Source organism: Lygodium microphyllum, chromosome 17 (genome assembly GCF_053477565.2).
Source record: "Lygodium microphyllum isolate KBCC chromosome 17, Lygodium_microphyllum_v1.1.10, whole genome shotgun sequence".
NCBI classification, from domain to species: Eukaryota; Viridiplantae; Streptophyta; class Polypodiopsida; order Schizaeales; family Lygodiaceae; genus Lygodium; species Lygodium microphyllum.
Window position 1 is genome coordinate 138,417,806 of NC_141151.1, and position 72,089 is coordinate 138,489,894.

The 72,089-nt window shown below is 42.8% G+C and overlaps 1 protein-coding gene across 2 annotated transcripts; it reads left to right on the forward strand.

Moving 5' to 3' along the window:
- The first annotated feature begins 39,366 nt into the window (after positions 1-39,366).
- LOC148022407 (putative pentatricopeptide repeat-containing protein At3g47840) lies at positions 39,367-43,433 on the forward strand. 2 transcript variants are annotated; one of them, XM_087698028.1, is made up of 3 exons: positions 39,367-39,621; positions 39,703-39,797; positions 40,018-43,433. In XM_087698028.1, exons 2-3 carry the CDS (start codon positions 39,713-39,715, stop codon positions 42,105-42,107), a joined length of 2,175 nt encoding a protein of 724 aa, XP_087554154.1. In that variant the 5' UTR covers positions 39,367-39,621; positions 39,703-39,712; the 3' UTR covers positions 42,108-43,433. The 2 variants fall into 2 exon arrangements, with proteins under 2 accessions (XP_087554154.1, XP_087554153.1); XM_087698027.1 differs by having other exon boundaries at positions 39,946-43,432.
- The last annotated feature ends 28,656 nt before the right edge of the window (positions 43,434-72,089 follow it).

A 72,089-nucleotide genomic window follows, 5' to 3' on the forward strand; every position in this document is an offset into this window, starting at 1 on the left:
TCCTTGATCCTGATTTGATAGTAACCTGACCTGAGATCAATTTTGGAGAAGATCTTTGCACCTTGAAGGCGATCAAGAAGCTCATCTATTCTAGGAATAGGATACTTGTTCTTGACTGTTGATTGATTCAACCCACGGTAATCAATACATAGCCGAAGTGTTCCATCTTCTTTTTTCTGGATCAGTATTGGTGCTTCCCATGGTGAACTGCTAGGACGGATGTAGCCCTAATCTAGTAGTTGCTTGAGTTGTTCCTTCAACTCAATTGCTTCCGATATAGACATTCTATAGGGTCTCTTCGCAATTGGCGCAGCTCCTATTACTAGCTTGATCTCATGATCTACTTCTCTTTAAAGCGGGAGTTCTGTTAACTCTTCAGAACTACGTCCACGTATTCCTTCAGCCAAGTGACCAATTCACTTTACTACTTTTATCAATATTCACAGTCAAGACAATCGGGAAAAAGTTTTATTCCATTCATATCAGCATAGCCCTTTCATGGTATAATTATTTCTTGGGCCGATGGAACAAGTTAATACATTAATTCGAGGAGAATAAGATGTTGTTGCATTCAGCTACAGGAACTGAGTAGTAGTACGGATTGGGGTCATCGATCTTCAGGAATCGGTAGTTCATTGGAAGATTAGGGTATCTTTTCCTTTGATATCCATTCTTCTCATGACGTCCCAAAACCTTGATTCGGTCGGCAGGGATTCTTTGAATTACTTCTCCGTACACATACTTATTCTGGTTAACCCTTCGACCTCCAACCTGTAGAGTCGCGTTTGCGTGAGCCTCAACAAAGATGAACAGCTTTACGATCTTCAAATCCTCCATCCACGTGATTCTCTTCAAGTTAATTTGAAGGTACGCAGGTCGATAGGCAGTTATGTAATAGATCCCTGAAACACCCATCCATCTCTGTTCCACGTACACAGGCGATGGATTGTAAATGCGGTCTAAGATGTTCATCATCTCAACCCTTTGTCGATAATTTGTGGAATGCATCGCGGTCATAAACATGACTCGGAACACTAAGAACCTGTTCCATGCTTCATAATTCTGGAAGACAGTAATCAAAGTAAGGAAATGTTTGGGACACAACATTTGCTTTACTTCTTCTCATTAAAATTTCCTAAAAACAAGTCCTTTGTTGGTTTGCTCTGATACCAACTGTAACGTGTCCACTAGAATCATCCCAGACACGTCTTAGCAGTCCATCGGGAAGGATGTCTAGAAGGCTCCGCCCGGCACTCCCATGGAATGTTACGGGACTTGCGATCTAGGTCTTCCCGCGTCTGCCACGTAGCGGAAGTATCCTGGCCGTTCCCACTTAGGATCGACCTGAATTTGGGTTTTCCTGTTTGGTCGTTAGCTAGCAACAACTAGTGTCAGACCCGAGCGAACTACTTTACGCAGAAACGCTAGGTCCGAAGCGGATTCATGCTGCACTTGGTTCAAGGGGAATGGGAAATGAGAGGGATGCAAGGCTTGACCTCTCTGCCATAAGGCATAGTCCCATTCCGTTCCCCTAAAACAGCGTGAATCGGGTAATAGTTAATTCTAAGTCATCGTTCTCGTTACTTGTTTCGGAGATGACGATCATCCTCTGTTCGTCGAAGACTTTGAGAAAAGTTCCCGGCTAACCGGGACCACCCATCCATAGGACGGACCTGTAATATTTCCGCATACTGCCTACCGTAAATATTAACTCCCCGCTCTCATCGTAAACTCGTGCAAAGATTATCACCAGTGCCAGCAGCCATACACGGGAAATGGAGACACTCCACCTTAGGAAAATAAGGCCGGGGATTCAAACCGCATAGCCGCGGGAAAACAGCCTCTTGGGAAGAGGTCAAGAGGATAAGATAATTACAAATTTTTTTATTATCTTCCCCAGCCGATGTGTGGCTGGGGGAAAGGGATGGGCTAGCATGAGGGAGGTGAGAGGGAGAGAGCCATGCAAAGGGCCACGTGGGGAGGTCCCCTCTCCCCCCTTGGACTATAAGAACCCCCTCTTGGGGGGGGGGAAAAGGAGGCGTGAGAGGGAGGACGTGCTGAACGGCCGTGTGAACCGTGTGGAGGACAAGGCGGTAGAGGGAGGTCGTGAAGGAGAAGGCGGCGTGAAGGAGGGCTGCCGTGTGGAAGGGAGGAAGACGTGCTGGACAAGCGTGAGAGGGAGGAGGCTGCCGTCATCAAGCGCAACGCTGCCGTCCAGCCGCCAGTCCGCCCAGTCCGCCGCCACGCTGCCGCTGTGGTCCGCCAGCCGCCAGGCCCTCAATCCGCCGCCGCTGGACTACGTTACCCCCCCTCGACGTCACTCAGAAGCCAAGAAGCTTCTTAGAAGCTTCTTAGAAGCTTCTAAGGAGGGGGCTTCCTTAAGCCCCTTCCCACCACATTTCCAAAAAGAACCCTTCATACCCCTCCCCGGGACTTTGAAGAGGAGGAGGTGAAGGCCGTAAAGAACCCCAAGACCCTTCGAAAAAGGCTTTCGCAATAAGTCTTTAAAGCCCTTTTGCCGCAAGCGACGTCCCGTAAAGAAATCTTCCGCCTACGAGGAAAGGCAAAGGTCGGAAGGTTGCATGCCAAGGCAAGACACTCCGTAGACCACAAAGGCAAATCGGAAGTCAAATTTACGCCTACGATGGCCCAAAAAGATCACAAGGTGTGACCGCGGGAGGCTCATCTCCGAATATACAAGTGGACATCTCCCCGAGTCCTCAAGTCCAGGTTCCTTCGAGTTATTCTCGCATGATTAGGCGCGCTTAGCTCATAAAAGGAATTGCATTTTTACGCTTAATTTTAATGCATACGAAAATTGGAAAGAAATACATGTGATAAAGCATCTCTTGAAACATTAGGCAAGGTTGAATTATGTCATGAATTTGAACGAGTAGAAGGCTAGTTGCATGTAGTTTTGGTACATTATCAAAGTAACGAGTCTAATCCTAGGCAAGGAAATGGGATTTATAAGTGCATTATCTTTCGTCCTAGACATGGCAGAAATAAGCGTGTGCCGCATGTTAGGCAACATCCTTCTCGTAATGATTTCATGAGAAAAGGTTAACACCATAAGATATTATCCGAAAAGAAATAATAGATTACGGAAATGATCTTATGGACTTGCAAATAGCATGTAAAATGGAATGAGTTAACACTAGCTTTAGTTTGGTATAAACTTCGTTAACTACATTGTAGCTAGGAAAATGTTGCGTATTGCATAGTCATCATGCGAAAACGTCATTCATCAGAAGCCGCATTTAGGAAAGGTTGCATGGTTCGTCAAAGCATAAGATTCGAAAATAGACCACAAGGTTGTAGGTATGATTATTGATGTAAGACCTAGTAGGTCCTAGGAAAAGTTAGTATCCAGATTATCGTGCACCAAGGAAAGATAAAGTTATCGTGGACCATGTGATGCGTAAAAGCAATAAATCGCATGTTTACGCGTGTTGGTGGAGTTATAACTATTGTTCTCCGTTAGATTTAGTTTATTACCTTTGGAAGGATCATCCTCATCGCAAGACAAGTATAATTGAATTGACTAGGTAACCTAAACCACAAGGGACTCATATGGGCATGGCTCAGACGATATGATAGGTATCCCAAGTGTTAACTAGGGGTTAGTGCAATAAGAATTCGACCTAGTTTTACACTGGTTGCCAAGTCTAAACCCGCAAACCTAAGAATCTTACACACGAAATGTCAAATCAATTGGATATTCATGCCTAAAATGATCTAAGGTTTTATCCTAAGGATCATTCGTTCTAATAATGAAACTCCGACAGAATTGCAAATTTCTAGGACCATGGGCCAACATAATTAGGAATGGGTTGGAGGATACCCTAAACCCTGCTACTCGGCTAGAGGTAATTCCGTGGCCGGAGGACGCCATTCAATGGGTGGAATGATCCCGTGGAATGATGCAACACATGTGCAAAAAGGTTGCAACATTGTATAGACTTGAGGTTTGTCCACAAGAGAGTTTTGTCATCTCTCGAAATGAGGTTGGCAAGTTATTGAAAGAATTTAACTTACAAGAGGATGAGTAATCATCCTGTTACTCACTTTTCTTGGGGGATAATTGCCAAGGAAAAGGAAAGTTAGGTATTTGCCTTGAAGCAAATGACCAGACAATAAACTAAAGCGACATGGTCGCTGGAATCTACCACAACAAAACCTAAAGTATTGGTAGGGTATGACCCTAACCCAAGAATGATAGGAATCTTGCCAAGTTGCAATTGATTCCGGATCGAATGCGGGTTGCATTAGGAGAAAAGGAGTCACTCCTTAACAGTTTGCCAGCTAAACGACCATTGAAATTGATTGTGCTTGTAACAGTTTAGAAAGGACTGTTTGCATTGTTTGCTCAATGAACTAAAGGATGAAAAGATATCTAAATACTTCAGGTTGAAGCCTGAAGGGAGAGGCAGCTTCAGTTACCCCCGACTGCCTGCCTGACCCTAACCAAGGGGGTTGTTAGCCGCGCCGAGAACGTGGACTGAACCCGCCGCGAGAGGTCTCTCCGTTGAGTTCTACTTGGAGCAGGAGGACGCTTGGGTGCCAGGGGGGCTCTGGCTGTAAATCCCTCGCCTTCCGGGCCCTGCACAAGAGGCTAACGTGACTCGGGATTGGATCTCGAGGCCCGCATACTAGTCTACGGGCGGAAACTTGGATTAGTGATCCCTGGTGGATTACTGGATAGCCTTCGGGCGGATTATGAATATGCCTACGGGCGGAACTCCTTGTATTTCAAAGATAAAAGGATAAAATGATAATAAAGAAGTTGTTTGGCATTGTTTTCTTTATGTCCTGTGATAAGATTACGTGAAGGAACCGGTGCATAACAGGGTTAATTCAAAGAAGCTGTTTGTATATGTCAAACTAATGTGGTAGGTAATTACATAACTAAAACAAACCGAGGAAAGTGCGGAGGATGGACCATGGGTCCGTCCTATGGATGGGTGGTCCCGGTTAGCCGGGAACTTTTCTCAAAGTCTTCGACGAACAGAAGGATGATCAACATCACCGAAACAAGTAACGAGAACGATGACTTAGAATTAACTAGTACCCGATTCACGTTGTTTTAGGGGAACGGAATGGGACTATGCCTTATGGCAGAGAGGTCGAGCCTTGCATCCCTCTCGTTTCCCATTCTCCTTGAACCAAGTGCAGCGTGAATCCGCTTCAGACCGGGCGCTTCTGCGTAAAGTAGTTCGCTCGGGTCTGACGCTAGTTGTTGCTAGATAATGACCAAACAGGAAAACCCAAATTCAGGTCGATCCTAAGTGGGAACGGCCAGTATACTTCCGCTACGTGGCAGACGCGGGAAGACCTAGAACGCAAGTCCCGTAACATTCCATGGGAGTGCCCGGCGGAGCTTTCTAGACATCCTTCCCGATGGACTGCTAAGACGTGTCCGGGATGATTCTAGCGGACACGTTACAGTTGGTATCAGAGCGAACCAACAAAGGATTTGTTTTTAGGAAATTTTAATAAGAAGAAGTAAAGCAAATGTTGTGTCCCAAACATTTCCTTACTTTGAATACTGTCTTGCAGAATTATGAAGCATGGAACAGGTTCTTAGTGTTCCGAGTCATGTTTATGACCGCGATGCATTCCACGGATTATCGACAAAGGGTTGAGATGATGAACATCCTAGATCGCATTTACAATCCATCACCTGTGTACGTGGAATGGAGATGGATGGGTGTTACAAGGATCTATTACATAACTGCCTATCAACCTGCATACCTTCAAATTAACTTGAAGAGAATCAAGTGGATGGAGGATTTGAAGATCGTAAAGCTGTTCGTCTTTATTGAGGCTCACGCAAACGCGACCCTACAGGTCGGAGGTCGAAGGGTTAACCAGAATAAGTATGTGTACGGGGAAGTGATTCAAAGAATCCCTACCGACCGAATCAAGGTTTTGGGGCATCGTGAGAAGAATGGATATCGAAGGAAGAGATACCCTAATCTTCCAATGAACTATCGATTCCTGAAAATCAATGACCCCAATCCGTACTACTACTCAGTTCCTGTAGCTGAATGCAATAATATCTTATTCTCCTCGAATTAATGTATTAACTTGTTCCATCGCCCCAAGAAATAATTGTGCCTCGGAAGGGCTATGTTGATATGAATGGAATAAAACTTTTTCTTCCGATTGTCTTGACTATGAATATTGATAAAGAAGTAAAGTGATTTGGTCACTTGGCTGAAGGAATACGTGGACGTAATTTCTGAAGAGTTAACAGAACTTCCGCTTTAAAGAGAAGTAGATCATGAGATCAAGCTAGTAATAGGAGCTGCGCCAATTGCGAAGAGACCCTATAGAATGTCTATATCGGAAGCTATTGAGTTGAAGGAACAACTCAAGCAACTGTTACATCCGGCCTAGCAATTCACCATGGGGAGCTCCAGCCCTATTCCAGAAAAAGAAAGGTGGAACACTTCGACTATGTATTGATTACCGTGGGTTGAATCAATCAACAGTCAAGAACAAGTATCCTATTCCTAGAATAGATGAGCTTCTTGACCGCCTTCAAGGTGCAAAGATCTTCTCCAAAATTGATCTCAGGTCAGGTTATTATCAAATCAGGATCAAGGATGAGGATATTCCAAAAACGGCCTTCAATACAAGATATGGGCACTTTGAATTCTTGGTTATGTCATTCGGGCTTACAAATGTACCTGCCACCTTCAATAGATTAATGCAGGATATTTTTTTAGACCATATCTTGATGACTTCGTGCTTGTCTTCTTCGATGACACTTTAGTCTATTCTAAATAGGAAGAAGATCATGAATCCCAACTTCGGATTTTCCTTGAGACAAGGAGGTCACGCAAGCGATATGCTAAGATGATGGAATTGCACGTTCCTCAAACATCAGAATGATCATCTAGAATTCATCATATCGGAAAAAGGAATCTCAGTGGAGCCAGCCTAAGTTAGAAATGTTCTAGGATGGCCAAATACCAACAACTGTCAAAGAAATACTCAGCTTTCTTGGATTGACAGGATGGTATGGGGTCTTCATCTAAAACTATGCCTTGATTGCAGCACCTTTGACAGAATTATTGAGGAAGCAAACGTCCATTGCATGGTCAACTGCCGAACAAACTAGCTTCGATAGGTTGAAGCAAAGTTTGGTATCAGCACCGATCCTAAAACTTCTAGACCACAGTAAGGAGTAGAGGTAGTAACTGATACTAGCATGCTTGCCTTAAGATATGTGCTCATCATCAGCATATTCTTCAAGGAAATTAAAGAGTCACGAAAAGAATTATGCCACGCATGATCTGGAGTTATTAGCTGTCATCTATGCTCTAAGCTTTGGAGACACTACCTGTTGGGTAACAAGTTCACTCTAGTAACCGATCATAAGAGCCTCAAATGGATTTTTGCCCAGAACGAGCTCAACATGAGGCAACGTCGATGGATTGAAGTATTGGAGGAATATGATTTTAAGATCAAGTACTGACCTGGAAAGAAGAATGTAGTTGTTGATGCACCCAATCGCAAGGCATTCCTAAACTCCCTAATCTTGCAGAATCCATCAACGGCCAGATCTCTGGCTACAAAGGTATCGATGCCAAGCAACCCTATACTCGAACTAGCTAGAGAGGAAGCATGCCATGACTTAGCTTACCAAGCAATGATAAAAGAAATATCTACCAAGGATCAGAATCTAAAGTTGCAAGCAAAGTATCATGAATTTTCTATTGACAACGGACTTATTTACTATAGAACAAGGCTATGTATACCAGCAAGCCAGTCACTTAAGCAGAAGATATTGTGGGAAGCTCATGATTCCCCTTTCGCAGGACATCCTGGCTATGCAAAAACTCTTAATGCAGTTAGGAAAAGCTACCATTGGGAGAGGCTCAAAGGTGACGTCCTCAAATATGTCACTGAATGTTTGTCTTGCCAACGTATCAAGGCTGAACATGTCATGATGCCAGGAAAATTACAACCACTTGACATTCCCCAAATGAAATGGGAATTCATCAGTATGGATTTTGTGGTGGGCTTACCCCAAGTCCAAGGAGGATACAACTCCATTATGGTTGTAGTTGACATGCTTACTAAGGTTGCACACCTGATTCCAGTAAAGACAAACTATAAAGCCTCCGACATTGCTAGAGTGTTTATCAAAGAAATATTCAAGCTACATGGGCTACCTAGAAGGATCGTTAGTGATCGAGATTCTCTTTTCACTTCTCACTTCTGGAGAGCTATCTTTGAAGCTATTGGGACTCAACTCTGTTTTAGCACTGCCTACCATCCCCAAACAGATGGACAAACAGAGCGAGTAAATCAAATCATTGAGGATATGCTTAGGGCTTACTGCTGTCGAGAGCCAAAGAGATGGATTCAATACTTGCCGTTAGTAGAATTTGCTTACAATGCTTCTTACCAGCAGAGCATTCAAATGACTCCTTTTCAGGCATTGTATGGTCATGATTATCGAAGTCCCCTAAATTTTTCAGATCCTACCCTGAGAGTGGAAGCTTCAAGACAAATGTTGGAGGACATGGATGACCAAATAAGGTCAATAAGACAAGACATACAAGCAGCCAAAGATAGACAAAAGGCATATGCAGATTTGAAGTGTCAAGATAGAATATTTGAGGAAGGAGACATGGTCTTCATTCACGTATGCCCAAAGAAGAGTTCTCTATCCTTAGGAGATTGCAGGAAGCTAAGTCCAAGGTATTGTGGACCATACAAGATCCTCAAAGTGCTTAAGACCTAATGTTTATAGACTGCAACTCCCTGAAAACCTAAGGTTCATAAAGTATTCCATAACAGTCTATTGAGGAATGAAGTATGCACCTAGCCCTAATCATGTACTTGATGACCAACAACTTGTAATGCCTAGTCAAGGAGTCCTTGAACTAAGGTGGGACAAGATTTTAGAGTTAGGGAGAGACAGTTGAGATCTAGAACCTTGAGAGAATGCCTCGTCCAGTGGAAAGATTATCCCGAAGAGGATGCTACCTGGATGGATGAAAGCTCTCTCAATCTCGATATCCCCAGTTTATCTCGAGATGAGGACATCTCGATTCTTCTAAGGGGGAGAGAATGTAATATTTCCGCGTACTGCCTACCGTAAATATTAACTCCCCGCTCTCATCGTAAACTCGTGCAAAGATTATCACCAGTGCCAGCAGCCATACACGGGAAATGGAGACACTCCACCTTAGGAAAATAAGGCCGGGGATTCAAACCGCATAGCCGCGGGAAAATAGCCTCTTGGGAAGAGGTCAAGAGGATAAGATAATTACAAATTTTTTTATTATCTTCCCCAGCCGATGTGTGGCTGGGGGAAAGGGATGGGCTAGCATGAGGGAGGTGAGAGGGAGAGAGCCATGCAAAGGGCCACGTGGGGAGGTCCCCTCTCCCCCCTTGGACTATAAGAACCCCCTCTTGGGGGGGGGGGGGGGGAAAGGAGGCGTGAGTGGGAGGACATGCTGAACGGCCGTGTGAACCGTGTGGAGGACAAGGCGGCAGAGGGAGGTCGTGAAGGAGAAGGCGGCGTGAAGGAGGGCTGCCGTGTGGAAGGGAGGAAGACGTGCTGGACAAGCGTGAGAGGGAGGAGGCCTCCGTCATCAAGCGCAACGCTGCCGTCCAGCCGCCAGTTCGCCCAGTCCGCCGCCACGCTGCCGCTGTGGTCCGCCAGCCGCCAGGCCCTCAGTCCGCCGCCGCTGGACTATGTTACCCCCCCTCGACGTCACTCAGAAGCCAAGAAGCTTCTTAGAAGCTTCTTAGAAGCTTCTAAGGAGGGGGCTTCCTTAAGCCCCTTCCCACCACATTTCCAAAAAGAACCCTTCATACCCCTCCCCGGGACTTTGAAGAGGAGGAGGTGAAGGCCGTAAAGAACCCCAAGACCCTTCGAAAAAGGATTTCGCAATAAGTCTTTAAAGCCCTTTTGCCGCAAGCGACGTCCCGTAAAGAAATCTTCCGCCTACGAGGAAAGGCAAAGGTCGGAAGGTTGCATGCCAAGGCAAGACACTCCGTAGACCACAAAGGCAAATCGGAAGTCGAATTTACGCCTACGATGGCCCAAAAAGATCACAAGGTGCGACCGCGGGAGGCTCATCTCCGAATATACAAGTGGACATCTCCCCGAGTCCTCAAGTCCAGGTTCCTTCGAGTTATTCTCGCATGATTAGGCGCGCTTAGCTCATAAAAGGAATTGCATTTTTACGCTTAATTTTAATGCATACGAAAATTGGAAAGAAATACATGTGATAAAGCATCTCTTGAAACATTAGGCAAGGTTGAATTATGTCATGAATTTGAACGAGTAGAAGGCTAGTTGCATGTTGTTTTGGTACATTATCAAAGTAACGAGTCTAATCCTAGGCAAGGAAATGGGATTTATAAGTGCATTATCTTTCGTCCTAGACATGGCAGAAATAAGCGTGTGCCGCATGTTAGGCAACATCCTTCTCGTAATGATTTCATGAGAAAAGGTTAACACCATAAGATATTATCCGAAAAGAAATAATAGATTACGGAAATGATCTTATGGACTTGCAAATAGCATGTAAAATGGAATGAGTTAACACTAGCTTTAGTTTGGTATAAACTTCGTTAACTACATTGTAGTTAGGAAAATGTTGCGTATTGCATAGTCATCATGCGAAAACGTCATTCATCAGAAGCCGCATTTAGGAAAGGTTGCATGGTTCGTCAAAGCATAAGATTCGAAAATAGACCACAAGGTTGTAGGTATGATTATTGATGTAAGACCTAGTAGGTCCTAGGAAAAGTTAGTATCCAGATTATCGTGCACCAAGGAAAGATAAAGTTATCGTGGACCATGTGATGCGTAAAAGCAATAAATCGCATGTTTACGCGTGTTGGTGGAGTTATAACTATTGTTCTCCGTTAGATTTAGTTTATTACCTTTGGAAGGATCATCCTCATCGCAAGACAAGTATAATTGAATTGACTAGGTAACCTAAACCACAAGGGACTCATATGGGCATGGCTCAGACGATATGATAGGTATCCCAAGTGTTAACTAGGGGTTAGTGCAATAAGAATTCGACCTAGTTTTACACTGGTTGCCAAGTCTAAACCCGCAAACCTAAGAATCTTACACACGAAATGTCAAATCAATTGGATATTCATGCCTAAATTGATCTAAGGTTTTATCCTAAGGATCATTCGTTCTAATAATGAAACTCCGACAGAGTTGCAAATTTCTAGGACCATGGGCCAACATAATTAGGAATGGGTTGGAGGATACCCTAAACCCTGCTACTCGGCTAGAGGTAATTCCGTGGCCGGAGGACGCCATTCAATGGGTGGAATGATCCCGTGGAATGATGCAACACATGTGCAAAAAGGTTGCAACATTGTATAGACTTGAGGTTTGTCCACAAGAGAGTTTTGTCATCTCTCGAAATGAGGTTGGCAAGTTATTGAAAGAATTTAACTTACAAGAGGATGAGTAATCATCCTGTTACTCACTTTTCTTGGGGGATAATTGCCAAGGAAAAGGAAAGTTAGGTATTTGCCTTGAAGCAAATGACCAGACAATAAACTAAAGCAACATGGTCGCTGGAATCTACCACAACAAAACCTAAAGTATTGGTAGGGTATGACCCTAACCCAAGAATGATAGGAATCTTGCCAAGTTGCAATTGATTCCGGATCGAATGCGGATTGCATTAGGAGAAAAGGAGTCACTCCTTAACAGTTTGCCAGCTAAACGACCATTGAAATTGATTGTGCTTGTAATAGTTTAGAAAGGACTGTTTGCATTGTTTGCTCAATGAACTAAAGGATGAAAAGATATCTAAATACTTCAGGTTGAAGCCTGAAGGGAGAGGCAGCTTCAGTTACCCCCGACTGCCTGCCTGACCCTAACCAAGGGGGTTGTTAGCCGCGCCGGGAACGTGGACTGAACCCGCCGCGAGAGGTCTCTCCGTTGAGTTCTACTTGGAGCAGGAGGACGCTTGGGTGCCAGGGGGGGCTCTGGCTGTAAATCCCTCGCCTTTCGGGCCCTGCACAAGAGGCTAACGTGACTCGAGATTGGATCTCGAGGCCCGCATACTAGTCTACGGGCGGAAACTTGGATTAGTGATCCCTGGTGGATTACTGGATAGCCTTCGGGCGGATTATGAATATGCCTACGGGCGGAACTCCTTGTATTTCAAAGATAAAAGGATAAAATGATAATAAAGAAGTTGTTTGGCATTGTTTTCTTTATGTCCTGTGATAAGATTACGTGAAGGAACCGGTGCATAACAGGGTTAATTCAAAGAAGCTGTTTGTATATGTCAAACTAATGTGGTAGGTAATTACATAACTAAAACAAACCGAGGAAAGTGCGGAGGATGGACCATGGGTCCGTCCTATGGATGGGTGGTCCCGGTTAGCCGGGAACTTTTCTCAAAGTCTTCGACGAACAGAAGGATGATCAACATCACCGAAACAAGTAACGAGAACGATGACTTAGAATTAACTAGTACCCGATTCACGTTGTTTTAGGGGAACGGAATGGGACTATGCCTTATGGTAGAGAGGTCGAGCCTTGCATCCCTCTCGTTTCCCATTCTCCTTGAACCAAGTGCAGCGTGAATCCGCTTCAGACCGGGCGCTTCTGCGTAAAGTAGTTCGCTCGGGTCTGACGCTAGTTGTTGCTAGATAATGACCAAATAGGAAAACCCAAATTCATGTCGATCCTAAGTGGGAACGGCCAGTATACTTCCGCTACGTGGCAGACGCGGGAAGACCTAGAACGCAAGTCCCGTAACATTCCATGGGAGTGCCCGGCGGAGCTTTCTAGACATCCTTCCCGATGGACTGCTAAGACGTGTCCGGGATGATTCTAGCGGACACGTTACAGGACCCATGGTCCATCCTCCGCACTTTCCTCGGTTTGTTTTAGTTATGTAATTACCTACCACATTAGTTTGACATATACAAACAGCTTCTTTGATTAACCCTGTTATGCACTGGTTCCTTCACGTAATCTTATCACAGGACATAAAGAAAACAATGCCAAACAACTTCTTTATTATCATTTTATCCTTTTATCTTTGAAATACAAGGAGTTCCCGCCCGTAGGCGTTTCATAATCCGTCCGAAGGCTATCCAGTAATCCACCAGGGATCACTAATCCAAGTTTCCGCCCGTAGACTAGTATGCAGGCCTCGAGATCCAATCCCGAGTCACGTTAGCCTCTTGTGCAGGGCCCGGAAGGCGAGGGATTTACGGCCAGAGCCCCCCCTGGCACCCAAGCGTCCTCCTGCTCCAAGTAGAACTCAACGGAGAGACCTCTCGCGGCGGGTTCGGTCCACGTTCCCGGCGCGGCTAACAACCCCCTTGGTTAGGGTCAGGCAGGCAGTCGGGGGTAACTGAAGCTGCCTCTCCCTTCAGGCCTTCAACCTGAAGTATTTAGATATATTCTCATCATTTAGTTCATTGAGCAAACAATGCAAACAGTGCTTTCTAAACTGTTACAAGCACAATCAATTTCCAGTGATCGTTTAGCTGGCAAACTGTTAAGGAGTGACTCCTTTTCTCCGAATGCAACCCGCATTCGATCCGGAATCAATTGCAACTTGGCAAGATTCCTATCATTCTTGGGTTAGGGTCATACCCTACCAATACTTTAGGTTTTGTTGTGGTAGATTCCAGCGACCATGTCGCTTTAGTTTATTGTCTGGTCATTTGCTTCAAGGAAAATACCTAACTTTCCTTTTCCTTGGCAATTATCCCCCAAGAAAAGTGAGTAACAGGATGATTACTCATCCTCTTGTAAGTTAAATTCTTTCAATAACTTGCCAACCTCATTTCGAGAGATGACAAAACTCTCTTGTGGACAAATCTCAAGTCTATACGACGTTGCAACCTTTTTGCACATGTGTTGCATCATTCCACGGGATCATTCCACCCATTGAATGGCGTCCCCCGGCCACGGAATTACCTCTAGCCGAGTAGCACGGTTTAGGGTATCCTCCAACCCATTCCTAATTATGTTGGCCCATGGTCCTAGAAATTTGCAATTCTGTCGGAGTTTCATCATTAGAACGAATGATCCTTAGGATAAAACCTTAGATCATTTTATGCATGAACATCCAATTGATTCGACATTTCGTGAACGTGTGTAAGATCTTTGGGTTTGCGGGTTTAGACTTGGCAACAAGTGTAAAACTAGGTCGAATTCTTATTGCACTTGGCACTTGGGATACCTATCATATCGACTGAGCCATGCCCATATGAATCCCTTGTGTTTTAGGTTACTTAGACAACTCAATATACTTGTATTGCGACAAGGATGAACCTTCTAAAGGTAATAAACTAAATCTAATGGAGAACAATAGTTACCAATACGCGTAAACATGCGATTTACTGCTTCTACGCATCACATGGTTCACAATAACCCTATCTTTCCTTGGTAAGGTAAAAATGCCTGATAATCTGGACACTAACTTTCCTAGGTCCTACTAGGACTTACATCAAATAATCATGCCACTTGCAAGTCCATAGATCATTTTCGTGCCCTTCTATTCCTTTTCGAATGACATCTTATGGGTGTTAACTTTTCCTCATGAATCATTACAAGGAAGATTTATCTAAAAATGGGACATGCCATTAATCTTTCCATACCTAGTAAAAAGGTGTACCTCAATAATTTCAACCTTGTAATGAGGCAACAGTTGTCCTAGGCTCGTCACTTTTGAATACATAAAAGGAATCTTGCTGATAAGGTCCTACAAATGCATAGACACCTTATGCTCTTTTCATTCATTCCTTTGAACGTACCAATGATCAATTTTTCATATCTTAAGCTATTTCTAATAAATGTTCAAATAGCCAATCCATTTTCCAATTACATTTAACTTGACTAGTTGAACTCGAACATGCATGAGTGCTTCCTAATTCATGAAGTTTATCGTGATTAACTCAATACTTCTGTGTGGAATCCAAATAGATCAAACCTGGACTTGTGGGCTCCGTGAAATATCCACGTAAATACTAGGAGAAGATCCTCCCGCAGGCGCGTCTTGTGACTTTTTAGGGCCCATTGTAGGCGTGATTTTGGCTTCCGGATTGCCTTCGCGGCCTATAGATATACTCGCCTTGGTATGCAGTCTCAAGATCTTGGCCTTTTCTCCCTGGTACGCAGGAGATCCCTTCCGAAATGTGGATCCTTGAGAATACCGGCTTGCGGAATTTGGCCTTATGGAAGGCCTTGCGGGGTTGGAGCTTGGTTTGTGGAAATGGGGCTCCTATAAAATTCTTGGAAACGGGGATTTTATAAACGGAGTTTCAACAATTGGGGCCTTACAAGGATGTTCGCGGAAAGGGCTCTTGCAAATTGGCCTTGCAAGAATGGAGGCTTTAGAGTTCTTCTTCTCCTTCCCTAAAATCCTAGGACCGGCCTTGTAGGTGATTAGTGGGAAGGGCCTTTATGGGCTTCCTCTCTTATTCTTCAAAGTCCCGGGGGGTGTGGATAGACCTATGGGGGGAAATGTAGTGGGAAGGGGGCTTAAGGAAGCCCCCTTAGAAGCTTCCTAGAGAAGCTTCTGTCAGCACGTGGCCACGTCGAGGGGGGGGGGAGGGGGGTCGTGATCCAGGCGGCGGCGGTCTGTGGCAGTCAGGCGGGCGGCGATGGCGGCTAGCGGACTGGGCGGACTGCACGGCGGCTCCCTCTGCACGGCGTCCTCTTCTCCACGGCGCCCTTCCTCAACACGGCGACCTTCCCCCTTCTCACAGCCCGTCCACCACGGCGACCTCCCCCAGCTCGTCCAGCACGTCCGGCACCCCTCTCCCTTCACGTCCGGCCGTCCTCCAGCACGTCCGTCTTCTGCCGCCATCTCCTCCTTCCCTTCCCCCCCCCCCAAGAGGGGGTTCTTATAGTCCAAGGGGGGGAGAGGGGACCTCCCCACGTGGCCCGTTGCATGGCTCTCTCCCTCCACCTCCTCATGCTGCCCTTACTAGCCCATCCCTTTCCCCCAGCCACACATCGGCTGGGGAAGATAATAAAAAAATTTGCAATTACCTTATCCTCTTGACCTCTTCCCAAGAGGCTGTTTTCCCGCGGCTATGCAGGTTTGAATCCCCGGCCTTATTTTCCTGAGGTGGAGTGTCTCCATTTCCCGCGTGTGGTTATAGATTAGCTGCTGGCACTAGTGATAATCTTTGCACGAGATTTACACGACGTGCGGGAAGTCAATATTTACGGTACGCAGTGTGCGGAAATATTACACATTGCGAAGAGGATATGGGTTAATAGTGCGATATGTAGTTTATACTTCTAGGCTTAAATGAAGTATACTATTTTAATGGGCAATAATCTAGTTTATAATTCATTTCAATGCATAAAGCTATTTGCTAGAAATGCATTTATGCTTCCTTTGTTTTCCGAATATTCTATTGAAAGTATTAACGACTAAGTTTCTTTGTCGTGAGAATTTAGGACAAAAATTATATCCTATTTCTAACAATTAACCTCGCATGATTGAATTATAACAATATCAAATAAAAATTAGGAAGGAAAACCTGGGCTTGGGGTGAGATATCCACGTGGATCCTGGGAGATGACCCTCCAGCAACTGCACCTTGGACTTTCTTAGGAGGCATCGCAATTGTAGTCTTTCGGACATGGAAGCAGCTTTACAACTTCTCTTTGGAATTCCACCGTCGCTCCCTTGCACCGTCCGTCGAAAGTAGTTTTAGAAGTCTCCCTCCTTGAAGTAGGGATTTCGGAAGGGGGTGCTTCAAAATTTCTCACGACTAAGACCCATTGAAGCCATGGGGAAGGCTTAATGGCCTTTGTAAACTCGCACAAACGGGGAATAGAAAGGTGTGGAAAAGAAACAAGGTGCGGGAGAGTTGCAAGGGGTATTCTTGCATGGGCCAAGGGAAGGACTAAGGTAAAATTCTCTTGGGGAAAATGGGCCCTATAGAATCTTAAGGGAGAACTTCAAGGAAAGAAAGAAGAAAAGAAAAAAAAAGTAGCCATTAAAGCTATACCTTTTGGAATGAGGGAAAGGCCTAAGGGCCTTTAAAGACAAACTCGGGAGGAGGAGGGGTAAACCTAAAACCCATAAGAAGGGGGCTAAGGGAAATTAAACACGGGGGGGGGGGGGGGGGGGGGGGGGGGGGGGGGGGGGGGTGATTCCAATATCCTCGAAAAAAGGGGCTTAAGGGTTTATAAAACACGGAGGGGGGTGGGTTCCAAGGCCCAAAAGAAAGGGGGCTTATAGGGGTTAAAACCGGGGGGGGGAGGGAGTTTCAAAAGGCACAAGAAGGGGCACTTGGAAGGTTTTTACGACACAGGGGGGGTGAAAGGGGTTTCAAGAGGCATAGGAAGGGGGCTTATGAGCTTCAAAAAGGGACATTCGGGGGGGGGGGGATAGTAGTCCCACAGAAAAGGGGGCTTAAGAGCCACTTAGAAGCTTTAGAGCTTCTGCAGACACGTGGGCAGGGGGGTATCTAGCCGTTCGACGGCGACTTCAGGCAGCATCGGCGGTTTGACAGCTCTTGTCCGTGCAGAGGCAGCAGCGACAGTTCACTCAAGCCCTCTCTCTCTCTCTCACGTCGACGACTTAGTGTGGCGGCAACACTCCCTTCATCTTCTGTCCCTCCTCCATCCCTTTGTCCCTTCACAGCCTGGTTTAAATAGGAGGGGAGGGGGGATCCTCCCTCTCTTACACGGCAGCATGCATGGCCCCAGCACCTATATGGGTGCCAGTGTGCTGCATTCCGTGGCTTCCCTCCTTCCCCTCCAGTGCGACGTCGGCTGGGGGAGAAGGAGGGGATTAAAATTTTTTTTGCTTTTATTTTATTAAAAGGGTTTGTCCATTCAGAATTGTTATATAACTTTACAGGCAAGGGGAGCTTTAGAGGAAGAGGTGGATGGCAAAACAGAGGTTCTAACAACACTAGTATTGTATGTCACTACTGTGGCAAAACAAGTTATATTCCAGCCCAATGTTATGCTAAGAAAGATGATATTCGCAATGGTAAGTTACAGCAAGGAAACTATGCATCGTCTTCACGATAGAATGAAGACAAAAATGAACGTCTGTTTGTTATGCAGCATATGCTGAATGCTGTTACCAGAAAGGGAACACATGACGATGTTTGGTATGTTGATTCAGGTGCATCCAATCATATGACCAGCCCTACAGAATGGTTTGGAGAGATGTAGGATTTGCAAAATACAGATTATATGCAGACGGATGATGATTCATGCCACCCAATTTCACACATTGAAAAAATTCCATTGTCCTTGCATGATGGTAAGATAAACAATCTTTCAGATGTATTACATTTGCCATCTATTACAAAGAACTTGGTGTTAGTCGGTCAAATGGTAGAGCAAGGGCTGCAAGTCAAATTTAATGCAAAGGGCTGCTTTATAGAAGACTTTAATGACAAGTGTAGGTTGGTTACAAAGGGAAGTAGAGTTGGACGTATGTTTACTTTGGATGCTGGAATTGCTACTATGAATGCTGCTATGTATGCTAAAGGAAAAGGTGTTGTTGCAGATATTGAAATTTGGCACAAATGCATTGGACATGCAAATGTACAAAGGCTGAAATTAATGCAGTCCAAAGGGTTGGTTACAGGTTTGCCTACATTTAGAATTGCAAAATTTCATAAGGTATGCGAAGCATGTCAGTTTGGTAAGCAGGCAAGACAACCCTTTTCACATGACAAAGATGTAAGCGGAAATATCCTTAATGTTGTGCATACAGATATTTGGGGGCCTACACATAATATATCTCTTGGAGGCAGTTCATACTTTGTCACATTCATTGATGCTTGTTCTAGAAATCTGTGGGTATATTTTATGAAGGAAAAGAGTGAAGGGTTTGAGAAATTTAGAACTTTCAAGGCTGCAGTTGAAAGAGAAACAGGCTTGAAAGTAAAGTGCTTGAGGTCAGATGGAGGGGGAGAGTACCTCTCAAATGAGTTCAGTGATTTTTTGAGGTCTCATGGGATAAAGAGACAGTTCACATGCAGGTATACCCCACATCAAAATGGGGTTGCAGAAAGGAAAAACAGGCATATTACAGAAGTTGCACGTGCCTTGATGGCTAAAAAGAATATGCCTAAGCATTTTTGGTTTGAGGCTGTTCATACTGCTATTTATATTATGAACAGAACTCCCATAGCTGTAGTTCATGGTATGACTCCTGAAGAATGCTTTACTGGCAAGAAGCCTGATGTATCGCACTTGAAGGTATTTGGCTGTGTTGCATATGTTCATGTGCCAGATGAGCTACGGAAGAAGCTTGATCCAAAGTCAGAAAAATGTGTTTTTATTGGATACTCTTTAGAGCAGAAAGGGTATCATTGTTATAACCCTGTCACATGTAAGTTCAGAGTGAGCAGGGATGTCATCTTTGATGAAATGAGCAGTTGGTATGCATCTAGTGGTGATGCATTGGATGATGATGATCATCATGACAATCATGTGCAGGTTGAAAAGCAAGAATCGTGGACTCTTAGTGAACCAAAGACATCATCTGGTAGTCCTTGGTGTGGGAGACTAAGGAGTAGCTCTACATCTTCAAGTGCATCTAGTAGCACTACAGGTAAAGACAAAGGAAAGAATAAAGTGTCAGATGACATTGATGCAGTTCTTGATGGAGACTCCAGTGGCTCAGAGAGCTTGGATGATGAGCTTGGCATTCCTTTAGTGAGGACTCTAGGTGTGCAGAGAGCACACGTCAATGCAAAGACTCCATTGAGTGATCCAGTGGTACGCAGGTCTAGCAAGGTGAGATACCCTGTTAATAGATTTGGTTTTGAAGGTTATGCAGCTCACCATTATGCTTATATGGTGAAAGTGATTGAGGATGTTGAGCCCACATGTTTTGAGGAGGCTGTTGGTCATGCTCATTGGGATGCAGCAATGGATGAGGAGATGGTTGCATTAGAGGCCAATAAGACTTGGGATCTAGTATCATTGCCGAAGGGCAAGAAAGCTATTGGATGTAAGTGGGTTTGTAAGATTAAGCACAATGCAAATGGTTCTATTAGTAGGCACAAAGCTAGGCTAGTTGCAAAAGGCTATGCCCAAACATATGGCATAGATTATGAAGAAACCTTCAGTCCAGTTGCTAGGATGACAGCTGTCAGATGTGTGATTGCTTTGGCAGCAGCCAAAGGTTGGAGGTTGCAGCAAATGGATGTGAAGAATGCATTCTTGCATGGTGATTTGTAGGAAGAAGTGTATATGGATCAGCCAGCAGGTTATGAAGATTTAGAGCATCCCACGTATGTGTGTAGGTTGAAGAAGGCACTCTATGGGCTCAAGCAAGCACCTAGAGCATGGTCTGATAAGATCAGAGACTAACTTGTCAATATTGGACTTTATGTTTCTGAAGCTGATCACTCACTTTATGTGAGAAAGGGAGATGCAGGTTTGGTCATCATAGTCATCTATGTGGATGACTTGATTATTATAGGTGATAGTGATAGTGGGATTTCTGAAGTCAATGACTTTTTGAAGAAGAAGTTTGAGATGAAGGATTTAGGTGAGCTAAGGTACTTCCTTGGCATTGAGGTGATCAGATGTGATGATGGTATATGGATGTCTCAAAGACAGTATGGCTTGGATATATTGTCCAAGTATGGTATGACAGCATGCAAACAAATTTCAGTCCTGTTGGAGCAGAATGTAAAGTTGAGAGACCTGATGTTGGGATGAGATAGAAGACCCTACTATGTTTAGGAGGATAGTGGGGAGTTTGATCTACATGACCATTACAAGGCCAGACTTGAGCTACGTTGTTGGTCTTGTGAGTCAGTTTATGCAAGTACCTAGAAAGCCACATTTGGATGCAGTCAGACGCATATTGAGATATGTGAAGTCCATATTACATTATGGACTTTTCTATGAGACAGGTACAGATGTACAGGTGTTTGGATACACAGATGTAGATTGGGTTGGTATTATGTCTGATAGAAGATCTACCAGCGGATATATATTCTCTCTTGGTAGTGCACGAGTTAGTTAGAGCAGCAAAAAGCAATCTACAATTGCTTTGTCGAGTACAGAGGCTGAGTATAGAGGTGCTGCTATTGCAACATGTGAGGTAGCATGGCTGCAAAAGTTATTAGCTGGTTTAGATGTGCAGGTGGAAGGTCCAGTTGTCATTTATTGTGACAACATGAGCTGTATACAATTGGCTAGAGACCCTATGTTCCATGCCAGGACAAAACATATTGAGGTACACTACCACTTTGTGAGAGAAAAGGTACTGGCAGGTGAGATTGACTTGGTGTATGTCAGCACACACGATCAGATAGCTGACATCTTTACGAAGGCATTGGATATAGAGAAGCTTCAAAAGTTTCGAAGCTTACTTGGAGTTGAAGAGATGTAGTTGAGATTGAGGGGGAGTGTTGAGATGACAAGCTCAACACATGCGGACATTAATGATAGACCGCCTGGTTAGATGGGTCCACACGTCTACACTTAGCACATCGGTGGTCATTATGACTCTCACATGGCCACTAACTCATTACTTATTATATTCAGGGTGTTACACCTATTTACATCTAGCATAGTTATAGCGCCAGTCGACTAGTGTAGTCCATTATGTATTGTTTGACTTATTAGGCCACTTTCCTTTATGTTGTAGCTTATCTATACTTTGTGTACATTGTAAAGTGTGTGGAAAAAGAAGAAAAAACCAGTAAGAAAACGTTTTGGCCTTCATCTCTCTTCTTCTCTCTTGAGTGAGCTTCTCCTTGTGTATTCTGTGTGTGTTCGGCGCAGCATCTTGAGCAAGTCCCCCCACCACGCGATTCTTAAAAATTCCCAACTAATGGTAACTTTGGTTCAAAAAAATTCAATTCTAATTTTTGAAGATTTAATCAAAACCGTTTCCTTCCATCTTCATTCCGTAAATCTTGGACACGACCCCTTGCTTTACCATCAAACACAAATCCAAATCCTAAATCTTTCCAGCCAAATCCCAACATTCCTAAATTTTCCGCTATTACCAATAATGTGTCTAAGGTCAAATCCATAGTCTATTACAAATGCCATCAACTTGGACATCTAGTAGTGAATTGTCAATCCAAAAAGCCAACTGTTCACATCAACTATTTGGGAGCGACAGAAGATAAAGATCATGAAGAAATGCCAGATTTCACGGAAGACGATGATGATAACGGTACTACTTCAGATACTTTACCAGGATGCCAAATCCCCATTCTTTATTAACAATGAAATGTCTTGTGCATGGTAGAGAAAAGACTGTTTTACATGATGATGGGAGCACACACGATTTTATTTCTATAAAATTGGTCAAAGAATAAAATCTACATACTGTTTTCACTCATTATCGCATCAAGGCTGCATTCTTAGGCACTAGATACAATGGAACACAAGAAGTGCATGCATTAAAAATTAAAATTGGCGATTATATTGAAGGTAGAAATTTCTTAGTTGTGCCTTTGCAATCTAGTGACATTATCTTAGGAATGCCTTGGCGTCATCAGTATAGTCACGATATACATTATTCCACGTATTCAATGAAGATTCATTCTAATGAGAAACAATCACATTGCATGGTATGCACACTTTTGATAATTTTCCATTGCTTAGTCATACACAGGCTGAACGTGCATAACAAAAAGGTAGCAAATCCTACTTAATATGGGTGCATGAAATTGAAGTTTAGAAAAATCAGATGCATCCTAGGCATGCACAATTTCTTTCACAATTTCAAGATTGTTTTGTTGCTGACTTACCACCTGGCTTACCACCTATACGTCCCAAAGATCACAATATAGACCTAATTTCTAAATCACAACCACCATGTAAAGCACCTTATAGACGTAACCAAATTGAACAGAAAGAAATTAAAGTCCAAGTTGAAGAATTGTTAACCCAAGGACTCATTAGGCTCAGTAGTTCTCCATTTGGTGCACCTGTCCTATTAGTGAAGAAGAAAAACAATACCTATAGAATGTGCATTGATTATCATGTCCTAAATAAGATCACTGTCAAGAATAGATATCCAATCCCTAGGGTAGACAATCTTATGGACAAACTACAAGGGTCTGCAATATTTAGCAAGATAGATCTTAAGTCTGGATACCATCAAGTACGATTGGACACATCTGATATTTTCAAAATTGCATTTAGAACACAATTTGGACACTATGAATTCCTTGTTATGCCATTTGGTTTAACTAATGCACCAGCCACATTCAGTCGTATGATGAATCACATATTTTTGAAGCATCAACATTGCGTCATTGTTTTCTTTGATGACATATTCGTTTTCAGTAAGACTGAAAACAAGCATTATGAACATTTATCTTTAGTTTTCAAATTATTGAAAGACAATCAATTATATGCTAATCTTGAAAAGAGTGAATTTTTCCAAACACAAATTGAATACTTAGGACATATTGTTTCATTTGAAGGTATTAAAGTTGACCCTAAAAAGATAGAAGCAATTTTGAATTGGCCAATACCTAAAAATGTGCACGAATTACGTTCTTTCTTAGGTCTTGCTAGCTTTTACAAAAAATTTGTGAAAAAATTTTCATTGCTTGCATTACCTTTGACAAAATTATTAAAGAAAGGTATTGTGTATCATTGGTCCGACAATCAACAAAAGTCCTTTGATTCACTAAAACATGCTTTAACTCATGCTCTTGTATTGCAATTACCCTGACTTTAATAGACCATTTTTCCTAGTAGTGACTGACACTAGTGGATCTGGAATAGGAGCAGTCCTTATGCAAGATTCCCATCCCATAGCTTACTCTAGCTGCAAACTTAAACCCTCTGAACTTAAGTATTCTACCTATGAGAAGGAATTGCTAGCTGTAGTACAAGCTTTATGTCAATGGAAACACTATTTAATGGGATCTGAATTCATGATCAAAATTGGCAAACAAAGTATTAAACATCTCCTTAGTCAACCACAAATATCTGATAGACACATTAAATGGACTATTGATGACCAGGAAATATGTGCAAATAAAGGCACCACAATGTGCTCAACATGGAAACATCCTTTGCAAATTGACACTTTGCTTTTGTACTCTTTTGTAAAATTTCAAATATGAAGCAATGTAAAATGTGTAGTCCAAAAGGCTCACATTAAAAAAATGTTGAAAGGAAAAGGAAAGGTCAAATCCTTTTGTCTCATTCCAAAAATTGATAGGTCCTTAGACCTTAGCCAATGTATGCAAATTTGAATTTTATAATTCAAGAATGGAAAAGGAGGTGGTTGCAGCCGTGGGATTTGGGGAGGTGGGAGGTTGAGGTGGTTACACCCTCTCTCTTCCTTTATCTTCTCTTGTCACGGTTCATTCCTTCCTCTCTCTCATTTTGGCACAACACTTGCCTTCTTGTTCTTGTTTCCCTCTCTTGTGCTTTCATTGCAAGATCTCATGGAGAGTGAGGAAGAGGAAGAGGGTGAGGATGGAAGACTTTCTCTCAATTTCTTGTGTGCCTATCTCTTGTGTGTTTGGAGAGCATGGTTCTTGGTGAGAAGAAGGAGAGTTTTCTTGCAGGTTTTCATGGCCAGCAAATGTATTTGCAGCCTCTCTTTTGGCCGGTTCGTGGTTCGATTTGTGCCGTGGCAGGGTGCTTTTGAGCCTCGATTTTGAGCTTGGTGACATTCATCTTGGCTGTGATTATATGGCCGAGTTTCTTCAATGGCTAACATAGTTACAAGCTTGAAGATTCTATTGGGTTTTATACTCTCAACTTATGCTTCATGTATCTTGGATGCTTGGATGTCATGCCTATGATCTATTGAGCTTGTCTTGCTCAATTGGCATTCAATTTTATTCTAATGGGAGCCATTTGAGCTACTTGGATATCTTGCATTTAAGAAGTGCTTTGGGTTTATGTGGTTGAGCTTACTTTAGTGAGACCATGGGATTTAGTTGAGAGGCTCTCCGAATACTATTTGGATGTAGTTGCTGCCTAGTGGGCTAATCTGATTCATGGTTTGAGCCACCATCTATCTCTATTGGATGGTTGTCCGTGACGTATTCATTATGCTAAGCCTCTTTACACTTGCTCACTCAATTGTGTATCTTGGCAGTTCTCTTCCACTATCTTTGAGACCTACTATATACATGATATTTATGCCTATTAGATATGTCTCTCTCTGACACATTGAGTTTGATAGGTCTTAGTATCGGTTGCATGCTTGGTGACTGCTAATGGTTTGTATACATCCCACTTCTTACAAGATATACATGGTAGCTTACAGATTGGATTTTATCAGTTGATTGCTTACACTTGGCTTTAGGTTTTACTACTCTCATTATTTTAGCTTATACTGTAATTACAAGTTCATGTATCATTTATAAGGGCAGATGCTTTGACTTGACCTAACAATTTTAGTGGACAATCCTACTCTTTGCAATTTTTCCTTTTGTTAGATACTCTCCTAGCTATGATTTTGGCCTATTTAGCTATCATTTACAGCAACTTGTTTGTCTTAGACTGTGCTTTCATTTATTACATTATGGTTGGTGAGCCGAATGATAGTGCTATCTTCAATGTTGACAATTTGGATGGCATGAACTATAGCTATTGAAAGGCACAAATTTGATAGGTTCTAGTGCAAAAATTATAGATTAAGCCATTGAGACATGAGGATTAGATTGAACTGGATGAGTTATGTGAATCAACAATCATTTTGTCACTCTCTAAGTATGTTTTCTATAATGTTGTCTCTAATGGGCAAACCACATGGGAGTTATGGAAAAAGATTTGTAATGTCTATGACAAGCAAAGCCTGCCTCTTAGATGTATTACCTAAAGCAACTCATGGAGCTTTGTATAAGGGAGGAGAACTTAAATGAGTTTCATTCTATTTTCAACCTCTTAGCTTTACAAGAGATTGAGTTTAAGGACAATCTTCCTCCCTTATTCTTGTTGGTTACATTGACTAAGTCATGGGACACATTTTGTATTGTTATATGTGCAAATATACCTACTAATGGGTTGAAATTCTAGGATATAGAGGGTGAACTCTTAAATGAAGAGGTTAACAAAAAGAATATAGATACTTATTGCATCTCTCATGCTTTAACAATCAAAGCAAATCATGATAGGAGTAGTAATGACCACCATCATGGAAGAGACTCTCAAAAAACTCGTTCCCAATCACATGGACAGTCTTGCAGTAAGCCACATGGCCATAAGTCTACATTGTCTTATCACTATTATGGGAAAAAGGGTCATATTCGGCCTCAATGCTATAAAATGGGTGATGGCAAATGCAAGGAAAATGGAAAGGGCAAAGTGCAAGAAAAGAATGATGGATTGCAGCATTATCCTTAGCAAGTCCAACGTGAAGATTGATGAGATCAATGTCATGTAGATTGATTCTGACGATGATTACACACTTGCAGCTTCTTCTCTTAATGTTTCACAATAAACTTATACCTCATCCACCTATACTCAGTATTGGTTGATTGATTTAGGGGCTTCATGTCATATTATCTCTCATCGAGAGTGGTTCCTCTTCTACTATAGCATGACAAGATCTGTCGGATTAGGTAATGACTTAGTATTGGATATTGTTAGTATTGGAGATGTCTAGTTGTAGTTTCCTTCAAGTTGCATGTTTACTTTGCATGATGTATCCCATGTCCTAGTTTTGACTAAAAGCCCACATGGATGATGAATACATTATTTTGGCTACATACCTTCATCTTTGCCTAATTGTAGCTAGAAACCTTATAGCCAATGCATTAATAGATGAGGACTCCAATTACAACACTTCCTTACTACTACTAGAGCAACCAAGGGCAACCACAATTGTACCCAATTGATGTAAAGTTGAATCCATATGGGGTATGCCCTTATTCATAATAGGTAACTACAAATTGACGATCACTGTTAAGACTAAGGCATCTTGCTCATCTTCTATGTTCTCTCGAACACTGAGGACATTAGCATTGAAATCCTCCTAGGCTGAACATCCAAGTTTATCACCAACTATAATGTCAACTATGTTGACAAATGTACCCACGTTTGAATTGTTGACACTCATGTGATAATGACTTTTTGCTCCAAGGAGATGCCATCTGACCAAGCACAACAGACCACCCATGGCCCACAACCCCAACCCACCCCTCATGACCACAATGCTTGTGACCCAAACAGATCAAGCCCACCCAAAACCCCTTGTCAACATACCATCACAATGGTAGTGGAGGTTGAAATCCCATCCACATGCTTCTCAACATTGCATCCCCCTAAAGACCCAAGCAAAATCACACCAACACTATTGACCATGTTGAGCATTAAGTCTCTAAAACCTTGCTATAGACATAAGGCTATTATGGGAGCCACCACATACTTTGGCTAACTAAATTGCCCATGTGCACTCCTAGAGTAACAAATCTTACCCCGTCCACACCCTCCACCAAATTGGTCCCATCTACTGTCAAGAATCATGTGGTGGGGGGACCTGCTTGAGTTATTGTACCAAACATGCACCATACACATGAGGAAGCTCACTCAAGAACACAAGAAGACAAATGGAGATCAAAACATTTGTTGTTGGTTTTTTCTTCTTCTTCATCACACAATACAATGTACACAAAGTATAGATAAGATACAACATAAAGAAAAGTCATCTACTAAGTCAAACAGTGCATAACTAACTATACTAATTGACTAGTGCAATAACTATGCTAGCAACACTAGATAGGTGTAGCAACCAAATATAACAAGTGATAAGTTAGTGGCCATGTGAGGATCATAATGACCACCAACATGCTAAGTGTAGACATGCGGACCAATCTAGCCAAGTGGGCATTGATGTCTAGCTAGGCAGTCCCATCATCAATGTTTGCACATGATGAGCTTTCCATCTCAACATCTACTGAATCATCCACTCCAATTCAAATCGAACCCTTGCACCATACTCCTACCAAGAAGGATAGTCCCCTCTATTGAGATGGCAAGCTCAACACGTGCAAACATTGATGATGGGTTGCTTGACTAGATGGATCCACACATCTACACTTAGCACGTTAGTGACCAATTATACCCACATGGCCACTAACTTATTACTTATTATATTTAGTTTTTTACGCCTACCTACTACAACTGGCATAGATATAGCACCAGGCGACTAGTGTAGTCAGTTATGCAATGTATGACTTAGTAGGCCACTTTCCTTTATGCTATATCTTATCTATACTTTGTGTACACTGTATTGTCTGTGGAAGAAGAAGAAGAAACCAGAAAGAAAACATTTTGTTCTCCATCTTTCTTCTTATATTCTTGAGTGAGCTTCTTCTTATGTATACAATGTGTGCTTGGCGCAACAACTCAAGCAAGTCCCCCCACCATGCGATTCTTGACATGGTATTAGAGTGGTGCCACTGAGAGAGGCTGGTTTTGAAGGCTAAAGTAAAGGAGAAGAAGCAAGGTTTGAGCAACCAAGCAATGGGTAAGAAGCTCTTTTATTCTTCCACTCTTTGTCTTGGATAATGCCTGTGGAGGCACTAGAAGTAGGGTAGAGTGACAATCTCTTATTGCTATGAGATTTGGTGTGCGAGCAAAGCACTATATATTTTGCAAATGGTCCCTTTAGAGCTTTCTTGATGGTTTTTTTGGGCATCTAAGGTCGTTTCAGGCCCCATTTTGGAGCCCCAAGGTTGCAAACATCAGTTTTAGGATATATTGCAATTTTGGCTATGTCAACTAAAAGTGAGTGCACATATTACAGATATTGAATCTATAATTTTTTAGGTGTTTTCCAAGATGCAAACATAAGATTTATTTGCAAACAAGTTGTAGATTACATGTATTCTTGAGCAATCAGTGAAAAAGGTTCCTTGGTACATTTCTATGCACTTGTTGAAAGGTTGTAGAAGACTTGCTTACTGTTTTATATTATTTTTGTGATAATAGCAGAGAACAATGGAAATCCCATCATTGAGAAGCTCGACAAGAACAACTACCCTTTATGGAAGTTCAGTGTGACTAACTTCCTCATTGGAAAGAGCCTTTGTGAGTTTGTTTCAGGTGAAGAAAATGAGCTAGAGCTGAGTATCCCTTCGACTATACATATGAATTAAAGGCATGGAAAGAATGGAATGCAAAAGACAAAAAGGTGATGTATTGGCTATCTATAGTCATTGATAATACTATGCTGGGATATATTAGGAATGCAAAAACTTCACATGCAGCTTGGACAATTTTTTAGAACATGTTTTCAATAAATACAAAGGCACGAGAGATTCAACTAAAGCAAGAATTGAATACCTTGAAGAAATGAAAAATGTCTATCAATGAGTATGTTTTGAAGGTGAGGAGCATTGCAAATGCTTTAGTAGAAATTGATGCAATGCTTGATGATGATGATTTAGTTTTATCTACTTAGGGTGGTCTTAATAATGAGAAGGCTTGAAAATCATTTGTCACTTCTGTATATATACGAAAGCCATTTCTAGATTTTGATAAGTTAGTCTCTCTCATGATTACCAAAGAGATTAATATGCAAGGTGACTCATCTGAAAGAAATGGTGAACAGGTCCAAGCATTTTACTCAAGTTCAAGAAGGGGATGTGGTAGATCTTCTTTGAGAGGTCATGGTATGGGACGTTGTAGTGATAACCAACAAAATAGGTTAAATCAACAATTTGGTAAAATGCAAATTTTAGGAGGCCAAGGAAACTTTAGAGGCAAGGGGAGCTCTAAAGGAAGAGGTGGATGGCAGAACAGAAGTATTGGAAATTTTGCTATTGTTTGCCATTGTTGTGGCAAAACATGTCATATTATAGCCCATTGCTATGTTAAGAAGGATGATATTCATAGTGATAAATTGCAGCAAGGAAACTATGCATCATCTTCACGACAGAATGAAGACAAAAATGAGTGTGTGTTTGTTATGTGGCATATGATGAATGCAATTACAGGAAAGGGGACACATGATGATACATGGCATGTGAATTTAGGTGCATTTAATCATATGACCAGTCATGTTGAACAGTTTGGAGAGATGCAAGACTTACAAAATCCAGGTTATGTGTAGATGGGTGATGATTTATGCCACCCAATTTTACATATTGGAAAGGTTCCTTTGTCCTTGCATGGCAGCCAAACAAAGAGTTTGACAGATGTATTATATGTGCCATCAATCACAAAGAATTTAGTGTTTGTTGGCCAAATGGTAGAGCAAGAGTTGCAGGTTCAATTTAATACAAAAGTTTGTTTTGTAGAAGACTTTAATGATAAGTGTAAGTTGGTCACAAAAGGAAGTAGAGTTGGTCGCATGCTCACTTTAGATGCTGGAATTTCTGCCATGAATGCTGCGATGTATGCTAAAGGAAAAGGAGTGGTTGCAAACATTGAAATATGACATAAATTTATTGGACATGCAAATGTACAAAGACTAAAATTAATGCAATCCAAAGGATTGGTTATAGGGCTGCCTTCTTTTAGAGTTGCAAAATTTCATAAAGTGTGTAAAGCATGTCAGTTTGGTAAGTAGACAAGACAATCCTTTTCGCATGACAAAGAAGTGAGCAGAAATATACTTGATGTTGTGCATATAGATGTTTGGGGGCCTACACAGAATGTATCTCTTGGTGGTAGCAAATACTTGTCACATTTATTGATGACTATTCAAGAAAACTATGGGTATATTTCATGAAGGAAAAGTGTGATGTATTTAAGCACTTCAAATCTTTCAAGGTAGCTGTTGAAACAAAAACATGCTTGAAAGTTAAGTGCTTGAGATTAGATGGAGGGGAATAGTACCTCTCTAATGAGTTTAGTGGCTTCTTGAGGTCTCACGGGATAAATAGGCAATTTACTTTCATGTATACCCCTAGCAAAATGGGGTTGCAAAAAGAAAAAACATGCATATTGCAAAAGTTGCACGAGCATTGATGGCTGAAAAGAATATGCCAAAATATTTTTGGCATGTGTTCATAGTTTTGTATATATTATGAACAAAACTCCCACATCTAAGTTCATGGGATGACCCTCAAAGAATGCTTTATAGGCAAGAAGCCAGATGTATTACACTTGAAAGTATTTGGCTATATTACATATGTTCATGTCCCAAATGAGCTTCGAAAGAAGCTTGATCCAAAGGCTAAAAAATGTATTTTTATTGGTTACTCTTTAGAACAAAAAGGGTATCATTGCTAGAACCTTATCACATGTGAGTTGAGAGTGAGCAAGGATGTTATTTTTATGAGATGAGCAGTTGGTATGCACCTACTGGTGATGTATTAGATGATGATAATGATCATGATAGCAATGTGCAAAAAGAAAAGCAAGAACCACGAAGTGTTAGAGGACCAGAAACATCATCTATTACTACACTTATAGTGGGCCCTTGGTTTGGAAGACTAAGGAGTAGCCCCACATCTTTTGGTGGATCTACAAGTGTTGCAGGCAAAGACAAAGAAAAGAAGAAAGTGTTGGATGGTAATGATGCATCTACTAGTCATTTGGGATTTGTTGGATATTCTAGTGGTTCAGAGAGTTTGGATGATGATCTTGATATTCCTTTAGTCAGGATGCCAAGTGTACAAAGAGCACATAGTAATGTAAAGGCTTCATTAAATGATCTAGTGGTACGTAGATCTAGCGGGGTCAGATACCCTGTTAAAAGATTTGGTTTTGAATATTATGCAGCTTACCATTATGCTTATATGGTGAAGGTAGTTGAGGATGTTGAGTCCACTTGTTTTGAGAATGCTATTGGTCATGGTCATTAGGATGCAACAATGGATGAGGAGATGGTTGCATTAGAAGCCAATAAGACTTGGGATTTGGTACCCCTACCTAAGGGCAATAAAGCTATATGGTTGTAAGTGGATTTACAAAGTCAAGCATAATGCAAATGGTCTGATTAGCAAGTATAAGGCTAGGCTAATTGCATAAGGTTATGCTCAAACATATGGCATAGATTATGAAGAGACATTCAGTCCAATTGCTAGGATGGCAACTGTTAGATGCATGATTGCCTTGGTAGCAGCCAAAGGTTGGACTTTGTAGCAAATGGATGTTAAGAATGCCTTTTTGCATAGTGAATTGCATAAAGAGGTGTATATGGAGTAGCTAGCAGGTTATGAGGATTTAGAGCATCCCACATATGTGTGTAGGTTAAAGAAGGCGCTCTATGGATTGAAGCAAGCACCTAGAGCATGGTTTGACAAGATTGGAGAGTATCTTGTCAATATTGCCTTTTATATTTTTAATGCTAATCACTCACTTTATGTGAGAAGGGGAGATACAGGTTTGGTCATCATAGTCATCGATGTGGATGACTTGATTATTACAGGTGGCAGTGACAATGGGATTGTTGAAGTTAAGGACTTCTTGAAGAAGAAGTTTGAGATAAAGGATTTGGGTGAGCTGAGATAATTTCTTGGTATTGAGGTGATTAGATTTGATGATGGTATATGGCTATCCCAAAGGCAATATAGCTTGGATATGTTATCTAAGTATGGTATGACAGCATGTAAGTCTCTTTCAATACCATTGAAGCAAAATGTGAAGTTGAGTGCTAACATTGGGGATGAGATAGAAGGCCCTACTATGTTCAAGAGGATAGTAGGGAGTGCTAACATTGGGGATGAGATAGAAGACCCTACTATGTTCAAGAGGATAGTAGGGAGTCTAATTTACATGACTATCACAAGCCCAAACTTGAGCTATGTTATTGGCTTGTTGGTCAGTTTATGCAAATGCCTAGAAAGCCTCATTTGGATGCAATTAGATGCATATTGAGTTATGTGAAGTCCACTTTACACTATGGACTTTTTTATGAGGCAAGTAAGGATGTACAGGTGTTTGGATATACAGATGCAGATTGGGCTGATAGCATGTCAAATAGAAGATCTACCAGTGGATTCATGTTTTCCCTTGGTAGTAGTGCACCAATTACATGGAGCAGTAAAAAGCAACCTACAATTGCTTTATCAAGTACAGATGCTAACTATAGAGGTGCTACTATGGTAGCATGTGAGGTGGTATGGCTGCAAAAGTTATTAGGTGATTTGGATGTGCAGGGAGATGATCCAGTTGTCATTCATTGTGACAACGTGAGCAGCATACGGCTAGCTAGGAACCCAGTGTTCCATGCTGGGACAACGCACGTTGAGGTGCACTACCACTTTGTGAGAGAGAAGGTACTTGCAGGAGAGATTGACTTGGTATATGTCAATGCACAGGATCAGATAATTGACATTTTCACAAAGGCATTGGGTGCAGACAAGCTTCAATAGGTTCCAAAGCTTACTTGGAGTTGCAAAGATAGAGTTGAGCTTGAGGGGGAGTGTTGAGATAGCAAGCTCAATAAGTACGGACATTGATGATGGATCACATGGCTAGATGGGTTCGCACATCTACACTTAGCATGTCGATGGTCATTATAATACTCACATGGCCACTGACTTATTACTTATCATATTTATTTTGTTACACCTACCTATAGCTAGCATAGATATAGCACCAGTCGACTTGTGTAGTCAGTTATGCACTATTTGACTTAGTAAGCCACTTTCCTTTATGTTATATCTTATCTATACTTTGTGTACATTGTATTGTGTGTGGAAGAAGAAGAAGAACCTAGAAAGAAAATGTTTTGGCCTCCATCTCTCTTCTTGTGTTCTTGAGTGAGCAACCTCTTGTGTATACAGTGTGTGCTTGGCATAGTAGCTCAAGCAAGTCCCCCCACCACATGATTCTTGACACCCTCCCAGTCTCTTATATTCCTCATCTTCCTCCATTCTCACAAACCCCCCCAGAAGGACTCAACCCATCAATCTCTAACATTCTCAAAAGCAACCCCTCATATGAGCTTGCAAAACAACTCACTATCTTTAATAGCGGACATTCCTTCCAAAATCTATACATCTGCCACATTTACGGTAAGCTAGTTTTGACATCCTCCACCAGCCAACATCAAGAGACCACAACAATATTGCTCACTCTACAAAATGGCTAAGGACTTATCAATGCTTACTAAAAAGATGATTGTGGATTGCTTTGTGCAATTGAACTCCACATTTCGCACCTTTGTCTAATTTTTGGTACTCATGGACTTAGGATTGGCCGAGACCTTGACATGCTTTTGCTTGTATCTTAATGGCATCCTACATGGGAAGAACATGAGCACCTCTTCTGGAAAAGTCTTATAGTCTTGGATCAATTAACACAAGATATCCAACAAAAGTAGTTAGAAATGTGCTGAATACTTCCTATATGTGAAAAATATGATTCTCAAGGACTATTGCACTATTGAAAAATTACACCAACTATGCAAAACTACCATTCACTTTTTGAATATATGGTACATGCTTCACCATGAAGCTAGAATCCTATGATACAAAATTGTTGCTACAATTGAGCACCAAAAAATTGTCATCATCTTTAAGCATGACCCAATATACTACGAGACAACATCTCTCTACACAATCATCAAGTCGTGTGTTGACTCTACCTAAAGAGCTACTTCGCCACTTGCTTATCAACAAACTGTTGATTGAGGAAGAGCTCCACGTCGCAAGTTTTTTTACTAGACCATTGCCCTTGGACGACCTCACATCATACCTTTGCGAGCTACTCATTCGGCCTTAATGACTTGGACTCTCTTGTCGAATTGGAGTATAGCTTGAACTTTTACAATTGATAGGTTTTGGACCCTTCTCCTATCATATACTACTAAAAATAACTCATTCTTTTGTATATAAAAATCATTGCAATGATCAATTTTTTAAAAGAAATCTTTTCACACACACACACACACACTTGACCTCATCTCCCAAGCTAGGAAGCTTGAGTCAATTTTGCTAGAGGGAGGGAGATTGATGATCGATGCCAATGACCATGTTGGTAAATGATCAACAAGCAACTTACCAAAACCAACCAATGGAGGTGCCAAACAAGTAACAACTATTGTCATAAGATGGTAAGAGATTGGTAAGTTGTGACCTTTAAATTATGCAATAATACGCAGGTATAGAGTAGTGGTACAATGTCATTTGCCAGATACATATGGAAGTATGACTTGAGATTTTATGAGAAAAAAAAAGTAACTCGTGAAAACTTTTTGTGGCTTTGCAGGGATTAGAGCAGCCAAGAATTGGGAACAAGCCTATCCTTGTCAAATATCCTCTCAACGAAGACAATAATCTATTTTTAGCCGTGCAATGGACCAACTTTCGCATTAAAGTGAGCATGTATGAAGTGGGATACATTCGATTCTAGAGTACAAGCAGTCTAGACAATCTAATATCACATCACTAGTCACTCTGAAAATTGATAGAAAAATGTGAATTGGGCACGTACATTAGAGCCTCATGAGAGCCCATCCATTTCACAACATGTGAAGCCACAATCTACTACTATTACCCCCAAAAAAATCCTTCAAGTTAAAATTTAACATAAAAAATGGAGATCATTGGGAGACCTGAGAGACCATCATTGAACTTACCCTAAAAGTAGTGGAAAAAACTCTGGGCATAAAAAGAAAATCAGGGAGATACATGCAGGCACAAAGGTTGATAGCAATATCCCAACAATGGAAGGACCAAGTTTAACCCAAAAGGGTGTGCTCGTGCATGGTGTAAAAGATGAGGAGTTGAAAGTCACAACACATGTGCTCCACCACCTCTTTCACATTTAACAAGCCCGCAACCAACCTGCTCAGGATTCCAAAGTGATTCATGGAAGACATTATGTGCTAGACAATATTGTAAATCAGGACCTAAAGGCATTATGACTAGAATGCATAACTGAGTCTCTTGCCAAGGCCCACAAGGTCTATGCATGAGATACAACCTCCAAACTTAATTGCATGGAGGCAATGAACACCATCAAAAATCATAGATGTGCCTTATCTCATCCCATAGTAATCCATCTTGGCATTGTCACAAGAGCCAACATAGTCCCTCACCCATCACCTAGCTTAGAACAATAAGAAAAGGAATCAAAAGACCAACCGGAGAGGTGAAAACACCAAAGAGGAGGGGATGAGGATGAAGAAGACAAGAGACTAGCGGAGAATTTCTCAAAGATGTCTAAGATAAAATTTGACAAACAAAGTGGGAAGTTAAAAAAGAATAGCATTCAAGATAAGAGAAAGAAGACTATGTGAGGGCTGTCAAGGAGTCTATTGAATCCTCAATGCATTAGCAAATAGGTGTTGTCTTAGATGAAAGAGGGGAAAGTAGCTATGGGAAAGGCAAGGAAAAAGCATGCTTCTTACTCCAATTCTCCTCCTTGACATATAGAAGTAGATGCAGCAAATGCAAGCTTAGATGAAGCAAATGGAGTAGTTACAGGCTTAGGTTTCTAAGCTTGTAAAGCTCCAATCTTCACAAGAGATGACCAAAGAAAAGCAGTAGCAAATTGAGTCCACCAAGAGCACTCACTGTCATCTAGAGCGGCACGACAAAGTGGGTGGACTAGAGGCCTTAAAAGGGGCAAAGCCAAGGCACTCAGAGAGAAGTAAGAGCTGTAGGAGAAGCTAGAAGAGTCTCATGAGGAATTCAAGAACTTCATTATTTAGGTAGAGAAGCAGGCTTTAGAGTTCCAAATGAAGTTGGAAGAGACAGAGAGAAAGTCTAAGGAACTTGACAAGAAGGAAGCACTGCTACGAGAAGAGTTTTAGAAGACATTACAAGAAAAGAACTCTCTACAAGTAGAATTCCAAAGGGCATTACAAGAGAATGAGAGTGACTTGAGGGAGGAACTTGAGAAAGAACTACAAGAAAATGAGAAATCTTTACAACAAGGATTTCAAGAGATTAGAAGAAAATATATAACACATATAAAAGAGCTATAGAAGGAACTAGAAGTAAAAGAGACTACCCTATAGACACCATCATTGAGCTTCAAGAAGCAAGGATAGATGTAAAGGAATATAGTGGACAATGATACAATGAGTGAACAAAAATCTGAATTGAACTACCTGTTGACATAGAGTAGCCTTGAGCTTTCTAAAGAGAAGGCTAAAGTGTAGCATATAAAGAGAGAACATGAGTAACACCTATAGATGAGAGAACGATCAACTATCACATTTGATACCCTGCAATAGACATTAACAAACCAATTGGCCCAAGCTACAAACTTTGTAGAAAAGCTAGGGAGAGGATCTTGAAGTTGTCCAACAATCTAGGCATTGCTTTGGATGGGAAATCCCATTACAAGATTCAGTTGGACACTTACAAGTACATCCTTGTAAGTAACATTAAATCTACAAATAAGCAGTCCTCAAAGTTTGCATGCCTTAGAGAAAAGACCCTAATGAGCTCAAGGCACAACTTGGAACTACATGTAGCATCCTAGATAGCATGAAATAGATCAAGGAAGTTTATTTAATGACAACTGAGCCAACTAAGTAGGACCTCATATGGCACTTGCAACATAAAGGGTATGAGGATCGAAAGTTAGAAGCAATGGAGCTCCAATGAGTCTTCTCCTCTCAAGTCCCCATTGCTTTAGAACCACCAACTATCATGACACTACCAACAAATCTTCATGATCTACTACCCTTTGATGATTTCATATCCCACTATAGAGCAGATTGCTAAACAAAAAGAGGCATGCAATGCTATGGTAGAGGAGCTTAAGGCGCAACCCCAAAAAGTATCAAATCACCCCATTTCTCTTAAGCTCATAAAGAATGAAGAGGAGAGGAGCACATAAGAAAACCCAAAGGAGAGACTTTAGAGGTACATGGCACATGAATAATCCAATGAGGCAGTAGTCTTTTATTTCAAGATCGATGACATTGATAAGTTTGACGAACCCCTACCCCCACAAATAGTCAGAATGCTTTTTCAAGAGGCTGGAAGCATAGCAAAGAAGTGGGATTGCTAGGTGGGCCACGATGCCTTTAGAGCATCCTATCAAATCAGGGGGGATGCAAGCAAATATCTCATTATCAATCCTTGGGAAGCTTGGTTAGGATAGCTAGAATGGAAGTTACCCACTTTTGGAGTAGGACAAAGTAGCATGGAATGCATTTATCTACTCCAATGAGATTGAATGAGCAAATCTACTTCTATGTCCCTATCCTTGTTAGATGGCAGGGAACATGATAAAAAATAGCATGGAAGGTACAAATTTCCAAGGTTCTAAAAATAAGGGCCCTTGAGAAGAAGAAGATCTACCTATTTGAGCCCCTTGACCTCATTCCTCGTTCATATACTTTGTGAAGAAATTCACCAACTGCTCAAAGCCTTCCTTCATCATGACAAGAAATTATCTCTGCCTCATCATCATCTTATTTCGATAGCCCATCACACCCTATAAGGAAAGACTATTGCCATTCTTCTTTGACATAAATGCTAACCATGGAGCTCTCAATAAAATTCATCATCCCCATCCAAGCATGCAAATATATTTCTCTCAAAGAACAGATTCTAAGCTAGCTTCTTGAGAGATAGCTTGGTTTTGCTACACTTCTGCATTTTTGTTTTGTTAGGGGGGACAAGCTTGGTATCTTCTTTGCCCTTTGGGCCTGGGTCTTTTACAGTCTTGCTTGGGCTTCAATGCTTCCTTGCATGAGCCCTTTTTGTGCAGCTTACACCAACATACGAATTGTAGTGACTACCAAACCCATAGGGTTGATATTTCCCCCACAAATTGTTTTGCGTCATGGGGCTATTGCCTTGGGACAACTACACCAAAGGCTCCTTTTTAGTGGCACTTTTTGCATTTCCTTTCTTCACCTCAAAAGAGTTTTTAGCATTCATGTTTCCGTTAGGACATGGCTTAGCAAAATGGCCATAAAGTGAGAAAACATAACATGCATCATGAAATGAAGCAGACTTGACCTCTGTGACAATCTCAAGTCCATTAGCATTGAACAACTTCAATACATCATGGACTTCTTTGCATCTATTGCAAAGGATGAATGCACAATTTTTTACATGCATGGCTCCCAATCTATGGAAGGGACATGTAGTACTCTCCTTAGCACCTTACGCAATGCTCCAACTTCCCCCTCTAGCCATTCAAGATAGGAGGGGGAGTCTTGCCTCATCGTCACCACTCCCACCACCTGCAACTAGAGGTGCAACCTCTGCTTTGGCTTTGTAGAAGCTAAGGGTTATTGCATGCAAGCATGAGGAGAGTGGTAGTCACTTGACAGCTTTCCACCATCTTCTTCTATTAATGGCAATCAATGCCTATATGGCCATTGATGGCCTTGCTAGCCGCATCACCCAATTCTTGAGCTACACCTCCTCCATTCCTTGTAGCTCAAGTTAAAAGTTATGATCCAATCCCTACTTAATGAAAACCTATGCTTTGTAGCTTCATGCTAATAATAGTCCTCCCCTTGGGTGGCCAACAAATACAACGTTCGTCTTAAAACCCCTCCAAAAAAGCAAATGCACTTGGCAACCATAGCTTTCTATTGTCTTTGGACGAGCGCAGTTGATCAACGGCTGCCGATAAACGAAAGAAAGCAAATCATGATCACAGCAGGCATGGCGTCTTACCTGATCTATCCCGTCATCACTACTTTGTTGTTGCTTAGCCTTACCTAAGCTACGGAGGGAGTTCTGATATCAAAGCAAAGAAGCCTAGAGGAAAGATAAGGCGACTGGTCGGTTGCATTGTCTAAATGTTTGAGCTGGAGTAGATCAGTACGTTTCCTTCTGTTTTATGATTTGATGTTTGATGCTTACCTTGCTTGTAGTCTCAACTGTAACCGACTCGTCTTTCAGGGGAAAGCGCATGAACACTAGAGCTTTTCCAAAAGGAAAGACCTTCACAGCTTGGCCTTTTGAAGTGGATTCTTGTCCTGAATCTGCGAGATTTGGTAAGCTACAATTGTCTCTCAGTAAACAGAATAAACAATCTTCGAGAAACAAATTATTAGCAATTTGGAGCCTCTTTTCTTTCTTTTCTCTTGTATGTTTTTCTGCTTTTCACCTTCCGCTGAAATTTCCACATTTTGAGACATGTAGCATCTAGCAAATTACTGCAAGCAAGGCTCCATAAGTATTCACTGCAGGATGTTGACCATATGCATGCAAAAGGTATCCTTTGTTGTGAGCAGTTTGTTCATGACGTTTTGGAAGAATGCACCAAGACAAGGGATTTAGCAGCTGCTAGACATGCACATTCTTTACTGATTAGCCAGGGGACACATTGCCTGACTGTTTCAAACGATCAATTTATTAGATTTTATGCTTCGTGTGGGAGCTTGCTGGAAGCAACCTTAACCTTTTGCAATTCTGAAAGATGTACTGTCTACACATGGCATGCAATCATTACAGCACATTTGACACATGGAGAAAATGAAAGAGCTATCGCCCTATATCATGATATGATTCAGGGTGACATACAACCAAATAAATTCATATTTTCAGCCATTTTAAAAGCTTGTAGCACTTCGAGAGTTTTGGAACAGGGTATGTTAGTACATGATCTTGTAAGTCAATGTGGAGTTGACTCTGATCTTGTTGTTGGTAGCACCCTTGTCGACATGTATGTAAAGTGTGAGCAACTTGATGAGGCACAGAAAATTTTTGATATGTTGCAAAGTCGAAATGCAGTCCCATGGGCAGCATTGATAGCTGGTTATGTGCATTATGGTTATGACCATGTTGCACTTGAGCTGTACATCAAAATGCAGCGGGTGGGAATAAAGCCTGACAGGGTCATATTTCTATGCATATTGAAAGCTTGTGCTGGGTTAGAGGATTCATGGCATGGGCAATTGGTACATATCCAAATTATAAAATATGGCCTTGAATCAGATAATGCCTTGGGCAACGCCCTTGTTGACATGTATGCTAAATGTGGGAACCTTGAAAATGCCCGCAAGCTCTTTGACAAATGGTCTAGCAGAGATGTTGTGTCATGGGGTGCATTGATAACTGGATATGCACAGAATGGTTTTGGTGCTCTTTCTGTGCAGCTTTATGAACAAATGCAACTAGAGGGTATAAAGCCAAATGCAATCATCGTGCCATGCATTCTGAGATCTTGTGGTGACATTGGAGCCTTGGAGAAAGGAAAACTTGTTCATGATCAGATTATCCGATGTGAAGTGAATATTGACATCGTGGTTGGTAGTACTCTTGTTGATATGTATGCTAGATGTGGGAGTTTGAAGGAGGCCCTTCAAGTGTTTAAAAGGCTACCAACTCACAATGTGGTGTCCTGGGGTTCATTGATTGGGGGTTATGCAGTATATGGATGTGGTCTTACTGCTCTCAAGTTGTTTAAGCAAATGATTCATGAAGGTATTGAGCCAAACACAGTGATATTGATGTATATATTAAAGGTATGTGGAAGCACAGGAGCTTTGGGCCAGGGAAGGCTGGTTCATGGCCAGATCATCAAATATAATTTGGAAGGAGATCTGATTGTGGTCAGTGCTCTCATTGTTATGTACTCGAAATGTGGCAGCATGAAAGATGCATGGGACACATTGCAAAGATCTTCAAGTCAGAATTCAATTCTATGGGGCTCAATGATGGATGGATGTGCACAACATGGAAACTGGAGTTTAGCCAGGAAATGCATGGAGGACATGCAACGCCATGGTCTGCAGCCAAATCCTATAATTTACAGTAGCATTCTTTCTGCATTCGCTCATTCTGGCCAGACACAGACAGGCCAATGCTACCAGAATGGTATCTGTGATGACTTTGTACCAACTGTCCAACACCTAATGCACTTTATTGACATCCTTTGTGCATCAGGATGTTTAACAGAGGCGAAAGAATTGCTGCATAGCATGCCCTTTGCACCAGATCTAACCAATTGGACATCACTGCTAACAGCTTGTAAAACATATGGTGATGTTGATCTGGGTAGGCACTGCTTTGATGGAGTTGTAAGGCAAAACCCTGATGCTGTTGGTTATGTACTTATGTCAAGCATATATGCACATGCTGAGAGGGAGGCTGACGCCTGCAGACTGCTTGATCAACAAGTCTATTCTGATGCATGGAAGAAACCTGGAATTGCCCGGATTGAGCTGGATAATATTGTGGAAGAGTTTATTGTAGGAGATAGAAGCCACCAGCAAAATTTCAAGATTTATGCTAATTCCAGAAAGTTTTCCAAGTCATTAAAAGCTAATGGGTATGTGCCCAACATTGGCTGGTCTCTTTGAGCACCTGTGCAGAAGCTTATCTGTTGACAGAAAGATTGGATTCAAAGCATTCTGAGAGCCCAGAAGATTCTCAGGGTAGCTTCTCTTTCTGTTAAGGTTACTTAAATTCTTGTTTGTGCTCAACTTCCTAGGTTGCACAAGCAAGTGAAATGCTAGACTTCATGGATTCACATGTGGAGAAACATACATGCTTATGTCTCTTGTGGATGTTCTGCAACAAGGTGAGAAAAGGATTACATTGTGTTAGAAGCCTAGAGAGTAAAAAAGAAAGAGAGCTATATTACCTTATTCTTGCTAAAAGCAGGAAGAAAACAGCAAAGAATGACTTATAGAAGCAGAAAAGAGAAGACTGTGTGAAATTTAGTTGCAAAGTACATACAACTGCTGTCCCAGAAAGTTAGGCAGCAGGCCACCTTACCCATCCAAAGGGTGAGAGATTGAGAATGATGTAAATGAAATTGCCTAAAAACTGGTTGACTTGGCTAACTGCAACTGGCCTATCTTGTCGAGAAACCACTTTTTCAGTTCACACACTTCATTTAGGGTTTCGCACTCACAGCCTCAAAAAGGGCTGGTGTCCACATTTTGGCCCACTTTTTCAGTGAGCGCCCACACAATGGTGCGTCACCCTAGACATTTTATGCCTATAAATAGGCAGTCACTTCGTTCATTCTTTACTACCACTCCTAACATAGTGGTGCGCTACCCTAGACAGCTTATGCCTATAAATAGGTAGTCACTTCGTTCTTTCTTTAGTACCACTTCTACCACCACTCTCTTTAGTCATTCTTCAACCCTCTTCCTCCGTCATCAGACACCCTTCCCTTCTCCCACCAGCCCCTTTCACTACCCTCACACCCCTTCAGAAGGACATTGTGGTTTGTGGCTGGTGGCTGCCTTCACCCTTCCTCTTCTACTTCAAGCGTCCTGTTCCAGCATCAGGCCTTGTGTTTGGAGTATCTGTTGCCTGCCTTCACCATCATTTGCTTCGCGTCAGCACCCTTTTCTATCAGGCTCTACCTTCACCTGCGTTTTTCAGTGTGGAGATCTTCTTGCTTGCGGTCATCATCTCTAGCTTAGTGTCGACATCCTAGCCTCTGGTGACAGTCTATATTATTGAGTGTTAATGATTTCATTACTTGTTTATCACAAGGGCAGCTGGGATTTGCGTTTTTGCAGCTTGGCTTCTCCATCACTTGGTTACATTTTTGCAGCCCAACTCATCCTCCATCATTTGGTGTCATCATTATTCACCTGGCGTTAGTATCTGGGCTACTCTCCCTGTGTTTGACAGTGACGACAGTCTGGGATTTGTGTTTTGCTGCCCAGGTCACCCCTTGGCATCAGAGGACTGTGGTTCGCTCCCTCGACAGCTGATGATCATCTTCCACCTCTTCGACGGCATCAAAGAACTACGGTTCGCTCCTTCAATAGTTGTCCTTCACCTTTGAGTGATTAATTCGATAGCCCATTGCTCGAAGGACTGCGTTTCGCTCCCTTCACTGTGCAGATTTTCCACAGGTGCTACCACCTAATTCAGACAAGACAGTGTAGTTATCTTTTGAGCTTCGGCTTTGTTGTATCAGCTTTTCTTCTCATAGCATGATTCAGTGCATCATCACCATGTTCTTCTTGTGTCTTTGAGTGTCTCTTCTCTCTCAATGTTTGCCGTACACACTCTAGGTTACTCTCCACAAACCCTATTGTTTCTTTACACCGTTGCTTATTTTTGACATGCTATTAGAGCACACCTGTTATTTTTGACATATTTGGCTGTCGTGAAGCAAAACTGGCCCAACTAGCATGCTGGTCACATGTAGTAATAGGTGGAAAAATGCATTGTTTGTAGAAAGAAAGAAAACACCAAAGTGAAGAGCTAGAAAGCCAAAGCCAAGGTGAAGAACTAAAGAGCTGAAAGCAAGTTGTAAGTACAATGGGAGTTACTAAAGAATGCCCTATGTGGGGTGTTGCAACATGGTAAGAAGCTGCGTGTGAAGGTTCTCTAGTGGCATACTATGATGGTGTGTATCCTCTCATAGTAATGTGGTAATGGGTGAGGTCATTGTGGCCAAGAGTGGAGAAGGTCAACTGTTTCTATGGTATCACCACTTTCAGCTGTCTCCGTTAAGTGCTGAAATAGAGGGCTCCTAGTTCTTTCAAATTCTGTGGTATCACTAGTTTTGGCTGTCTCCATCGAGTGCCGCATAAGTAGGGATCCTGGTTTGGAAGAACTAGGAGCCCTTTATTTCAATACTTGGACTATGCAGTTGTATTGGCCATCGATACTAATTTTCTCATATCAATAAGGCTTTAGGGCCACATGGTGTCGTATGTTTTTGTTGGAACTATTAGCCAGTCATTTCCTGGACAGTCAGTGCCACATCAACACAGTACGGCAGAGGAGGTGCCACGTCAACAGTGTAGTCGAACTGCACAGTCGGCTGCATTTAATGCAGCCGACCCGATGCTGTTATTTATTATTCCTTGGCTATTTATAGCCGGTTCTTGTGGCACACTTGATTAATCATTCTTTAGTGATTTCAGATTCTGATCTTGAAGATCTGTTGGTTGGGCTCGGGCTGACGGAGATCGAGGTCATTAAGTCGGAGACATACGCAGATATTTCCTTTGTCCCCTTGTGTATTTTTGCACTCTTATACAACATACTATACCGCAGATTTTCTGCGTTTACAATATCTCTTCTCTCTCTCTCTCTCTTCTCTTTGTGTTCACTCTCTCTCAGTCTTTGTCCTACGCTTCCGCATCGCTGCACTCTGACATGGTATCAGAGCGGTGAAGATGGAGTGACTGAGGGCTGAACCTATTTGAAGAGGAGATTTCAGCGCAACACAAGGCTGCATTTCCAGGTTTCGAGGGCGAGTGGGAGAGCTGTGCATCGGACCAAGGCTGAAGCGAGTATGGGCATGCAGGAAAGGAGTCTAATCGGTGAATTTGCTGCAGGTTATTGCTGTTCAAGGGGAGGAAGGTTGCGTTTGAGGCCTTCCATTGTAGATTTTACCTTTTCATCGCCTCTGGTGGGTAAAGAAGGTTTGGGCAGCGGAGGAATCAGTCCTAGAAGGCCGCATTTTCACAGTCAGAAGGGGCTGCTTTTGCGTTTATGCAAGTATTGCAGGTTAACATGTCTACAGAGACTGATTTGGAGTTCCAGGCGATCATGGACAGGAAGGTGCCTGTCCTATCAGCTCTTCCAACAGATCAAAAGCTTGATGGTGACAATTACCGCATCTGGCGGGTGATGATGCTGGCCATTTTAGAGTCTTATGATTTGGCGAAACTGGTGATGGAGGAGATTAACAGGTCCTCGGTGAGGGATGAGTCCAAACTCTCTTCCAATGCTTGTGCGGAGTTGACCAAGGCCCAGTCTCATTGGGACAAACTGAATGTCAGGACTCGATCTTTTCTGTTTTTGTCTTGCACCACAGTCGTGATAGCTCACATCAAGCACTTGACGGTGGCTCGTGAGATATGGCTGGAGCTCGACCAGATGTACAACCGGATGACCCTGATGAAGAGGGTTTCTTTGGAGGTGCAGATGCGGACTGTGTCCGTGAATAAGTCTTCTTCGCTTCGGGAACACATCAACAAGCTTCGGTAGCTTCAGATGCAGATTCAAAATGCGGGGAAGCCTATTTCCTCCGAAGACATGGCGATCACTTTACTATCCTAGTTGCCGCCACGATTCGGTACTTTTTATTCCGCTCTTATTGCTTTAGGGCGGGAGTCGACTCTTCGGTGGGAAGAGTTGGTTCCTATGGTCTTGGACCAGGAGGAACAATTGATGGGATAGAATGCTTCCAAATGAGAGGCATTGGTTGGTCAAGCCTCTTAGAAGAAGGGGAAGGACCAAAAGAAGAAGAAGGAGGACAACAAATCCAAGATGGACAAGGAGAAGGAATCAACTTGCCATATTTGTGGAAAGACCGGTCACTGGAAGAAGGATTGCCCCGATAAAGACAAGAAGGATACTAAGAAGAAGGACATGGACTTGTCTTTTTCAGCTCTTACTTCTCTTCTTCCTACTTCTCAGACACAGTCCGAGCTATGGCATGCTCGGTTTGGCCACTTGAACTATGAGTACCTTTGGAAGGCGTCGCGAGGGTCCTTTGTCCGAGGCTTGCCGGACCATCAACCATGTGTCTCCTGCATTCGTGGAAAACTACATCGGGATGCAATCCCCAACAAAGCTTCTAGGCGGTCTACTTCACCCTTGAACCTTGTATCTACGGATATTGTGGCCCGATGAGGACCGAGTCTCTGAAGGGGAGCTTGTACTTCATGTTGATCGTAGATGACTACAGCAGGATGACTTGGGGGCCTATTTCTTGACTTTGAAGTTGGAAGCTTTCTCTCATTGCAAGGATTGGCTTCTTTTTTGGAGAAATGTTCTGGCCGGTGATTGAAGACCTTGCGTTCAGACAAGGGAGGTGAATTTACGTCTAATGAGTTTGCTCGTTTTTGTGTAGATAGGGGCATTCACCAGGAGTTTGCTAACACCAACACTCCCCAAGAGAATGGCATTTTGGAGCGGAAGAACCGAAGTGTGATTGAGATGGCACGCACCATGATGGAGCACCGACAGACATCTCAGTTTCTGTGGGCCGAGGTAGTGGCTACCCCAGTTCACATCCTTAATCGATCTCCCACTTCGGCCATTGATAGGATGACACCTTTTGAGGCTTACTTCGGGACTAAGCTTGATGTCTCTTATTTCAGGATCTTTGGGTGTGACGCTTATGTGCACATTCCGAAGACACAGCGTGATAAGTTCGAGGCGGCTTCCCGACGACAGGTTTTTGTTGGCTATAGCTCCCAACCCCAAGGATATTGTTTGTTTGATCCCGTTAAGCTGGATGTCTACACGAGCCGAGATGTGCGGTTCGTGGAAGTACTGGCCATAGAGGGGGGTAAGGAGCACCCCGTCCTTGGAGATCCAGGGGAGAGTTGGGCTCTTGAGACAGTTTCTTTGGAGCCAGAGCCTCTTAATGGAGATTCTTCTTCGGATTCAGAGTCTTCTCTTCCATCGGCCACCCCCGAGGAGCTTCCGCCGGTGGATGTTATTGAGTCTTCAGCAGATGGAGAGCGACAGGGACAGGTTCGTCGTCCTCCTCGTTGGGCCCGTGACACCCTCCGAGATTCAGGGATCGAGGGGGTCCCCGAGGAGTGGGAACCGTAGGATGGACCGCGGAGGTCACGGAGGAATCATGCACATTCTTTGGAGCTTGTCTGCTCCAACTATTGTTTAGTGACCCGTGTTATGTAGGATCGAGAGCCCACTTCAGTGAAGGAGGCTTTGCAGTTTGATCATTGGCGGAAGGCCATGGAAGCCGAGTTGAAGGCTATTGAGAGGAATGGCACGTAGTCTCTTGTGCCTCGTCCCTCTCACAAGAAGGTGATTGGTGTCAAGTGGGTCTTCAAGGCCAAGTACCTTAGCGATGGTTCTTTGGACAAGCACAAGGCTCGCCTTGTTACTAAAGATTTTACTCAGAGCCCCGGCATTGATTTCCATGATACTTTTGCCTCCACCGCTGGAGACTATTCGAGCTGTTCTTGCCTTGGCTAGCTATAGGAGATGGCCTGTGTATCAATTGGATGTGAAGTCAGCCTTTCTGAATGGTGACTTGCAGGAGGAGATCTATGTTGAGCAATCTCTTGGCTTTGGATCCTCGGATGGGAAAGTTTACAGGTTGAAGAAGGCCTTGTATGGCCTCAAGCAGACTCTGCGTGCATGGAATGAGAATATTGACTTGTTTCTTCAGTCGAAGTTGAGATATTGGCGCTCCAAGGCCGATCGGTAGCTTTATGTGCACACTTCAGAGGTTGGTCGTGTATTGTTTGTGTTGTATGTTGTTGATTTGATTTTGATAGGGGATCATGCACAAAAGGTTCGAGAGACCAAGACAGCTTTACATCAGGCATTCGAGATGACGGATTTGGGGCTTTTTCATTTCTTCTTGGGTCACGAGATTTATCAGTCTGAGAGGGGTATTTTCATCTCTCAGCAGAGGTACATTCAGGAGCTCTTGGTGACTTTTGAGATGGAGACTTGTCGGCCCATTACTACTCCTATGGATCCGAATTGGAAGGCCACTTCACACTCAGATTCTCCCATGATGGATGCTTCACGCTATCGTCTGTTGATTGGATCCTTGATTTAGCTTCTCAACATTCGTGTTGATCTTTGTTTTGTTGTGGGTCTTTTGGCAGGGTTCATGACGGAACCCAAACAGGTGCATTGACAGGCTGTCTTGAGGATTCTTCGGTATTTGAGGGGGACCTTTGACTTAGGGATTTCTTATCCCGCAGGTACAGATGCTTCAAAGTCATGGCAAAGACACAGAGGAAATTGCCATATGCCAGGGACGTAAGTCCTCCCGAGGGAGCATGTCAGAGTGCCGAAGAAGATCTATCTACCAATACAAGAGACCTTTAAGCCGCGCAATATGCCGCTGAACATTAAAGGCGGAATAAAAAAGAAAAGCATTCCGAATGGTCGAGTTATGCCAATAGCCCCAATATCGAAGAAAGTGAAACAAGATCTTCATATGAGGCTGTGTCGGTGTGGGATATTTAGGCCGCGCAAAAACCCAATCAAACGGGACGTAGCGAGAAACCAACCACCGCTCGCCAGACGGCCGACAAGAATGACCAGATTTTCTGAGAGATGGGGCAAGAAATAAAACGATGACGGGCAGATTCCACAGTGGTGGTGCAAAAGAAACAGTTGCCGTTGGAGATTCATGGGTAACAGCTGGTGTAGAGGTAGAAGAAGGCTCCGATGTAGATCCACCCTTCGCTCCCGGACGAAGGTGAGGGTACTTCTTCCAACATTTCTCCTCTGGATGTGTCCCTTTCCCACAGTGTGGGCACTTCGGGCTCTCTGAATCTGAGTCAGAGCCTGAAGAACTGTCCTTCGTCTTAGCCTTTGACTTCGTCTTCTTCTTCTTCTGTCCTCCCGAACCTGCAACAAAGGCTCTAGTGGAGTCGGATCCACTAGCACTGACCTCTCTGAGTCGCTCGTCATGCTCCAAGACAAGCGGGGATAGCTCCTCCCATAGAAGCGTCTCACGGGTCCTCGATGTAAGAAGGCTGGTGTAGAAGACATCAAACCGAGGTGATGGCAGCTGAGTCAAAAGAATCATAGCCATGTCTTCAGAAGATATCGTCCGACCGAGGGATGCAAGCTCATCCCTCATATCCTGTAATCTGTTGATGTGGTCCTTCATGGAAGGACTATCATCAATAGCGAGCATCCGCAACTTCTTTTCGAGAGATATCCGGTGGGCAAACGTCTTTTGCTGATAGAGAGACGCTAGCTTCTGCCACACGTCCGCTGCAGTCTTCAACCTGTGAACATGAACAAGGACAGAATCCTGCAAACTCAGAAAGAGGAAAGATCGGGCTCTAGAATTGAGCCGATCCCATAAGGCTGCACGATCCATAGATGTCCCATCTGCGGGATCCACCTTAGGCCGGGGAATAGGAACAGAAACAAGCTCCCAAAGATCGAAGGAGTCCAAGATACACTCCACCTTGCAGGACCATAGAGAAAAGTTGGAGCCATCCAACCGGTCCTCTTTGGGCAGCTGAGGAAGTACGGGTACCTGTACAGGGGGTACCAAAGGCTGCATCGTCGGCCCACTGGAAGGGGATCGCCGAGATACATGAATAGAAGGGGGACGGGAAAGAGGAATAGACTCCGTATGACGATCCTCGCGATAGAAATCACGCCTCCGTTCAGATGAATGTCGAGACAAAAGCTCATCATCTGAGTCATCAAAACCTGTAAACTGATGATAAGACATCTTCCAATTTGCAAAATACCAAACACCAAAGAAAACTGTGCCGATGCCGAAGAATGACCACCAGAAGGGTCACCAACCACCAGAAGAACCACCAAACTCCAGGAAATCAGGTCGCCTATCACCAGGAGGTGAAAACGCAGCTGTGTAGGGCACAAAATCCGGAGGGAAAGTTGCCAGGCACCAAAACGCAGCCAAGAAGAGAAGCGCCAGCTGGAGATGAGCCGCCAGGAGGGTAGACGACCAGCGGGGATGCAAAACGCAGCCTGTAGTGGAGTCGCCCAACTGAAAAGAAGGCCGCCCAGCTGAAAACGCAAGGAGACAGGGCTGGTTGATGACGTGGCAGCCTCTGGAAGGGGCTGATGCAGTAAACGCAAATATTCAGACCACCTATGCAGCAAACGCAAATATTCAGACCACCTGGAGGGGCCACCTGGCTGTTGGAGAGAAGGGGGGCAGCAACAGATGATAGGTGTGGTGTCTCTCCAGTCGATGAAGACCTCCGTGCTCTCAGTTTGGCGATGATACCATGTGAGAGTGCGCAACGGAAGAGGAAATACGAACACGGAGGAGAGGAGAGAAAGCAGAGAATGAAGGAAGGAAATCTGCACTGACTGAAATGAATGCTGAATACACTGAAATGGACTGATCAGTCCCTGCACGCAGCCCGAAGCGTCAGTAAGGGAATCAGATCAGGCTGATGACGATGGCAGCTCCAAAGACGGAGGAAGATGACGGAGTCGGAGTGTGCACATGCCAAGGAAGGAGGGAAGTTGATAATACAATTGACTGGCAAGTGGGAAATGGCTATAAATAGCCAAAAAACCCACAAACTGGCCGACCTGAAATTTGAGGCCATAAATATGTCCGACCAGCATTTAATGCTGATCTGACCAGCATTTAATGCTGGTAAAAATGCCAGGAATGCTCAGAAAAATCCCGGAAAGGGTGGACAATGTCCGGTAGGTGAGGCAGGCTAAAGAATGCAGAAACTGCCCCGGGAAATGCACATAAAATCCCTACTGGAGGAGAAAATGCACTGACATGCAATAAACTGAGTGCTCTAGAATGAGCTACCTCCTCCGTCAAAACAAGTGATAGACAAGTCAGAGCTCCTAATGTCCTCGTTTGACTCAGACTGAGGCTCACACGCAGGAGATGACAAGGCATGACAAACATGACTGCTAACATCTATCAATGCATGAAGAAGGTACCGAATTCTGTTTAGTAGACTGACCCACATTTCTACAGACAAGCAGTGAAATATGTTTTTGTTCCACAGGAAACATGTCACACTGGAAAGAGAGCACTTAGTTGGGTAACATCATCTTAGGTTTTTACTTTTTATGTGTGCAGCTCATGTTACTAAAATTCTGAAAGAGATGCATCTTTGCTTGTCCCATTTGTGTACATATTTGCTCCAAGTGGCCAAAAATATAAGGCACCAAATCAGGAGAAGCCATGACAGGCACCGAATATTGAGAGTTCCAATTTAAACAATAGAACAAATCTAGCTAGTGTCAGTACAGTACATCTCTTGGGCTGGCCTTTCATGCATTTCTGTTTTATGCCAAAGCCATATTAGGCTGGCCAACTGGTATTTTGGTGTCTGTAATTTACTGGACAACTGGTCATTTTGGTGGCATTATCTCTTCCTATTTATTGTCAGTCCCCTCCTCCCTAGTTATCAAGTTATCATCATATGATTTCATCAGCACAATTGCTTCCAGGTGGAGAGAGGGAGACTAGTGCACACTGCTGGTGACTCACTGCTTGTGCCATTGTACTATTCTTGAGCCTTGATATATGGATTTGATTTCCCTTATGTATTCTCTTTGAGTTCTTGTTTTCTTGCTGTTCTCTTTTTTTATCTGCTCCAACAACTTGAGTTTGCTGTTGATCTCACCTGAGCAGGTCCAAGCAACAGTGTAGAGTGCTGGTAGGTGGCAGTTTTAGCCATAGGTGATCTGATTTCTGCTTGCATTTTTGCTGCTGATCTTTGTGTTTTGCTGTTTCAGCCTATGTTTTTACACAACTGCTGGTGTTTTTACTCTTCAGCTGACGATTTGCTGTCTTCCGGTTGATTTTCACTTTTCTTTTCACAGGCCTACTCTTCCTCTATTATCTTCAGCCTGCATTTTCAGTGGAGTTTGTGTTTTCAGTCTGATCCAAAAATGACCACATGTGCTGGTGCTTGTGTTTTTGCCATTACACTCTCTTCACATCTGTTCCTCCCTTTGTTTTTTGAATTGTTATGCTTGAACTATTGAACTTGTGGTATTGGGTTGTGATATCTGCAAGTGCCTGCCTCTCTCTCTCTCTCTCTCTCTCTCTCTCTCTCTCTCTCTCTCTCTCTCTCTCTCTCTCTCTCTCGCAACCCCCCTCCCCTCCCCTCCCCCCCCTTCAAATTTACTGATTTGTAGTCATGACGAGCCTTCCTTTCCAAAAGGAAGGCTCTTAAAGGGGAAAAAGTCTATCTTGAGGATGATCTCACATCAGCCCAGATAGTCCACCATTGGGAACGCATTGTGGAGAGCTTGGTTTTGTGGGAGTCACACAATACGACCCATAACCGAATCACAATGTCACAGACATCTTCTTCTCCAGTTCAAACTTATAGCCCCAAAAAGGTTGGCCGTCTATATTCTGGGATGCTACACGAGATTATCTAGTGCCTATGAATAGGGCATACACTTCATTCATCCCATCTATCCATCAGATCACATTCTCTTCTTCCATCATGCTCGTCTTCATTCTTCAGCTCTCCAATGCTGTCTATACTCCGACACAGGAGGACATCTCAACTTTGGAGGATCCTCTTGTGTTGTCTACTGCTTGTGCCTTGTTCACTGCTGCTATCTACACCCTAACAAAGAGTACATCTCAGTTCATGGAGGGCTCTCTTGTGCTATCTGCTGCGGGTGCCCTAATGATGAAGGAACATGGCACTAGTAGTAGATAGCACAAGAGAGTCCTCCGTGAACTGAGATGTCCTCTCTGTCAGGGTGTAGACAGCAATGGAGAGGTTGAAGAATGAAGAGGAGAATGATGGAAGAAGAGAATTTGATTTGATGGATAGATAGAATGGATGAAGTGTGTGCCCTATTCATAGGCACTAAACAGTCTTGGTAGTACCCTAGAATATGCGTGCCCAACCTTTTTGGGGCTATAAATGTGAAATTAAATGGGAATCAAGAAAAAGAAATGCACTTAATGATTGGGGTTTCTCAACAACTCGTCCAACGAATCATCATTGTCTTCATATTCAAATTTCGACTCGGGCCCTTTGGCAAGACATGAGTTGAGGCTATAAAGGCCTGCTCTTTTGTAGTGAAGATGAAGGCCATCAAGACCTCCTCTTTCATCTTCTAGCCCTGTTGGTGTTGATAGCCAGAGAGGGAGTGTGAGAAGGTGGTGATGGTGTTGGGGCATTCCATGTTAGGAGTCATGTTTGCCATGCCTTGTCATCTCTTGCTTGTGAGCCTTAGTCTGAGTTAGGCGAGGACTTTAGAAGATCTGACTTGTTGGTCACTTGTTTTGATGGAGGAGGTAGCTCATTCTAGAGCACTCAGTTTATTGCATTTTGGTGCATTTTCTTCTCCAGTCCAGACGTTTTGTGCATTTCTTGGGGCAGTTTTTGCATTCTTCAGCCTACCTTATCTCCCGGACATTGTCCACCCTTTCCGAGATTTTTCTAAGCATTTTTGGCATTTTTATTCAACATTAAATGCTGGTTGGCCATTTTTTAAGCCCTAGATTTCAAGTCGGCTAGTTTTTGGATTTTTTGGCTATTTATAGTTATTTCCCTCTTGGTACTCAGATAGATTATCATCTTCCCTCCTTCCTTGGTAGGTGCACACTTCTACTCCGTCATCTTTCTTCGTCTTTGGTGTTGCCATCACATGATCAGCTTGATCTGGTGCCCTCACTAATGCTGTGGGGTGCGTGCAGGGATTGATTAGTCTTTCTTCTGTATTCAAACATTTGTTCCTTGTTCAATGCAAGTTTCTTTTCTTTTTCTCTTGTGGATTGTCTCTCTCTCTTCGTGTGTGTTTGAGTTCCTTTTTCCGTTGTGCACTCTCACATGGTATCGGAGCATGGTATCATTGTCTAAGAGAGACACAAAGTTGACTCATTGCGGAGAAGACCATCCCAAATTGCTAGGCCGCCCTGCCACATTAGCGTTTTGCTGAAAATACAGTTTTTGCTTGGAGGCATTTTCTTTTCTTGTGCTAGGTACTCGTTTTGCTACCCAATTTCTCTCCCGCTAGAGATGACAGTCTTGTGCTACAAACCTAGTGTTCCTGGGTCAGGTGACAGCTCTCCTCAGCAAACACATATAGTCCTTGTGCAGGCGATAGTCTATCTCCCCTGGGCGGATCCTCTACATCGACTTCCTTGTGATCATGTAATCGTTTCCTCTTGTTTCGGGACTATTGCTAAAATGCAGAATTCTTGTGGGTGTCTTGTAGGATATCGAAGATGTCTTATCATCAGTTCTTTGCTAACTTTGAGGATGAGGTCTTTGTTCCTTCCTCTAAGAGACGAAGAGACTTTCGTGCTAGTTCACATGGTGGTCGGAGGTCACCTAGCCCGTTTGTACGGGATCCCTCTTCTCCCCGTTCTCTTCATGTTTCACAGAAGGCCCGTTTTGCTAGCCTTTATATGCCATTCATAGCATTCTCTATATAGGTGCTCGTACTCCCTTCTTTACCCAAAGAAGACTGGCTTAATGGTTCCAACTACTCGCTTTGGTGGTGTAAGATGGAGTGTCTCCTTGATACCTTCGATCTTTGGGTGTTTGTTACCCAACCTATTTCCCATCCAGTGGAGGATTCCATCGTTGGATCATCGATTGATCGTGTGGCCTTATGAGATCGGGTCAACTCTAGAGCTTGATCTTTTCTCTTTATGAGCTTACAGGATTCTGTCCTAGTGCATGTGCGTAGGTTGTGGAAAGCTGCGGAAGTGTGGACAAAGCTTGCTTCTTTGTACAATCAGAAAATATTTGCTCATCAGATAACTCTTGAGAAGGAATTGCGGATGCTCGCTGTTGATGATTTTCCTTCCATGAAGGATCATATCAACAAGTTGGAGGACATGAGGGATGAGTTTGCGTCCCTTGGCAGGATGATCTCTTTAGAGGATATGGCCATGATTCTTTTGACTTAGTTGCCATTTCCCTAGTTTGATGTCTGTCTTCTATACTAGCCTTCTTACATCGAGAACCTGTGAGAAGCTTCTATGGGAGGAGCTTGCCCCGTTGGAGCATGATGAGCGTGCCCAAGAAGTAGCCAGTGGATCCACCTCCACCAAAGCTTTTGTTGTAGGTTCGGGAGGGGGGAAGAGGAAGAAAGGAAAGTCAAAGGCTAAAAGATAGGAGAGTTCTTTAGGCTCTGACTTTGACTCGGAGAAGCCTAAATGCCCATATTATGGGAAGGAGACACATCTAGAGGAGAAATGCTGGAAGAAGTATCCTCACCTTCGTCCGGGAGCAAAGGATGGAGCTAAAATGTTTGAGTCTTCTACCTCTAATCCAGTGGTTATCCATGAGTTAGTGTTCCTTCATATTATTGAGGAGTTCTCTTCAGTGGTTGCCTCATCTTCTGAGAGGTCTTGGCTGGTTGATAGTGGAGCTTCTCGTCATATGACTCCATGAAGTGATTTGTTGTAGGATCTATGCTCTTCTAAGGGCTTAGTCAATGTTGGTGATATTGTTTCGGTGCCTATTTGTGGTGTTGGCACTTTCCCTTTATTTCCTGACTACGTGTTGCACTTCCTTTCACAAGCCCTTTAGGTTTTAGACTTGGGCTTTTCCCTCCTCTCAAGTTATGGTCCTACTAGGCTTGGTACCCCGGTTGTCTTCACTAAGCAGGCTGTTTGTATTGAGGATTCTTCTATAGGGATTGTTATCGCGACAAGCTGGCAAGAGAGCGGCTTTACAGACTCCATTCCCCTTCTCTTACACAGGGTTCTCCAAGGCACTTGCCTATTGCTACATCCGTTCTTGTTGGTGTACCATCTTTTCCATAGGTTCCTTCACATCCCCTTGTAATGAGTAGTAGAATACATAAGAATTAGGGTTTAGACATCGAGTCACACTGATTGTCATGAGTACATGTATTTTTGAAACCTCACTTAACAGGATTAATTTTTAATCACATGATTAAGTAAATGTTGCACATGTGAGGTGCAACTGGGGTTAAAGTAAATTTACGAGCTCAGGACTCCAAGAAATCACGAGATGTCAAAGGCAAAAGTTGCTATAAGTTATGCCGCACAGGTATTTGGTGGTATCTGGTGCTAGTTGTTGGCCTAGGTTGTCCATTTGGCCATAAGTGTCAGTTGGTGACACTAGAGAAGTGGCATTTAATGGTCCCTAACATGAAACTGATGGTCAAAGATGGTGCAGAGATACTCGAGAATGGAAGTTGCCTAGCCATTTTAATTATGAAAAATGCTGGAAAAACCATTTGGGAAGGCTGCCACTTGTCAAAAATGCCCATGCAAGACTGAAAAACGTTTTTAGAGGTTGGAGAGAGGCATTTTTATAAATTCAGCCTGCAAGAGAGAGGGAGGGGAGATTGTTGGTCTAATATGCAGCCATTGGAGGACCTTTTGAGGCTACCAAGGGCAGGGGAAGATCAATCAATAGCAGGAGATAGCATCTACAAGCTGTTGTGACAGAGCAACAGCTGCATTTGATTGATATTCAATCATTCTTTGTGACAAAACTCTGAATTTTCTCTCTCTACAGTCTTCCCTCTTATCATCCAGCCATTTCATAGCTTTGCTCCAAATATCTCAACATTTGGACCCTTGGAGGTTGAGAAATTTCAGATTTCTCTAGTGTAAACCCTAATCTGTAGTAGAAATTAGGGTTTAGCAGTAGCCTCCAGAAGCGTGCCAGAAATTGGAAGCTCCAAGATTTGGATTCAATAGGGCTGAAGTTGTTTTTAGCCTATTCAAGTGGAGGGACCGGCAAATGATTGAATTTGGGGCATTTTCCATCTCCATTAAAGCGTGTGAAGGCCAATTGATTGCTTGAATCAAGGGGCAAATGAGGTTAAAGACTTACTGGTGATTTTGAATAGCAAGGAGAGTTGGAATACCGAAAGGGATTGGGAGAATCCCATTGTAAATCAACTTCTTCTTCAATAAAGCTAAATAAATAACGAAAGGGGTGCCAATTTTGGGGCCAATCGAGTGTGCATTGTCCAAGATCAGTAGGTAAATTTGTATTTTCAGATTTGCACTATTGTTTGCTGCTGTAATTAAGTTGTAATCATGGATTTACCACCCATCCTGGCAATGGAACCATTAGAACCATGTAACCAGCCTTGGAACCATTAGAACCATGTAACTAGCCTTCCTTCCGTGGATGGGTGGTATATCCCTGATTACAACTTAATTACAGCAGCAAACAATTATAGCAAATCTGAAAATACAAATTTACCTACTGATCTTGGACAATGCACACCCGATTGGCCCCAGAATTGGCAACCCTTTCAGCATTTCTTTAGCTTTATTGAAAACAAAGTTGATTTACAGTGGGATTCTCTCGATCCCCTTCGCAATCCAAACTTCCCTTGCTGTCCAAAGTGACCAGCAAGTCTTCAATCTATTTTGCCCCTTGATTCGAACACTTAATTGGCCTCTAGCCGCTCTGATGGAGATGAAAAATGCCCCAAATTCAATTATTTGCTGGTCCCTCCACTTGAATAGGCTAAAAACAGCTTTAGCCCTGTTGAATCCAAGTCTTGGAGCTTCCTATTTCTGGCATGCTTCCCGAGGCTGCTGCTAAACCCTAATTTCTGTTGTAAATTAGGGTTTATAGTATAGAAATTTGCAATTTCTTAGCCTCCAGGGGTCCAAATGCTGAGATATTTGGAGCAAGACTGTGAAATGACTGGGACATGTGAGAGAAAGCTATAGAGAGAGAAAATTCATAGTACTCGGCAAGTTGTTTGACCCCATCAGGGGTAAGCTAAATGGGATTTCCCACAGGCATCTACATTGATTGGCTAGTAGGCCTCCAACACGATATATAAGAACAAGCAACTCTAATATATCCAAGTATTTATTAACGGCCCGTAACAAGGCTTTAGTTGTATTTATTGGCACATCTTGCATATGGTAGGATAAATGCTCCAAAATACCCTATAAATAGGGCATGTTGTGGGCATTTTATTATCATCTCTCCCATTCAATCTTTGTGAGCCATCAAATCATTCTTCGTTACATTTATGGTGTAACTTGTTGGGGAACAAGTGCGAGAGATGACTGTCCGGGGGCCTTGGACATTTGAACGGGGTCAAGGGGAGCCTAGGAAGTGAGCGAGTTTTAAAATAGTATAACTCACTTGAAGGGGACGGTTGGCGAGAGAGTCACGACTTGGGGTTCTAGCCAGCAATTTCCTAGACGTGGCTAGGGGGAGAGTCCAAGACAACTCTCGTGCTTGTTTTCCATATAGGTGAGTAGGGGGGCACCGGCAGAAAGGACTCCCGCATTTAATATTGGTATCAGAGCCGTTTTGACCACGCCCGTGATGGCGATTATGACGAGAACTGCAGTCGGGTTACGTTAATCATCACTTTTTGTGTTGGCGATGGCGATCACAACGAAAACTGCAGTCGGGCCACGTTAATCGTTACTTTCTGTGTTGGCGACCACGACGGATGGTTTCAAGTCAGGCCACGCTAATCGTCACTGTCCGTGTTGGCGACCACGGTTGGGCTAAGTCCTGCTTCTAATCATAATTCTGGTCACAGCCTTGTTCCCACGCGACCTGGTGGGGGTGTTTAATCACACCCTTACCCAACACTCTTGCCGACAGGCCTTGTTTCCAGCTGCACCGTTCTTCATGCCATCTCTACCTTATAGAGGCCATCGACATCTGTCCTGCCTTTGTAATCAGTGAAGTACCTCATCTTTGTACAAAAATTTCTAATATTTGCTTTCTAATTCCAGTATATAGATGGAGGGGAAAGAGAGAGAGGGGGTAACCGAAGGTTCTAGTTCCGGGGACCACCCTATGGTGGATCCCCATGAAATGGAAATACAAGAAGAACATTGGGAATCATTTTTTGCTACACGAGAACAATTTGATGATTTAACTGCTCGTGTGCAAGCACAGGGGGTTCAAATGGAGCTGCTAACTCAAGCACTCACCAAAATAAAATCCCAATTAGCCTTATTACTAGAAAGGGATAAAGGTAAGGTAGAGACCTCAGATATGTTAGCAGAGTATTTGTCAGCTCATGTGTGAGTCTGAGCTTGATCTGGGCTGGGCATTTTTATTAGGTATTTTAGGTATTTTTTCTGGTGTGGCATTTTATGCCATTGGGGCATTTTATGCACCAGTCGGCCAGCTTTAATGCTGTCCGACCAGCATTATTGCTCCCCACTTTTTCAGCCTATTTATACTCAGTGGCTCCTCCTCAGTCAGTCACTTCATCTTCACCATCTGCAGACTCTGTGGAGAGAGGAGCCAGTGCCAGTGCCCACGCAGCCAGTGACTCATTGTTGTATGCGACTGTCTCGTGTTCAGATATATGGATTCCATTTCCCGTGCATACATCTGAGTTCTCATCTGTATCGTGTTCTTTTCTTTTCTCTTTTTGTCTTGTGTTTCAGCAGTTTATTTCAGCACATGTTTATGCTTTCACCGCTGCTCCACTTCTGACATGGTATCAGTTTTTAGGATTTGTGTTTCTGCTGTGTTTTCTTGCTGATTTCAGGACTGTTTAGTACCCCTGCTGATCTGACGATTGCTGTTGCAGCCAGGCGACCTGTTTTGGGGCTGTTTTCAGCCTGCGTTTTTTGCAGTTTTGCCATCGCCTGCTGCCTCCGCACCCTCTGCTGCCTACGCACCCTCTGCTGCCTGCGTTTTTCATCTGCAGCTGCTGGCGACAGTTTTCTACCTGTTTTTCTCCAGTTTACAGCCTGCGTTTTGCTGATTCAGCATCTCTCGTGGCTGGGTGGCTGTTCCTTCAGGCCGTTTTTGCTGTTATTGGCAGTTTTTGACTGATTTTTTGACTTTCTGCAGCAGATTTTGTCTTCTATTGATCAGATTTTGGGTTATATTGCATGTGAACTCTCTTTTTCTGTAGTCTGTGCTTGTGTTTTGGCTGTGTTTCCTCTCTAAATTCCATCTCTTCTCTACTTCTCTTCTTATCCTCTCCATATGGCTCCTCCGTGCACTTCCACTGATGATAAGTTACATGGACCTGATTATCTCACATGGAGTGCTGTCATGAAAGCTTGGTTTGTGCAGAAGCGGTTATGGTACATCGTCTGTGGAGCTATTGCTCGCCCTCTCCGTCCTTTTCCTCTTCCTGAAGATTTTGATGAGGACAACCATGCGACATCCTTGAGATTACAGGGGCGGCTTCCGGCACATTATGGAGGTGAGGCTTATGTAGCTTCAGAGAGGGGTGACGGGAAGAAGAAGTCGAAGGCCCAGTGTTACCACTGTGGCAAGAAGGGACATTTGCGGAAGGACTGCAAGAAGTTAGCGGCTTCCAGGAAGAAGGAGCAGAAGACGAAGCGGGATGCTGACTCTACCGATGAGTCCTCTCCTTCATCAGACTCCGACTCCGATCCTTCGACCAAGGTGAAGTCCAAGGCGCGGAAGGGATCCTCTTCTTCGGATCGTGGGAAGGGCTTGGTGGCCCCTTCCTCGGCTGCTTTCTAGTGGTGGTGATGAGGTCATCCCTCACGACTCTCTTGTGCCAGAGAGGGAGTGTGAGCGGGTGTTCAGATGGGGCAGCCGCGCCTCATCTATATTTTTATACAGGTGCACAAGTTCCAGAGAGGGACGTCCCTGACGCATCGACTTCAGTCTGGCGGAATCAAATCCTGGAGCTGGGATTGACATCCAGGTTCATGATGAGCTGGTTCTCTGACAGAGAGCGGGAGGCTTTCGTCTGGAGCTCACATGAGGGGACACTTTGGCGGTCTGGCCAACGGCGGGAATCCATGGTCACCTATGTTCAGGGGCATTTTTGACAGGATGGTCTTGTATGCTCCTGCGAGACATTGATGATGGACACAGAGACATGCTATGATCTTCTCTATTTTTAGGTGTTTGGTACACTCGGCATCGACATCAGGTTCTCTCCGAGGCACCTTGGTGGTGGCTTGATCACCCACTGCTTGGGTATCCATGGTTCTACTTGGTGGTTCTATGTTGTATAGTTTCTGATTCCTTTTCATTGTACTACTGTATTGTATCAGATCACCCATGATCTGAGAGAGGGTGTTAGCAGAGTATTTGTCAGCTCATGTGTGAGTCTGAGCTTGATCTGGGCTGGGCATTTTTATTAGGTATTTTAGGTATTTTTTTTGGTTGGCATTTTATGCCATTGGGGCATTTTATGCACCAGTCGGCCAGATGCTGTCCGACCAGCATTATTGCTCCCCACTTTTTCAGCCTATTTATACTCAGTGGCTCCTCCTCAGTCAGTCACTTCATCTTCACCATCTGCAGACTCTGTGGAGAGAGGAGCCAGTGCCAGTGCCCACGCAGCCAGTGACTCACTGTTGTATGCGACTGTCTCGTGTTCAGATATATGGATTCCATTTCCCGTGCATACATCTGAGTTCTCATCTGTATCGTGTTCTTTTCTTTTCTCTTTTTGTCTTGTGTTTCAGCAGTTTATTTCAGCACATGTTTATGCTTTCACCGCTGCTCCACTTCTGACAAGATAGTCCATCTTCATCGAAAGATCTAGATGTGACTATGCAAGACCCTAGGGAGCCCCACCAAAAGCAGAGGGATAGCCCAATGTTAAAAGATATGAAACCCTCTCAATTTCATGGGGAGGAAAAAGATAGAAATAAAGATACTATCTTTAACTTCCTCAAAAATTGGAAAGATTTGCACAAATTAAAAAATACTCCACCACATCTTCAAGCGCTGGAGGCTAGTTTAATCTTGGGACCAAAGGTATATAAATGGTGGAGAACTTTAAAGGAGGCAAATAAAATACCTGAAACTTGGGCTCAATTTGAATCGGTCTTTTTGAAAGAATTCCTTCTTGAAAATGAAATGGAAAGAAATTGGAAAGATTGGGATTTTGTCAGACAAAAGGAAAGACCTTTGTTGACATATCTCGAGGAGTATCGTGAGATAATCCTCAAATTGGAAGGAATAGATGAATTTGAAAAGACAAGAGGATTCATAAGGGGACTAGATAAGGCCTGTAAAAAGGAAGTGAAAACGAGTTCACCTAAGACGCTTGAAGAGGCAATTAAATTTGCATTAATCAATGAAGATAATACGCGTCCAGGTGCACTCACTAGTCTCACTGATACGGAGCCCAAGACTAGGGAATTTGAAGCCTCAAATTTTTTTGGCAAATCTATAAGGAAAATGCCATTTCTTAAGGGTAAGAAACAACCCTTTGAAAAGAAACAATATGTAAGGCCAAAGTTAAGTCAAGATGACTTTGATAAGGCCAAAAAAGAAAGGCTGTGTTTCAACTACCTATCTCCTCACCATGCTGCGTGGAATTGCCCTCAAAGAAAAAAGGGGAAAGATAAAGGAAAGGATAAGGACAAGGGCAAGGGAAAAGAGAAACAAATCCATGTAGTGCAGACCCTGGAATTAAAGGGGCATGAAAGGTATAAATCTTTAGAGGTCTTACACAAGGATGTACAACACAGGTGTTGTATGTCAACTTCTATGTGGCAACTTACTTTTGGGCCTCATGATTTAGTTAGAGTGCATGGATTGATAGCGGAAAAGAGGGTTAGAGTCATGATTGATGACTCTGCCACCCACAACTTCATAAATTATGCACTTGTCAAAAAGTTGAAACTTCCCCAATAAAAGAGTGAGCATCAATATGTTGTTTGTATGATGCAAGGTCAGGGTAATAAAATGTGGGATACAATGGTATCCAATTTGGAAATCGAGATCCAAGGATATAAAGATAAGCTTGATTTCCAAATTGGATACCATTGTATCCCACATTTTATTACCCTGACCTTGCATCATACAAACAACATATTGATGCTCACTCTTTTATTGGGGAAGTTTCAACTTTTTGACAAGTGCATAATTTACGAAGTTGTGGGTGGAAAGAGCCAATATTGCTTTAGGGAGGGAGTGGCTATGGGGATTGGAACCATCCTTAAAGCGTAGTTATCATCATAATACATTGGAATTTGAAAGGGATGGTAAGACTTTTGTGATTCAAGGTAAACATGAAGTATATGATAACCCTTTGATGTGTTCCTTTGAAGTTCAGAAGCTGATAAAGAAGGAAGCTTGTGAGGTATATATGTTATGGTCCCTTTCTGTACAGGACATTTTTACTTCTTGTAATATAAAGCAACAATTTTCTTATGTTTGTGAGTTGAATGTAAATAATGAATTAAGTGGTTTGTTAGATGAATTTAAAGATGTGTTTCCTTCTGATTTACCAAGTGGCCTTCCACCAAATAGGGGTGATGTAAATCACCCAATTGACATAGATAGGGATACACACCCTGTTTCTAAACCACCTTATAAGCTAAGTGAAACACAGCACCAAGAAGTTGAAAGACAAATTAAGGATTACCTTGATAAAGGGTTTATACAACCCAACAATTCACCTTGGGCTTCGCCAATTTTATTGGTAAAGAAAAAAGATGGTTCTATGTAACTTTGTGTTGATTATAGAGCATTTAATAAGATAACGGTGAAAAATAAGTTTCCTATGCTCAGAATGGAAGATCTTTTTGATCATTAATGAGGGGCAAAATTCTTCACAAAGATGAGGCTATCACCAAGTAAGAATTAAGGCCCAGGATATTCCTAAGACGGCATTTTGTACTAGATATGGGCATTATGATTTTTTGGTGATGCCTTTTGGCCTCACTAATGCACCAACTACTTTTATGAAGCTGATGAATAGTGTGTTACAGCCCTATCTAGGACACTTTGTAGTAGTCTTTTTGGATGATATCTTGATCTTTAGTAAACCAAGAGAAGAACATTTGGAACATTTACGGTTAGTATTCCAATTGTTCAGAACCCATTCCCTTTATGCGAAGAAAACTAAATGTGAATTCTTCGCACAAGAGGTCAAATATTTGGGGCATATTATCTCGAAAGAGGGAATCAAGATGGATTCAGAAAAAGTAAGGGCAATTATTGAATGGCCATCTCTAAGGAACCTAGAAGAGCTGTAGATCTTCCTAGGTTTATCTGGATTTTATCGTAGATTCATTCGAGATTATGCCAAGATAGCTGTTCCAATGACGGACTAACTTAAAGGGAAAGGGAAGAGCTTTAATTGGGAAACAGACCAAAACGAAAGTTTTAAAAAACTTAAGGTAGCTATTGCTAGAGCTCCAGTATTATTAATTGTGGATCCCAATAAACCATTCGTGGTTGAAGCTGATGCCAGTGATAGGGCAGTAGGCGCGGTCTTATTACAAGAAGGTTGACTAGTTGCTTTTGAAAGCAAGAAATTAGACCGTGCAAAACGGAATTATTTCGTTTATGAGAGGGAGTTGTATGCAATAGTACATGCAATGAAGAAATGGAGGCACTATTTGTACGGTGCGAAACTTTTGATCTTGTCGGATCATGAAAGCATTAAGTGGCTTAATGACCAATCGGATCTACAAGGGCGTAAAGCCAGATGGGCCGAACTCCTCCAAGAGTTCGACTATGAGATAAGGTATAGAAAGGGAAAGTACAATATAGTGGCTGATGCGCTCAGTAGAATGCCCATCATAAATGAATTGAGTTTTACTCAGTTCACTTCCGATTTGCTTGAATCCTTAAAAGAGAAATGCCAGGTTGACCTGGCATACTCCAACATATGGGAAGCAATAGAAAATGGGGATCCAAATGGAAGGGCCTCCACTGAGGAAGGAACATCTGAGGATGTTCAGCAAGGAAATGGAGCATTAGGGGCTGCTCAAATGGGATTCAAGTGGAAGAATTTTACCATTGATAATGGTTATTTACTCTACAAGGGTAGGGTATGTGTCTCGAAAGATGAAGAAATAAGGCGCCGGATACTCTTTGAGTGTCATGATACCCCTAGTGTGGGACATCCAGGAGTTAATAAGATTTATAGTCTTATTAAAAGACAGTTCTATTGGCCTGGAATGAATAAGGACATCCTTGACTATGTGGTCAAATGTAATAAATGCCAGGTTAATAAAGCTGAAAGATTGAAAATGGGAGGACTTCTCCATCCATTAGAGATTCCTTCGAGAAAATGGGAGAGTATGTCCATGGACTTTATTGTCGCATTACCCAGAACACAGAGGGGGCACAACTCTGTGTGGGTGATTGTGGATAGGTTAACCAAAATGGCTAGGTTTATTTCAACTTCAACTGATGTTAAAACACCAGAATTGGCTAGATTGTTCATAGAGATTATATACCGATTGTATGGCCTTCCGGCAAATATAGTTTTTGATCGGGATAGAAAATTTGATAGTCAATTTTGGCGTGTTGTATTTAGGAAATTGGATACTAAACTTAGCATGAGCACGTTGGAGTATCCGCAAACAGATGGGCAAACAGAGAGGGTTAACCAAATCCTTGAAGATATGTTGAGAGCATATGTAAGTAAAAGGCAAACTAATTGGGAAGAGTATTTACCGATAGCAGAGTTTGCATATAATAGTGCCAAACACTCTTCCACTAGATATAGTCCATTTGTGCTCATGTATGGGTTTCAGCCCAGAGCTCCTCATGCAGTAGGACTGCATAAGAAAAGGGTTCATGCAGCAAAGGATTTTTTGGAGGATATGAATAGTATGTTAAAATTTGCTCAAGAAAATATTAAGAAAGCTCAAGATTGAGCTAGAGCTTATGCAGATCCTCACCGAAGAGACATCTCCTTTGAGGAAGGGGAATTGGTCTATCTTAGGGTGCCTGAACAAACTAAAACCATGAGAACGGGACGATGACCAAAGCTTTCACCTAGGTATTGTGGTCCTTTCACAATACTTAAGAGGGTGGGAAACAGACTTACAAGCTCCAACTACCTACTGGTAGTAAAACACATTCAGTTTTCCATGTAAGCAAGTTAAGAAAGAAGTTGGGTGATATGGATAATTTAATCTTAAATGATAACATTGAGGAGCTAATAGGTGACCAATCTATTCCACATGAATGAGAAGGAATTTTAAGTGTTCGTAACAGACGAACGAGGAAATACTATTTATCAAGAATATCTGGTGAAATGGAAAGATTGTTCAGAAGAAAGCTCAACATGGGAGCGAGTAAGTACCTTAGGGAAAAGGTTTCCCAATTTATAGTTGGACCTTCCAAATATCGTTTTCGAGGATGAAACCGATTCTTAAGGGGGAAGGAAATGTTACATTTATGGTGTAACTTGTTGGGGAACAAGTGCGAGAGATGACCGTCCGGGGGCCTTGGGCACCTGAACGGGGTCAAGGGGAGCCTAGGAAGTGAGTGAGTTTTAAAATAGTATAACTCACCTGAAGGGGACGGCTGGCGAGAGAGTCACGACTTGGGGTTCTAGCCAGCAACTTCCTAGACGTGGCTGGGGGGAGAGTCGAAGACAACTCTCGTGCTCGTTTTCCATATAGCTGAGTAGGGGGGCACTGGCAGAAAGGACTCCCGCATTTAATATTCTTCCTCAGTACTCTCCATTGCTGTCCACACCCAATACGGAGGACATCACAATTTATGGAGCATATTCTAGTGCTGTGATGTGTCTCAGCTTGGCATCCACTTTCCTCCACCTGGCAACCATCTACAGCAGTTGGCAACATTCATATCATCATGATGACCTGATTCCACTATCCTACAGCTCTGTGTTTGCAATCCACAAGGTCGACAACAGCATCCACACTTGCGTTTCCTATTGGTGAAGGTCTCAAGCAGCCGCTTGGCATCCCTTCTCACCCCTATTGCTGTCGCCACATCTGCAACATCTGCGTATTGTAGTCTGCAGACTGTTTACAACTGTGTTTGCATTGTGGAGACTCCCTGGTGGCCGGCGACTTCAACTTCAGTGCGTCTGACCAGCAATGACTTCCAAGTTCCCTATATCAAGTTATGCCTTTCCCTGTTGCTTTTGTCAGAGGACTTCTATTGTTGCAGGCCTTGGTCATAAATGAGAGTTGCAGGTTATGTTAGGAATAAAGGGCCATTGTGCCCACACCCACACTAGGTGTGAATGCACCCTTCGGGGTTGTACCATATTCATATACCTATCTGAAAAACCTAAGTGATAGACTATCATTGTACCCACATACTGTGTCTGTGCTTGCTTCTCTCTCTCTCTCTCTCTCTCTCTCACACACACACACACACACACACACACTCTACTTGCATTGATAGTAACAACTCCATTGAAGCTCCGTGGATCTGGGCGGTTCAAATTGGTATCAGAGCTGGACTAGGAGTTCCGTTTCTCCTCGGCTTTATGGGTGCTTTGCAAGACTTCCTTGAGCTTGTGACGGTGCGTTGTCCCACTAACCCTGACTCTAATTTGTGTCTATATAAGAGCTCTTGAGGAGTGATTGCACATGCTTTGTGTCTTATCTTTGGGCTGAAATGGATCAATTTGTGCAAACATTTTGCTGCTGTACATTGTGAATAGCAAGTCCCATATGCAAATAGTTTATGCATAGAGCTGTCAACTGCTATTTGGTGATTCATTCATGTATGCTATTGATCTCAAATGCCTTGGCTTATACTGGAATATGATCACTAATCAGTATTGAAGTCAAGAATTTGGAAATATCTTGTTGGTTCGATTCTGTATCTCTTCACGGTCAATTGTGTGATAGTTTGAGCTTGTCGATGGTGGCATTTCTTGTCATTTTAGGTTGCAATCATGGCTGGCAGTAGTGATAGCAGCAACCTTTTGCATATTAAGAACCTTAAGGGTGCACATAACTTTGCCATATGGCAGAAGCAATGCTACAATGTCTTGGTGTAGAAGAAACAGGTGAAGCCCATTAAGACGAAGGGGATACGATTGACAGACATAGAAGTAGAGGATTGGGATGATTTGGATGAGCTTGCACGTTCTACGATGGAGCTTTTAGTTGTAGACTCTTTGTTGTTCAACATAGAGAAGTTGGATTTTGTCTATGCTATGTGGACGAGACTTGAGGAGTTGTATGTTCCAAAGAATGCTACTAGCAAGGTTTACTGGCTAAAGAAGTTGATGGATCTCCACAAGAAGGAGGGCACCGCCATGTTTATACACCTCAATGAGTTCAACTTGATTTTCAGCCAGCTGGTTGCTTTGAAGTTTAATATTGATGATGAGTTCAAGGCCATTTTCTTGCTATGCACTTTGCCTGAAAGTTGGGATACATTTGGGACAACCATGAGCAACTCTAATGCATTGCTGCTGTACTCCGATGTGGAGAGATCTTTACTTGTGGAAGATCTGAATCGACAGAACAATGCAGCCAACAAGTTTTTTAGTGCATTGCATACTAGAGGCAAGTCTTAGTAGAAAGGCAAATCTGAAAAGAAAGGACGTAGCAAGCCTTGTGGGAAAGATGTAGAGTGCTATCATTGTGGCAAGAAAGGTCACTTTAAGCATAATTGCTATAAGTGGAGAAAGAGAAATGCAAGGATAGGAAGACTGATGACAGCAAGGATGAGAAAAAGGACAACCAACCTACAAAGAAGAGCAATGTCAAGATAGAGGAAGCCAATGTAGTCAGCCATGAGAGTGATAGCAGCGGTGATATCCTCTTTGTCTCTTCTTGCTTTAGTGCACACTCATTGGTAGCAGATTCTGATGATGAAATGCATACTTCGATATTGGATTTAGGTGCTTTATTTCATGTTACACCCCATTGTGAGTGGTTGATTGATTATAGTGGTGGTAGACATGGTGTTGTCCACTTTGGAGTATGTTGATTTTGACCATTGTGATAATTGTGTCTATGGTACGCATGCTCAAACATCACATAAAAAGCCTCTTTTATTGAAATCTTCTTCTTTAGAGTTCGTACATTTAGATGTATGTCAAATGCAAGGGTTATCTCTAGGGGGAAAGAAGTACTTTATCACTTTCGTTAATGATGCTACACGCAAAGTATGGGTGTATCCTTTTCGTCATAAGAACGAGGCTTTGGATAAGTTCAAGAAATTCCTAGCATTGGCTGAAAATATGACTGATAAGACAAGTGTCTTCGCTTTGACAATGGTAGGGAATATGCGTCAAAAGCCTTTCAGGACTTTTGTAACAGTATAGGGATAAAGAGGGGACTCACTGCCCCTTATAATCCGCCCCAAAACGAAGTTGCAGGGCGTATGAATTGGACCATTCGGGATAAGGTCCGTACTATGCTGTCTCATGCTGTATTACCCCATGGCTTTTGGGCAAGGGCTGTTATGACAGCCGTTCACTTGATTAATCGGTCATCGAACAGGTCTTTGGAGGGGGGAAGAGTTCCTCAGGAAGAGTGGTCGGGCAAGCCAGCTTCATATGCTCATTTGAGAGTATTTGGTTGCAAGGCATTTGTGCATATCCACAAGGAAGAATGCATCAAACTTGAGCCATAGTCTTGTAAATGCATTTTCCAGGCTATGGTGACAACTTACAAGGGTGAAATGGGGTATAAATTATTTGATCTGGAGAAAAGCAAAGTAATATGCAGCAATGATGTTATCTTCGGTGAAGACCACATGCATAAACAACTCGAAAAGACAGAGGAGGTGAGAAGGGTTGTATTTAGATAATGCCGATTGGACAGCAGCAAATACCTGCTGTAAATGACCTTGAAAATGTAGGAAATCATGCTGAAAATGATCAGCAAGGTGTTGCCCATGATGTACCACAGTCTCAGCAAGGTAGCACGCAGTTAGGACAGCCAGATGTGGTAGGACAACATACTGAAATTTCACGACAAAATGCAGATTTGCAGGTCCCATAGCCGGCAAATGTTGAACCTTTGGTTCGTAAATCGACCCGACCTTCAAGGCCACCTAATAGGTTTGTCCTTGGTGCTCAATATGGTGCCAATTATGTCATGTTGACTGATTGTGGTGAATAGTCAAATAGGTTTGTTCTTAATGCACAATATGGTGCCAATTATGTCATGTTGACTGATTATGGTGAATAGTCATGCTTCATGGAAGTAATGGATAGACATGACAACAAGAAGTGTTTAAGGCTATGCTGTTAGAGATGGAATCTATTGAGAAGAATGGTACTTGGGACTTGGTGCATTTGCCTGAAGGGTAGAAGCTTCTACCATGCAAGTGGATTTATAAGATGAAACTCACTTCTGGTTCCTCGCCAAAGTACAAAGCACGGCTTGTTGCAAAGGGGTACAAGTAGGAACATGGGATTGATTTTAATGGAATCTTCTCTCCTGTAGTCAAAATGACTACTTTGAGGACCATATTGGGCTTGGTTGCATTTGAGGATATGGAACTCATACAGATGGATGTAAAGATTGCTTTTTTACATGGACATTTATATATAGCAGCCTAAGGGTTTTGTGGCAAAGGGGAAAGAGAAGATGGTATATAAACTCAACAGGAGTTTGTATGGACTAAAACATGCACCTCGAGAGTGATATCACAAGTTTGATACATTCATGTAGTCTCAAGGTTTTAACAGGAGCCAAGTGGATCACTACTTATATACCAAGAAGGCAGCAGATGGCAGTCTGATTATCTTGGTTTTGTATGTGGATGACATGTTGATTGCAGAAAGGGATGTTCATGCTTTGGACACCTTGAAGTAGAGTTTGCATAGCAATTTTCACATGAAGGATCTTTGTGAAGCTAATCAAATTCTTGGGATGCGGATACTCAAGGATAAAAGGAAGAGGCTTCACTATCTCTCACAATAGGAGTATGTATCCAAGATTTTGTAGCATTTCAATATGGAGTGAGGAAAAGCGATTGGGGTTCCATTGCCTCCATATGTGAAACTCAGTGCAGAGGACAACCCTACATTTGATGATAAAAGGATGAAATGACCAAAATTCTATATGCTTCAGTTGTTGGTAGCTCGATGTATGCTATGGTTGCTACACGTCCAGACATAGCATTTGCAGTGGGAGTGGTTAGCAGATACATGGCACACCCTGGCAAGAAGCATTGGGAAGCAGTAAAGGATATCGTGTGATACCTCAAGGGCACAAAGGATTTGTTCATCTACTTGGAAAAACAAAAAGGCATCTATCGTTGGCTTTACAGATGCAGACTATGCTAGTCATTCAAATTGCAGGATGCTTACTTCAGGGTATGTATTCATCTTCATAGGAGGATCAGTCTCTTGGATATCCAAGTTGCAGAAGTGTGTTGCATTGTCTACCATAGAGGCAGAGTACATGGCTAACATTGAGGTATGCAAAGAGGCTTTATGGCTTTCACATCTGGCTGGAGAGCTTGGCATTATAGAGGTTCCTGTCCTCCACTGTGATAGTTAGAGTGTTATCATGTTAGTACAGAATCTTGTCTTTCATGTAAAGACAAAGCGTATACAGGTAAAGTATCACTTTTTCAGGGAAGTACTTGAAAGCAAGAGCATTGACCTCATCAAGGTACATATCGATGATAACCCTGTAGACTTTCTCACGAAGGGTCTTCAAGTAGAGCGGTTTGCTCATTGCCGACAAATGATGGGAGTTGGATAGGTTTTCAGCTTTGTACATACTTAAACTTGGCTGATTCTTTCCTCTACCTCCAAGCACATTGCTTTTAGGAGAGAGGTTGTTGGGAATAAAGGGCCACTGTGCCAACACCCACACTAGGTGTGAATATACCCTTCGGGGTTGCACCATATTCATATACCTATGTGAAAAATCTAAGTGGTACACTATCATCATAGAAACAGGGACGCCCGTCCTGGACCCTTGGGATGCCGAAATGCTATCTCGAGACAGGATCCCTGTGTGGACGTGGAGGCGGAATTCGGCGGGTCTATCACAGGGGGATGGTCATCTTCTCATCCCGGCGACGGATTGCTTGTCGGGGACGAGACTGTTGGGAGACGGACAGTCATTGTCTCTCGCTTTTCGGATTCTTTTCTCTTTCCTGTCTTTCACATCTCCCTTTCTACCTGACTCCTAATCAATTTCCACCTCCCTTTTGACTCTTGTGACACCTGCTCCAGCTTCTACTCGTCCCTGTAGCCCGCTTCTTCTTAGTTGCCGCTTGCTCGTCTTCGGCTTCTTATTCTTTTTCTTCTTT

What these genes read in the sequence shown, in the direction of transcription:
- LOC148022407 (XM_087698027.1), top strand. Translation starts at nt 39,713, where the DNA reads ATGAACACTAGAGCTTTTCCAAAAGGAAAGACCTTCACAGCTTGGCCT. An exon ending in TCCTGAATCTGCGAGATTTG is followed by an intron (nt 39,798 to 39,945) that starts GTAAGCTACAAT and finishes TGAGACATGTAG; the next exon opens with CATCTAGCAAATTACTGCAA.